This window comes from Phoxinus phoxinus, assembly GCF_949152265.1.
Source record: "Phoxinus phoxinus genome assembly, chromosome: 8".
In the NCBI taxonomy this organism is placed as follows: domain Eukaryota; kingdom Metazoa; phylum Chordata; class Actinopteri; order Cypriniformes; family Leuciscidae; genus Phoxinus; species Phoxinus phoxinus.
The window spans coordinates 2,758,117-2,830,205 of NC_136883.1; the positions used below are offsets into that span (position 1 = coordinate 2,758,117).

The 72,089-nt window shown below is 39.8% G+C and overlaps 4 protein-coding genes across 5 annotated transcripts in view; 1 reads left to right on the plus strand and 3 right to left on the minus strand.

Annotated features, from left to right (window-relative positions):
• The window catches only part of esrrd (estrogen-related receptor delta), a 13,719-nt gene extending 11,442 nt beyond the window's left edge, over positions 1–2,277 (plus strand). The window contains exon 7 of the mRNA XM_079620297.1: positions 416–2,277. Within this exon, the coding sequence (XP_079476423.1) occupies positions 416–660 (245 nt within the window). The 3' untranslated portion in view covers positions 661–2,277. The remainder of the gene's footprint in view (positions 1–415) is intronic.
• A 2,785-nt stretch (positions 2,278–5,062) lies between these two features.
• Positions 5,063–22,974, minus strand: shkbp1 (SH3KBP1 binding protein 1). The gene is made up of 18 exons (XM_079620296.1): positions 22,762–22,974; positions 22,433–22,486; positions 20,832–20,877; positions 20,663–20,736; positions 20,503–20,561; positions 20,320–20,400; positions 20,065–20,232; positions 19,031–19,121; positions 18,752–18,942; positions 17,381–17,496; positions 17,159–17,246; positions 16,196–16,312; positions 15,334–15,504; positions 13,821–13,976; positions 12,278–12,374; positions 11,942–12,126; positions 8,549–8,675; positions 5,063–7,207 (listed from the first exon to the last, which is right to left on the minus strand). The coding sequence occupies exons 1-18, from the start codon at positions 22,812–22,814 to the stop codon at positions 6,577–6,579; spliced, it is 2,505 nt and encodes an 834-aa protein (XP_079476422.1). The 5' UTR covers positions 22,815–22,974; the 3' UTR covers positions 5,063–6,576.
• A 1,821-nt stretch (positions 22,975–24,795) lies between these two features.
• Positions 24,796–29,709, minus strand: LOC307003106 (proton-coupled zinc antiporter SLC30A1). The gene is made up of 4 exons (XM_079621219.1): positions 29,156–29,709; positions 26,981–27,215; positions 26,867–26,892; positions 24,796–25,533 (listed from the first exon to the last, which is right to left on the minus strand). The coding sequence occupies exons 1-4, from the start codon at positions 29,577–29,579 to the stop codon at positions 24,848–24,850; spliced, it is 1,371 nt and encodes a 456-aa protein (XP_079477345.1). The 5' UTR covers positions 29,580–29,709; the 3' UTR covers positions 24,796–24,847.
• A 21,006-nt stretch (positions 29,710–50,715) lies between these two features.
• Positions 50,716–72,089, minus strand: part of ppp1r37 (protein phosphatase 1, regulatory subunit 37) — a 63,801-nt gene continuing 42,427 nt past the window's right edge. For both annotated transcript variants that reach the window (XM_079619950.1, XM_079619951.1), the window contains 9 exons: positions 72,085–72,089; positions 69,589–69,739; positions 65,807–65,962; positions 64,845–64,957; positions 62,343–62,484; positions 61,109–61,275; positions 57,953–59,228; positions 52,532–52,633; positions 50,716–52,428 (listed from right to left, as the gene is read on the minus strand). The exon at positions 72,085–72,089 is cut by the window's right edge and continues 115 nt beyond it. In XM_079619950.1, the coding sequence (XP_079476076.1) occupies positions 52,545–52,633; positions 57,953–59,228; positions 61,109–61,275; positions 62,343–62,484; positions 64,845–64,957; positions 65,807–65,962; positions 69,589–69,739; positions 72,085–72,089 (2,099 nt within the window). In that variant the 3' untranslated portion in view covers positions 50,716–52,428; positions 52,532–52,544. The remainder of the gene's footprint in view (positions 52,429–52,531; positions 52,634–57,952; positions 59,229–61,108; positions 61,276–62,342; positions 62,485–64,844; positions 64,958–65,806; positions 65,963–69,588; positions 69,740–72,084) is intronic.

Consider the following 72,089-nt stretch of genomic DNA (forward strand, 5'->3'; position numbering starts at 1 on the left):
AAAGGGCATTACACCACCTTTTTTTATAACAAAAATGAACCATCACTGAGCTTACTTCAGCTGGACTGTGAAACTATTTTCTTCTAGAAACAAACTTTGTTGCATTATTTTCCTGTTATCTCTGTAAAGCTGCTTTAAAACACTCGGTATTGTAAGAAGCGCTATATAAATAAAGGTGACTTAACTTGAACACTCAATCGGATGTTGTACATGACCTTGTCGATGGTTTGCCAATTAGATGTGACTGGGAAACTGTAGTCTTTGCTCTCGACACAGAAAGCGCGTGAGCAGAGAGATGTGTTCTGCTGGTCCATTAAGCGTCAACAATGGGAGCCGCCGCAGTGTTAAGCAAACACAACAGAGTTTAACACTCAATCGGATGTGGTGTATGACCTTGCCGATGGTTTTCTTCCAGACGCAGAGAACGTGGAGTGCGCAGACGCTGTGCAGTGTTTCCAGGACGGGCTCCACGAGGCGCTTCAGGAGTACGAGAGCGCTCAGAGACCGGCCGAACCGCACCGGGCCGGGAGACTCCTCATGACGCTCCCGCTGCTCCGCCAGACGGCACACCGGGCCGCTCGCTGCTTCAGCCGGATACACGCGCAGGGACGCGTGCCCATGCACAAACTCTTCCTGGAGATGCTGGACGCCAACATCTAGACTTGCACACTGTGGACTGAGCCAGGGGCGCCGATAGAGAGTTTGGGCCCTATGAAAGAATACGAGGACGGGCCCGTAATACACCCGTTCCCTTAATAAAGCCGCGTTTCCACCGAAATCACCCGAACAATTTATCCCAGAAACTTTTTTTCCCCCAGACCTGTTGCTGTCTGCGTACTAAAGTACCGCGAAGATTAGGCAAATTAGTCCGGTGACGTAGGACTGCGCACGACTTTACAGTTCCCGCTGGATTTAAAGGGGCTGTATGTAACTTTTTCACTCTACTAAAGCATAAAAATATTTGCATATATTGAGGAAACATGCTAAGTTCACATACTCGTTTCTCTGAAAAACACTTCTACAGTAGGCTTGCTACGATAGTTGGTGTTACCGGTGTTACACGGTGTTCAGTCACAACACCGGTTTCATCACTTGCACACCGCGGCACCGCAAAAAAAAAAAAAAAAGTTTAAAGCGTTAAAAAATATTTCACGCAATTGACTAGCGTTGTATGATCACGCTCTTATTAATGTATTTTAAACCGCTCAAGCGCGACAGGACTAAAGAGACCGCGCTGTAAGTCCTGCCTATTACACACACACACACACACACACACGACCCACAGAAAAGACGCGCGTCAGTAGCCTATCAAGTTCTCTTTCGGGCTTGAACAAACCATAACACACACAAATTATGCCAAAATGTCAGTTATTTTACTTTGAAATGTGCGTTTCCGGACTGGAATGTTTTTGTTTTGGTCTGTGTGATCCTGCACTGCCAATTTTCATTGTCAATCGCGCTCGTTCCTGTTGCGTGAGCTCAAACTGGCGACCCGTGTGAGCGCCGTCGAGTCCGAGGACCAGGTGGAGGGAGAAACAACGATCTCCGATATTTTGAATTCGGACTGCAGTAACTATTTCGACCACTAGTTGTTATTCTTACAGACTGCACCTTTAAGCTTAATAAAGCCTGAACCTCGTCATCGGTCGTATTTTTTTAACTCCATTGTTGATTCGAATAGCAAACAACTCTTACTGATGGTGGTTCTCAGACGGATTTCCACCGCATGAACTTTCCCTAGGGACTCAGTGTGTTTCCACCGCAGGAATCAGGGTTTAAATGAAGGTCCGGGTAAATATTTCCCCCTCAGAAAGTCCCTGTTCGCTGGGTAGTACTTTTTCAAAGTTCAGGAACTTTCAGGGGTGGGACTTGTGCGCTGAACATGCTGATTGGTCGAGTTCATGGCCGCATTTTGATTGGTTGACTCCACCAGCATTTTATTTCAACCATCATCTGTTGTTGCGGTGCGTGTTTGCTATTCGAATCAACAATAGAGTTTCCGGTTTCGCGTATCTACCCCGAAGTGATCCAAAATGTTTAAGGCCAGACAAGTAGTTTGTTAAGGCTTGGTTTGGCGGGAATTACAAACCTGCGCACATATTCAAACGCGCATAACTATATAATTAATTCTTGATGCGCACGTGAGCGTCATCAGCGTTTCTCACAGGTCCGCGTTTAAAGTCTGTAGAGAGAACGGTGTCGTCTTAGCGGTCTCTAATTTAATAACTAATGATCGTTGCGATGGAAGTGAATCAATATAAACTAACTTTAGCTGGAAAATATCTTAACTCAAGAACCGCTATAAAGACAAAACAATGTTACCTTAACTATAGTTTATTACTGTAAAGCAGCTTTGAAACAATCTACATTGTTAAAAGCGCTATATAAATGAAGATGACTTGAGAATTTAAAAAATACGACCTACGACGAGGTTCAGGCTTTATTAAAGTTAAATTCAGAGGATGAAATCCAGCGGGAACTGTAAAGTGGCACCAGACTAACATAGGACTAATAATCTTCACGGCAACAGGTCTGGGGGGGGAAAGGTTCCTGGGACAAATTGTTCAGGGTAATTTCGGCTGAAATGTGTGGCTCTTAGAACAATCCTAACTTTCTTAGCGGCGCCCCTGAGACGGGTCTGGGTGCTGTTATAAAGCGAAGGTCAGAGGTCACGTTTAACACAATAAAGCGGCTCTTCGGAGTCTGGCAGCTAAACTGCACTTGAAGACGAGAGGTTAATATCTCTCTCCGTCTCGCTGAAGCACAATCTGTTACTGTTTGATATGAAATACATGGAGATTATTGTTTTATAAGGTGTTGGCGATAGTTTAGATGACGCAATTTCTTATTTTTTAGCATTTTACATGATATATCAATATTTTTCCGTTTTTTTTTTATATAATTCTGTAGTTTTTTCCAGTCTAGATTTGGGAATTTGGTTAATATCGAAGACGCTATATTTCTGCAGTTCCAGCATCATAACTCTCACTGTAACACGAATATAGTCGGCATGTACATCGTCAAGCTATGGAGCCTTTCTATTTATTGTCTAATTTATTACAAGCACCATCTGCTGTTATTTATATGAAAATAAATTATTTTTTGGGAACTTTCAAGAGTGCTATTTTCCTGATATTGATAACTGAACGAATGATTTTACATACAATAACTTAAAAAGAGTTTTATTCAGTGTTCTAGGAGGAATACAGTAAAAAAAAACTTATCAAATGGTTCATGATCAACACAACAAGATACATCGCCCGAGTGTCCTTACAATCATCACCATTCAGTTTACATTTAGGGATGACAACTATAACAGAATTATATCTGGTATAAATACCACATTTTCAAGCATTATCATAAATGGGGTAAAATACTATGAGGTTTTTAACAAAAACAATCTGATAATATGAACACTGGACTGCAGCTTTCTGCATGTTTGGGGATCATATAGCCTGAATATATATATATATATATATATATATATATATATATATATATATATATATATATATATATATATATATATATGAATAAAGAGTGTGTTGTGTGTAACAGAGCTGCTCACTCCAAGCATTAGTTACACGATTACTGTCCTCGATAACTCACATCTACTTACAAATGGTTTTGTTAGTTATTGACATGTCTTTTTTTTAACACTTTACAATAAGGTTTAATTTGTTCAAATTAAAATGTAAATGAATTAAGAATGAACAATACAGCATTTATTAATAAAAATTAATGTTAATTTCAACATTTACTGATACATTATTGAAATCAAAAGTTGTATTTGTTAACATTAGTCAATGCACTGCGAACTAACATGAACAATGAACATCTGAATTTTATTCAAAAAGATTAATAAATACTCTACAAATGTTTTGTTCATTGTTTGTTTGTTATTTAACTAATAAAACCTTATTGTAACGTGTTACCATTGTTTTTACATATTCAAATAAATATGTATATATACATATATATATATTTTTTTTCAGAAGAACTGCTTATTCCAGACATAAACAAATTGTTTGATATTTTATGATTATCGTCATTAGACAATATAGTGTCTGTTCCAAAATTTGACCAGTGGGACTTTTTTGTTTACAGATACTTTAAGTGAATTTTGAGTAAGTATTACATAAAATAAGTATTCATTTAAATTCATCTATGTTTTGTACATCATTTGCTACCATATTTGCCCACCCTGCTCTATAGATATCAGTATTAGCATTGAATATTAAAAACAAAATTAGCAGTCGAGCACAATTGCATAACCCTGTTAATCTGAACAATGTTCACACATATTAGCATTCTGAAAGCTCATGCAGAAATATTAACCAGTGCTCAACTAACCAGCATGACGTGCTAAACACCAACAAAGCCTTAAGAAGCTAAAGTGTGTAACGTCTGCATCACCAGATGCAATTGATAAAGTAATCAATAATTCAGAGGCTGAAGACACACCCCTAATCTGCCATTGGTCGGCTAAACACACAGTCCCGCCCCCAAACTCACTCGATTGGCTGAGCCAGTGTTGCTGATGCTCAGAAACGGGCCAATGTCTCGAGAGCTCCAGAGTCTCAGTGTTCCTACGTTTCAGTGATTTTCAGTTGTCTTCACATATTACGCTTGGGAAGTTTATATTCACGCAAAAAAAAAAAAAAAACAGCTTTAAAGCTAGTCCATTTCTGTATGACATGATTAAACAATCCCTGTCTTCACATTACAGTTTTTTTCGATTGCTAAACGACAGTGAGCACAACTGGAGCTACATGTGCAAAACTCTAACTACAGTCTGCACAGCAGCAGTTCATGTGGACCAAACTCTAGTTCGTTTTTCATTGCTTAAACACAGTTTTCAAAACTCTACACACTTATCCCATGACTTTAACCACAACCTGCACAACACTGTGGATTTACAGCACTTTGTTCAAATGCTAACACACTGCTGTCAAAACTGTGAACCACACATTCAAAACAGAAGACATTTCAGCCTTGTGTCTTTCAAACACTGCTGATGGCAACTTCAGCTGAAACAGGAGAGAGTTACATCCTTACAGTAAATGAGAACATTACAGGAATTTATTTTGTATTGCAATTATAGAATATTTACACAGATATATATTACAGTAAGTTTGACTGTAAAATATATTTTTATTATATACGTAATATACAACAGGACCCAAAGGCTGGCCCCAACAGGAGGAAGAGGAAAAATATTTTCAGATGCGCAGGAAAATGCTATTGTTGACATGGTTGCTGTCAACAATGCAATAAAACTGCGGGAGATTCAAGATAGAGTGCTGGCTGATAATGATATATGTGAAAATGTTAATTCTGTCAGCACAACAACTATTGCTCGAGTCCTACAGAAACACCAAGTTACAATGTAACAGTTATACACTGTACCGTTCGAGAGAAACAGTAAACGGGTAAAAGAGCAAAGATACCTATATGTCCAGGTAAGACGTCTGAGGTTACATACACAGCAGAACAGGGGAAGCCAGTAAGAAACCCCCAAGTTTTTGTCATAGTTTGCGATAAAGCTGCTTTTCACCGCTCTGCAGCTGTCACAGACTGGTTTGCAGCACATCGCAGATTGATGGTTTTGTACCTGCCTGCATATTCACCCTTCCTCAACCCAATAGAGGAGTTGTTCTCTGCCTAGAGGTGGAAAGTGTTTGGTCACCACCCACATGACCAAATGTCTCTTTTGGAAGCCATGCGTGCCGGATGTGAGGACACGAGTCCAGAGGACAGGGATGGATAAGGCACTCCAGAAGGTTCTCCAGGTGCATGGCAAGAGAGAACATTAGATGTGATGTTGGTGAACACCTGTGGCCTGATGCTAGAGAGACGCAGGATTAGCCCCTCAATTATTTGTTCGAATTACAGTATGTACTTTTAGTTTCTACCTTTTTTTTCTCATTACTGTAATTCCGTAAATTACTACAGACTATTGAAGCAAACTGCTCATTTTCATTTACCTTAAAGAATTGTTATGTTCTAAAAATGTAAATAAATCATGTGAAAGAATGTCACTCTTTTCTTTGAAGAAAATATTACTTTGTATGAAGTCACTGAAATTGTTCAAACTGTAAAGATGAAAAGTTTGTATTTTCTGTATTGGTGTTTGATGCTAGTGTTCTTACTCTCAGTGTGTTCTCAGTGACAGTGTGTGTTATCTCAGTGAGGGTTGTGCATAGTGTTTGGCTGCACTGAGCCTGTTTTGAGCCATGTGTTAAGAGTTGTGTTGCTTGGAGTGAGTTTTGCAGGTGATGTGAACTGTTTAGCTCAGGTGACTGTTGGTAGTGCAGACTGTAGTTAGAGTTTTGCACATGTAGCTCCAGTTGTGCTCACTGTCGTTTAGCAATCGAAAAAAACTGTAACATGACCAAACAGTGTCAGGAGTAAATGTAGATCACTTCCATGTTTTTCTGTTCAAAAGAGAAAGTTCTGGAATGTGAATATTTACATGCGATACATAATCTCATAACTCCACATTCAAAATATTATAAGGCACCCCGTGATACTGATATTTTGTCAAATATAATACATTTCTTGCTGAAGTCCCTCTCAGAAGCTGGTTTCATTCATATGAGGTTTCGGGCTGGTGGAAGGAGGAGAGGCGGGGCTTTCCGGCCCAGGTGCGTTCTCATTGGACGGGCTCTCGCTGGTCGGAGAGGTCAGAGGTCGCCTGGGAGACGTGGGTGTTTGTGATCGAACTGGACTGAGGGGTGAAGGAGCGTTTGGTGCCGCAGGAGCTGGTCTCCTCATGGATGGTGCTGATGTTGTAGATGATGAAGATGAAGATGAGGATGGTGGTGTTGATAAACATGGCGCTGGCAGGGCTGAGAACGACGATGGTATTCTGAGTCCGAGTCGAGCCTCGAGCTCGCTACACACCGCTAAGCTCCGCCTCCCCGGGTCCAGGCCGCCCGTGTCCGAGCACTTGGCTCGTTCCTGGCAGCGCTCCACGAAGCTGCCTCTGCGGATGGCCCCGAGGCCGTCGCGGTCCCGGCCCGGGTGAGGGCTGTTGCTGGCGCTGCTGGCCAGAGAGGACTGGCTGAGGCCGAGGTGGGCCGGCAGCTCGCGGGGTTTACTGAAGGGAACCAGAGGGACCTGACGAGGAAGACTGCCAGAAAGAGGGATCGGGCCCCGGAAACCAGCGCCGGCGCGAGCGCTTTCACTCAACTGAGACTGGAGACTGTGGAGAAACACGAGAGAGACCATCAGAGACTACACAAATCAGCAGATAGTGCCACGTACTTAGGTATGTTATTGATCTGCCTGCATTGACACCATTATATGTGAGATATGCCACTTGTGTTACTGCGCGCCTTCGCGTACTTTAAGGGTAACTCGCGCCAAAATGCAACCTAGTCAGTGTTAATTTCATGTTTTCACAGACGGACGAAAACGAGACGATAACTAAATAAAAACCTGTTTTAAATGACGACCACTATGACGAAAATGTACTTTATGAATAAAAATTAGATCTAGATGGAAATGTTAGGGAGGGACGATTGGGGAAGAGATCCAGAACTGATTTGCGCTTGTGGAAGATGCGCACATTTGAACTGTAACGTGCCGATCTACCGGCGGCACACGAGTTGGCACGCGCTTGATGCATATCTCAAATCGTTAAAAAATGTACACGTCTGGGAGAAAGAGAAGAGCAGACATGGATTGATCTGAATAAAAGTGACGACGCGAAAGAGAGCTTTATTCGGTATGTTTTTCTGTGCGAACACACACACACACACACACGACCAGAAGCGTGCAGCCCTGCACATAGACAGCTATACAGCGTGCAAGGACTGAATTGAGCTCTTTCGCGTCTGAATGGACAAATACACACAACATTATGTCTAAATGTCAGTTTTGGAGAGTATTCACGTAAACACAGTCGGTTATGTCTTTACAGAACGTACAGTGCATCAGTGCAATTTGATCCACACACTCGGTCTTAAAGTGACAGTGCGTAATAAACCTAATGCCTTCTGTACACTTAATATTGATCAAACAACAAAATAAAAAGAGAAAATTCACTGCTCTTTAATATCTTTAATAAGGATTAATTATATTTAAGTATGTAAAAAAACTATAAATAAAACGTTTAGGTTAGTTCCCCTAACTCTACAAAAATCCTTTAAATTAAAAAGAATAAGAATGAAAAATGTATAAATTAAATGGTTAGCTCACTTAAAAATTAAAATTCTGTCATAATTTTCTCACCCTCAATTTGTTTCAAACCTGTATGCATTTCTTTCTTCTGCTGATATTTTGAAGAATGTCGGTAACCAAACGGTTGAGGAAAAAAATACTATGGAAGTAAATGGGGTCCATCAACTGTTTGGTTACCGACATTCTTCAAAATATCAGCAGAAGATTCATACAGGTTTGAAACAACTTAATTTTTAAGTGAGTAAGTAAGTGTGTTGTTTGAGGGTGTAGGACCAGACGCAGAATAAAGGAAGGTGTGTGTGTGTGTGTGTGTGTGTGTGTGTGTGTGTGTGTGTGTGTGTGTGTGTGTGTGTGTGTGTACCTGCACATAGAGTTGCGAGAGGAGTGTGTGAGAGAGGCCGCAGGACTCATGTCAGGTGTTCGGGTCAGAGCCAGATCACACTGGTCCAGAAGCTCCAGAAGCTCCTCTTCAGTGGGACCGCCCAGAGCTTGAACACACACAAACACAAACATGATTACAGCACATATACAGCATGTCACATTCATTATTACACGGCTCTGTGGAATACTTGATTCTGATTGGTCAATCGCGCCACCCAGCGGTATGCTATTCAGATAACCGCTGAGAACAGAAACACAGGCTCCTCCGGGTCACTGAAGTCAGCAGAGATATACGCTTGCTTGCTAGGAAAGGGTTTTCTTTTATAGGGTTATTAGGTTTTTTAGGGTTTTCTCTTATTATAATTATGCTATCCAGTATCGTGGACTCGCTCTCTCGTTTCATACAAACGCAGCGGCGGCCATTTTGTGAGTATTGTTTTGTACACTGTTGGATTATAAGATACAAACAGGAGCGATCGGAAATCAATATCTCTTATCTCCATAATTATTTTATGTGGTGAAATACTGTGTAATAAGTGTTATGACTGTATACCGTATCTCTTAAATGTTCGTCGAGTTTGATCTCGCCGCTGAAGCTTTGCGTTTAAACATCTAATAAAATATTCCAACTCAGATCAATATTTTGTGTCTAATTATTTACTTACGTGGCAAGTAGCCGTGTAATAAGCGAGATAATGTACATCCAGCCGGTTGTTATCTCAGAATAAACCCCTTCAGGTGTGTGTGTGTGTGTGTTATGTCAGAATAAACCCCTTCAGGTGTGTGTGTGTGTTATGTCAGAATAAACCCCTTCAGGTGTGTGTGTGTGTTATGTCAGAATAAACCCCTTCAGGTGTGTGTGTGTGTTATGTCAGAATAAACCCCTTCAGGTGTGTGTGTGTGTTATCAGAATAAACCCCTTCAGGTGTGTGTGTGTGTTATGTCAGAATAAACCCCTTCAGGTGTGTGTGTGTTATCTCAGAATAAACCCCTTCAGGTGTGTGTGTGTGTTATCTCAGAATAAACCCCTTCAGGTGTGTGTGTGTGTTATCTCAGAATAAACCCCTTCAGGTGTGTGTGTGTGTTATCTCAGAATAAACCCCTTCAGGTGTGTGTGTGTGTTATGTCAGAATAAACCCCTTCAGGTGTGTGTGTGTGTGTGTTATGTCAGAATAAACCCCTTCAGGTGTGTGTGTGTGTGTGTGTGTGTGTGTTCTCAGAATAAACCCTTTCAGGTGTGTGTGTGTGTGTGTGTGTGTGTGATCTCAGAATAAACCCCTTCAGGCGTGTGTGTGTGTGTGTGTGTTCCCAGAATAAACCCCTTCAGGTGTGTGTGTGTGTGTGTGTGTGTGTTCTCAGAATAAACCCCTTAAAGGACAAGTTCGGTATTTTACACTTAAAGCCCTGTTTACAGATCGTATCTGATGAAATAGAACGGTTAAGATTAAACTTTGGACAGATGCTGCTGTCGCGAGAATTTTAGGTTTATATCGCTTTCCCCCCTCACCCCCACAATGGTTGTCTATGGCCACTGGAAGATTCCTTCCTAAAACACATTAAACTTTCGTTTACAAAGACGTGAAACTCACCGAGTGGTCAGGGGTGTTCACTGATACGGTCCCCAAAAAAATCGCTGAAAAAGATGCATTCCAACAGGTTTTATCGTAGTTTTTGTCCAACTCCATGACTTGTATTGAATGTGCTGTGTGAGGTGCGGTATTACTCCGCCGCTGGAGTGTCTATTATTCAAGCTCTCAACGGAAGAATCACGGGTGTGACACGTTTGGCAAAATAGGTCCTAAATAAACCTAAAATTCTCGCGACAGGAGCATGTGTCCAAATTTTAATCTTAACCGTTCTATTTCATCAGATACGATCTGTAAACAGGGCTTTAACCCTTTAGGCGCCAGAGGTTTTTTCCTAAAACTTTTGATTTTGACATCTTAATTTCAAAAGGCTATATCTTAAAAGTGATAAAAGATAGAGACTTTCTGTAAATTAGAGAAATATTAAGGATGACCCAAAGTTTATTTAGGGATTACATTTTCCCATCTAATTTGCATATTATGACGTCATATGGTGGTGGCCATCGTGGATTATAGAATTTTCATGAAATGTCACAAGTTTAAATAATAAAATGCAGCACTTCTTTCCCCCCATACCTTCTGTATGCTATATTGCACAATATTGAATGCTCAGGTAAATAGTAAGTAGTAAACAAACTGTGTAAATCATTACTAATAAATGGTAGGAACAAACCGAATGCATGTAGTGGTTGGCCTTTTGCTGTAGAGATTTTCCATTTACTACATAGAGTAGGCACTCTGATTTTATATATTACATATATATATATTATTCATATGACACAGAAACACAAGTAGACAAGACCTGTTTAGTTGCTCCGTGTCACACCGCCTCTGCTCCTGCTACGAGCAGCGCGGGCGCGGCCAGATCTGCCTCGCGCGCGCGCCGAGTGCGCATAGCTCGGACTACTGTCATTGTCATTGCGACTCCCCACCCTGCCTCCACGTTGCCCCATAACTGTCCTATGAATACTTTGACCTCGTCTAACATACCCAGTAGCTTTAGACAAAGTCTTCACCACAATAATGTCGCCGCGATTGCGGAGAGGCACACGGTCAGAAGACAAACTACATGACTAGCGCGGTAAAAAAAAATCTCCCGCCTCGTTCCCCACAACAATAACACACCTGCTAACTTCGCGATGAACACTCCGACCCCGGGAAACATTGTTCCCACCACTGACATTGGGCAAAGGACCATCTACATTGGGCAAAGGATTCACCGTTTGTGCTTGGTGTAACGTACGGGCTATACTTTCACTTTCAATCACCGTCAACTTCTGAAGGCAGATATTTCCCTTCAGAACCAGGGTCGGCGAATAGAAGACCCAACACTTCATTGTGGGTAAGCTTTATTGATGCAATTAGATAATAATAATAATAATAATCTAATGCAAAAACTCGCTGACGTTGACAATATTGCTCTGATAAAATGGCTCACTCGCACACTAGCTCCGCTTTTGTTCGCGCTGATTCAATGCGCTCTAGCTCGAAGATTTTGTATAAAAGCATGACGTTTTTTTGAGTCTGGGATGAAGTATAACATGTCTGCCAACTAGTGGATGGGAGGTCGAAGGAAATTTGACACCCTATTTGACAAAATCGGCCGTTTTATTCAGTGCCGCATCTTGTCGAGTAAACTCGACCGTGGCGCCTAGAGGGTTAAGTGTAAAATACCGAACTTGTCCTTTAAGGCTAATGCAAGACCCGTGAATCACCCTGTCGGGGTTTATTCTGAGATAACAACGGCTGGATGTACATTATTCCTGACCTAATGCTCCCATCCTCACCTTTGATGTCCACTTTCCCTGCGATCTCCATTGCCGTCGTGAGGTCCCACATCTGGATGCTGCCGTTGCTGTGTCCGCTGAAGAGATACCGGCGCGGCCTGGAGCCGATGCGACTCGACCCCTCACACTCGTGAACCACAAACGCTGTGATGGACGTCCCGTCAACTGAGCGCACCTCACACACCCTTCAAAGAGAGAGCACGTTTAGCACAAGTGCTGCTCAATATGCAGTCCGTGGATGTTTTCTAACCAGTTCGTTTAGGCAGTCAGAAGCTTTACTGTTGGAAATGTAGTTTGTGTAGTATGCAGACAACATGGCGGTTATATTACACTGACCTCTTCCCATTGGAGGAGAGCCTCACGTAGAGTTTATCAGTGTCAGGAACCACACGCTGGATAAACACCTGCTGCTCGTCACGCTCCCCGTACGGACCTGCAGAAACAAGCGGCGTGACACATCAGACACATGGACCAGGACAAAACAGAAATAAATATACAGGTCAAACTGGAAAAATGAGAATATGGTGCAAAAGTTCATTTATTTCAGTAATGCAACTTAAAAGGTGAAATTAATATATTATATAGACTCATTACATGCAAAGTGAGATATTTCAAGCCTTTGTTATGATATTGATGATTATGGCTCACAGCTTATTAAAACCTTTTCACAATATTCTAATTTTGAATTTGGGGTTTTCATAAGCTGTACGCTATAATCATCAATATTATAACAAATAAAGGCTTGAAATATCTCACATTGCATGTAATGAGTCTATATATAATATATTAGTTTCACCTTTTAAGTTGAATTACTGAAATAAATGAACTTTTGCACCATATTCAAATTTTTCGAGTTTCACCTGTACACTACCGCTCAAAATGTTGGAATAATACGTCATTGAAAGTGTCTTCTGCTCACCGGGACTGCATTTATTTGATCAAAAATAGAGTCAAGTCACCTTCATTTATACAGCGCTTTTAACAATATATAGATTGTTTCAAAGCAGCTTTACAGTGATAATGGGAAATGAAAGTAACGGAGATTGTTTTGGCTTTACAGCAGCTCTAGAATAAAGTTATTGTCCAGCTAAAGTTAGTTTTGATTGAAATCAGTAATAGTGGGAATTTGTTTTATATTATTCATTTTAAAATATTGTCAAATTTAATTTATTCCTGTGATCAAAGCTGAAATTTCAGCATCATTACTCCAGTCTTCAGTGTCACATGATCCTTCAGAAATCATGATTGCTTATCCAAGAAACATTCCTGATTATTATCAATGTTGAAAACAGTTGCTGCTTCATGTTTGTATAAACTGTGATGCACTATACAATTTAAAAGTTTGATATAAGATTTTTTTGTATATGAAATTAACACTTTTATTCAGCAGGGACACATTAAATAGATAAAAAGTGACAGAATTTGTTTTATTATTTTAATTTGTGTTATTAAATAAATGCCGTTCATGCAACTTTCTATTCTATATATAAAAAAAAAAAATGCAGTTTCCACAAAAATATTAAGCAGCAAAAATGGTTTCCAAAATTGATAATAAAAATAAGAACCACTATTAATAATTGAGTACTGATCATAATTGATAACTGAGCAGCAAATCATCACATTATAATGATTTCTGAAGGATCATGTGACACTGAAGACTGGAGCAATGAAGCTGAAAATTCAGCTTTGATCACTATGATTACTATATATCACAATATAAAACAGTTGTTCTAAATTATAAAAATAATAAAATGAATCCAGCCTTGGTGAGCTCAAGAGACTTCTACTGAAAGATCTGAATTATTCCACACTTCTGGTCCTAAAGGAATGAGGCTGTTTGCTTCATATGGTCATTATTGAGAATGATCGTTCATCTTACCGATTTCAGTGCCAGCCGCACAGCCTCCATGGCCGTCGATATCGTCCAATGAGAGGACCTTAAAGGAGGTGAGAGGAGTGGAGCCAGGCTGGGTGGAGATCATGCCGCGGAAACGCGTCACCGTCCAGGTACGGACGTGATTGTTGTCTGCACACACTGCACAGAGGAAGATAAATTTCTACTTATGATTTTACACCCACTGTATTCTGCCTGTGTGACCCTGGACCACAAAACCAGTCCTACGGGTCAATTATTTGAAATTGAGATGTATACGTCATCTGAAAGCTGAATAAATAACCTTTTCATTGATGTATGGTTTGTTAGGATAGGACAATATTTGGTCGAGACACAACTATTGAAAATCTGGAATCTAAGGGTGTAAAGAAAATCAAAACATTGAAAAAATCTCCTTTAAAGTTGTGCATTTATGTTCACGATTGTGCTGCATTCACTCACAGAAATACATGTTTTATATATTTACGGTAGGAAATTAAATTAATAGTAAACATGATCTTTACTTAAATGATAACTCGTCAATTTTAACATTGAGCTCAATTTTTTGTAAATTTGGAGTGCTGTCAATACAGAGAACAACGACAAAAATCGGTGTTGCCTACACCGTGTTATCCTCTTTTTAAAATGTGCACCCTGTTGACTTCAATGGGGCACGTTATAAACCTGCTTTTATCCTCTTAACATCCTTGATGTGTCATTACAAGTGTCCAGCCATGTTGAGTGATTCCTTCAGAGTGAACACGGTGAATCTGACTCCATTAGATGTGAAAGATATTAATAAAAATGATGTTAATTCAACAAGCGCACAGACCTGTATTTACTTCCTGTTTTCGGTCGAAGTCCACAGTAGTCGACTGTCGAGTTCACGCGCGTGATCATAGGTAACTAAGCAACAGTGGAGACTCAGACTGTCAGCTGAAGACGAGAATATCAGCTCTGATGGATATTTGTAAAAAAAAAAAAATCATCTTAGTTACCTATGATCACGCGCGTGAACTCGACAGTCGACTACTGTGGACTTCGACCGAAAACAGGAAGTAAATACAGGTCTGTGCGCTGGCTGATATAACATAATTTTTATTAATATCTTTCACATCTACTGCAGTCAGAGTCACTCGTGTTCACTCTGAAGGAATCACTCAACATGGCTGGGCACTTGTAATGACACATCAAGGATGATAAGAGAAATAAAAGCAGGTTTATAACGTGCCCCATTGAAGTCAATAGGGTGCACATTTTAAAAAGAGGATAACGGTGTAGGCAACACAGATTTTTGTCGTTGTTCTCTGTATTGACAGCACTCCAAATTTACAAAAAATTGAGCTCAATGTTAAAATTAACCGGAGTTATCCTTTAATATCCTAATGATTTTTGGCATAAAAGAAAAATGGATTATTTTGACCCACACAATGTATAGTTGCTATTGCCCCAGATATACCCGTGCGACTGTGACTGGGTTTGTGGTCCAGGGTCACTCATACGCGAGACATGGCCTCACCAGAGATGAGATGTTTCTCAGACAGCATGATCTTGGTAACAGGACTGCGGTGAACCGAGAAGGTCTGGAAGAGTTGAGGACCGGATCCCACCGTCTCTGGATGCTGAACTATGACACGCACTGAGCCTGAACTGGTGCCATACGCGATCTCGATCCAGTTCCCACTGTCACCTGAGCAAACACAAGACAGCAAACATTCACACACACACGAAGCAGCCCGGAGGAAAGACGTGTGCTTATTTGTACTGGACAACACCCTAGAAAGAATGGTGTGGTGTGTGAGAGCATATCTGAGGCTGGTGGATGTGTGTGTGTGTGTGTGTGAGGATATCTGAGGCTGGTGTGTGTGTGTATGTGTGTGTGTGTGTGTGTGTGAGGATATCTGAGGCTGGTGTGTGTGTGTGTATGTGTGTGTGTGTGTGTGTGTGTGTGTATATCTGAGGCTGGTGTGTGTGAGGATATCCGAGGCTGGTGTGTGTGTGTGTGTGTGTGTGTGTGAATATCTGAGGCTGGTGTGTGAGGATATCTGAGGCTGGTGTGTGTGTGTGTGTGTGTGTGTGTGTGTGTGTGTGTGTGTGTGTGTGTGTGTGTGAATATCTGAGGCTGGTGTGTGAGGATATCTGAGGCTGGTGTGTATGAGGATATCCAAGGCTGTGTGTGTGTGTGTGGTGTGTGTGTGTGTGTGTGTGCGTGCGTGTGTGTGTGTGTCTGGATATCTGAGGCTGGTGTGTGTGTGTGTGTGTGTGTGTGTGTGTGTGTGTGTGTGTGTGTGTGTGTGTGTGTGTGTGTGTGAGGATACCCGAGGCTGGTGTGTGTGTGTGCGTAAGGATATCTGAGGCTGGTGTGTGTGTGTGTGTGTTACTTGTTTTGGGCGTCAGGTAGACACTCAGAGCAGTTATAGCATCTTCAGTGGGATCTCGATAGAGCTCAGTCACCAACAAATCATTATCCTTCATCCGCAACGGAAACTTCTGGACATCTGAAAGATGAGAGATGATGATGTCAGAGATCACAGATGGACATCTGAGCATCATGAACACACAGTAGAGGTGGACGGTATTCTTTACTGCAGCTTAAATCAAGCTATCGGCACACAGTATATCACAATATTACTGTTTTAGCTTGCAATTCAACAATCAATTGTTTATATTTGTATATTCTATAACCCTGTAGAAATGCCTTTATTAATGATTACATGTGAACAAAAGCCTAAATTAAATATGTTAATCATCATATAAAGCGATTGTGTTTCTTCAGAAGGCTTGAATTAAACCGTCATAATTCATATGGATTTATTTAACAATTTCTTTATGATTGTTTTGAAGCATCAGAGTTGTGGGAGAATAGATGGACTGTCAATGGAGGGACAGAAACCTCTCAGATTTCATTTAACACATAAGTGTTAGATGCTAATCAGGCTATGGTGTTGATTTATATTGTTTTGTTTTATATTGTTTATTGTATTATTTGTGTTGTTCTTGTCTTTTACTCTGTTAGCGCTTTGCGTGTGAGAAAAGCGCATTATAAATCAAATGTATTATTATTATCTTCATTTGTGTTTTGAAGAGGAACGAAAGTCTTACGGGTTTGGAATGACATTATGGTGAGTAATTAATGACAATTTATTCATTATTATCTATAATTATTAATTATTCACATTAATTATTCAAATAATGAATAATTATTTTATCAATAATTAATGAATTAATTTTTTTAGGTGAACTAACCCTTTAAATAGTTTTTGATTATTTGATTTGATTATGCATCAAAACATACATAAACAAACATAAAACAATAGATTATTCCGGTTTGATCGTCACTTTACCTATATAGTAAATAGATCCATTATTACATCCCAAAATGAGGAAAGATCCGGCTGTGTCACAACTGTTGATGGGAACAACATCCTGGTTCTGCACAGAGAGGTGAACACATCAGGGGGTGAGTATTTCCCTCAGTTTAAATGCATCCGTTTCATTTCAAATGTAATGTGAACAAATGCAGAACACATCAAATTAATCCCGAACCGTCCTGGAGCTCGACGTACCTGCCAGTGTTTGGTGACGGCGTTCCAAACTCCCACTTTACCCGTGTGACTGGTGGCAATGAGCTGATTCCCCACGAAGAACAACGCCTCAACCGGCACATTCAAACTGAACACACCTGTGGACCAGAACAAACACACAGATCAGGAACTTTGCTTTCTACAGAAAACTATCCGCGCAATCACGAGAAACGAACCGCGCGCAACCGCGAGAAAATAACCGCGCGCTCACGAGAAAATAACCGCGCGCTCACGAGAAACTAACCGCGCGATCACGAGAAAATAACCGCGCGCTCACGAGAAACTATCCGCGCGCTCACGAGAAAATCACCGCGCGATCACGAGAAACTAACCGCGCGCTCACGAGAAACTAACCGCGCGATCACGAGAAAATAACCGCGCGCTCACGAGAAACTAACCGCGCGCTCACGAGAAAATAACCGCGCGCTCACGAGAAAATCACCGCGCGATCACGAGAAAATCACCGCGCGATCACGAGAAACTAACCGCGCGATCACGAGAAAATAACCGCGCGCTCACGAGAAACTATCCGCGCGCTCACGAGAAACTAACCGCGCGCTCACGAGAAACTATCCGCGCGCTCACGAGAAACTAACCGCGCGCTCACGAGAAACTAACCGCGCGCTCACGAGAAACTATCCGCGCGCTCACGAGAAACTAACCGCGCGCTCACGAGAAACTATCCGCGCTCACGAGAAACTAACCGCGCTCACGAGAAACTATCCGCGCTCACGAGAAACTAACCGCGCGCTCACGAGAAACTAACCGCGCGCTCACGAGAAACTATCCGCGCGCTCACGAGAAACTATCCGCGCTCACGAGAAACTATCCGCGCGCTCACGAGAAACTAACCGCGCGCTCACGAGAAACTATCCGCGCGCTCACGAGAAACTAACCGCGCTCACGAGAAACTAACCGCGCGCTCACGAGAAACTAACCGCGCGCTCACGAGAAACTAACCGCGCGCTCACGAGAAACTAACCGCGCGATCACGAGAAACTAACCGCGCGCTCACGAGAAACTAACCGCGCTCACGAGAAACTATCCGCGCTCACGAGAAACTAACCGCGCGCTCACGAGAAACTAACCGCGCGCTCACGAGAAACTATCCACGCGCTCACGAGAAACTAACCGCGCGCTCACGAGAAACTATCCGCGCGATCACGAGAAACTAACCGCGCGCTCACGAGAAACTAACCGCGCGATCACGAGAAACTAACCGCGCGCTCAAGAGAAACTAACCGCGCTCACGAGAAACTATTATTTTTGCAAAGGTGTCTTTAGGGGCTCTGTAGTTTTCCAAACATTTGCACACACACACAAAAAAAAGCATTTTATGAAATAAGATCTTACCGATTTCATTGCCATTGCCATCAGGGCAGATCGCCCACAGTATGATTTCAGTGCCCGATGCCACAGCGACCATCTTATCATTGTCTCCCAGTGACCCGCCCATGACCTTGGCATTCAGAGCCACCCTGTCAATCACCCAGTCGAGTCGAGGGCTGGTGAACACCTGCTGCCATCCAGTGGACTCTTTAACCCTGACATGAGTGATGCGTATTTAAAGCGGCCCATATGTGCATCCAAATCATTTCTATTGGTGACGTGTCGTTCACATAGAAACCCTACCTGTAGCAGACCACAAACTGGGCATAGCCCACAGCAATCCAGTTATGATGACCACATATGATTCTGACCATGCCTGGATCCGAGACCGGACCTAAACAAGAGCACATGAGGAGAGAAATTATTAGAAATAAGCATTTTAAACTGATATGATACACCTTCAATGAGTAAATGAGTCAAATATAATGGATTAAACCACAGAAAAACAGACTGCACCAAATCAGAGTACAAATGAGTAGAGTAAAGTAGGGTAAAATTATTAGAGTAAAAGAGAATAGAATAAACCAGAGCTGAGTCGATAAGAATGACTAATTGAGTAGAAATGAGTAACACAAAACAGAACTGAATACAATAATAGAGTAGAAATTTGGAGAGTAAAATAGAACTAACCAGTGGAATAAACCAGATTAAAATAAACCATAGAAGAAATTATAAGAACAGAGTATAATGGAATAGAACTGAGTAAAATATAATAGAATAAACCAGAGATGTAAGACTGAAGAGTAGAAATGTGTAAAGTAAAACAGAAATGAGTAGAATAAAATAGAATAAAGCTAATTAGAGTAGAAATTAGGAGAATGGAACAGAATAGAATAGAATAAAATAGTAATTAAAATAAACCTGCGTAAAAATTAGAAGAACTGAGTATACTGTTACAAAACTGATCAGAGTAGAACAAAATCAAATAGAATAGAGCAAATCAGAGAACAATTGAGGAGAGAAAAACAGACTAAAAAAAGAATAGAAATGAGTAGGATATAATGAAAGTGAGTAGAGTTAACCTGAGTAATAGAATAAATCAGAATTGAACAAAGTGAAATATAATAGAATAAACCACAGAATAGAGTAAAGTAGGAAAATAACAAAATAGAGCTGAGTAGACCAAAGTTAATCAGTAGAATAGAAAATAGAATAGCTAAAAGTAAATAAATTAGAACAGAACAGAACATAAAGTATGTCAGAGTAGAATGGAATATAACATTATGTGGAACAGAATTGAATAGAGAAGTGGAGAAAATGAAAGTAGAGTAGAACACCTGGCACTCGCTCCTCAATGACCGCTTTGCCCAGTATGCCAGCGTTGCCCAGGTTGGGTGGCATTGTGTTACTCCTCCTCACAGGGGCTCTCTCCACGGGCCCCGAACGGCCACCCATGAACTGGGGTCCTGCCACGCTGTGCCTGTTCCTGCGCTTCACTGGGTACACTGTGACACACACACACACACACACACGTCTTCATGACTGAAAGATGCTGTCCTGCTACACGCTGTCAGAGTTGGTGTTTTCTGTACCTGGAGGCGGCAGGTATCCGTTAAACAACACGTTCCCACAGGAGGAGCGATCCAACTCATCACACAACTGCAGCTTTCTCACTGAGGAGGAAAACACACATTTTCTTTAATAAACATATATATATATATATTATATATGTTGAATAAAACCATGAGAATAACGGCAGCGCAGCCTGATCTTACCCAGCGGCGTGATCCCATAGAACTCCGCCTCGTGCATTAATAAGTGAACTTCTATGGACCTGCCATAAACACAGTTCCTATAATAAGATACTTCAATAATCCATATCACAGTTAACAGACTATCTGACACATTTATACACAATGCAGACGATATGTTTACCTGGGGTGAAGCTCTTTAGTGCGCAGGAAGTTGAGAATGGGCGCAAACAGAGATGGATCTCGGTCTATGAAAATCTGAAAAGACAAATATTATGGCTATAAGAGTAGAATCTTTGTAAAGACAGACTGATCTGCAACATGTGTTATTATTATTATTAAGTAAACCTTACCGCTCCAGTCTCATCTTTAAGTGTTGATATCCGCCCACTTAATAAACTAGACAGAAAATAACAATACTTATTTATTATGTACGCAGCTATTGAAAAAAGCTGTCATATTATCAATTTTTAATTGTCCTAATAAAACCTATGACAAAAGATAGATAGATAGATACTGTATATATATATATATATACTGTAGATATATATATATAGACAAATAGATAGATACTGTATATATATACTGTAGATAGATAGATAGATAGATAGATAGATAGATAGATACTGTATATATATATATATACGTTAGATAGATAGATAGATAGATATACTGTAGATAGATAGATAATATATATACTGTAGATAGATAGATAATATATATACTGTAGATAGATAGATAATATATATACTGTAGATAGATAGATATATACTGTAGATAGATAGATAATATATATACTGTAGATAGATAGATAGATAGATAGATAGATAGATAGATAGATAGATAGATAGATAGATAGATACTGTATATATACTGTAGATAGATAGATAGATAGATAGATAGATACTGTATATATACTGTAGATAGATAGATAGATAGATAGATAGATAGATAGATAATATATATACTGTAGATAGATAGATAATATATATACTGTAGATAGATAGATAATATATATACTGTAGATAGATAGATATATACTGTAGATAGATAGATAATATATATACTGTAGATAGATAGATAGATAGATAGATAGATAGATAGATAGATAGATAGATAGATACTGTATATATACTGTAGATAGATAGATAGATAGATAGATAGATAGATAGATAGATAGATAGATAGATACTGTATATATACTGTAGATAGATAGATAGATAGATAGATAGATAGATAGATAGATAGATAGATAGATACTGTATATATACTGTAGATAGATAGATAATATATATACTGTAGATAGATAGATAGATAGATAGATAGATAGATAGATACTGTATATATACTGTAGATAGATAGATAGATAGATAGATAGATAGATAGATAGATAGATAGATAGATAGATAGATAGATAGATAGATAGATAGATAGATACTGTATATATACTGTAGATAGATAGATAGATAGATATATACTGTATATATACTGTAGATAGATAGATAGATAGATAGATAGATAGATAGATAGATAGATAGATAGATAGATAGATACTGTTTATATACTGTAGATAGATAGATAGATAGATAGATAGATAGATAGATAGATAGATAGATAGATAGATAGATACTGTTTATATACTGTAGATAGATAGATAGATAGATAGATAGATAGATAGATAGATAGATAGATAGATAGATAGATACTGAATATATACTGTAGATAGATAGATAGATAGATAGATAGATAGATAGATAGATACTGTATATACTGTAGATAGATAGATAGATAGATAGATAGATAGATAGATAGATAGATAGATAGATAGATAGATAGATAGATAGATCAGTTGTTATTAATACAAAACATAATTTACGTTATAAAAGAACCTTAACCTTACATGATCAACATACATAGAAGGGTTTGCTGTACTTTAGCTTGATCTGACACAAACCTTGAGAAGAAGGAGTCCGGGACCCACGTCAGAGTCTGTCTGGAGGTGCTGAACCTGCGTGTATATATCCCGACAGAAAAGAAAACTCGTGTGAGTCTAAAGCGGTTTCAGGGGTTCAGATCAGGCCTTTCTGCTGCTTCTATAGGCATGCAGATGTTCATTACTGTCCCAGCAAGTCGGATCAATGAAAAACAATACTGCAGACCAGTTGTTATGAATACTACACACTGAAGTACAAACATTAGAACCTGTAGAGTCAGTTATTGAGTTTGTTAATAAAGTGTGTGGCTTGTTTCGAGCAGGATATACAGTTGTTTTAATACACAAACCTTTTGCCCCCGACGTTAAGATGGATAATTTCTCCAATCCTCGCCATGTTCATCGTTTTCAAGGCAAAACATTCATAGTGTAAAGGATAATTAAATAGGTATTTATAATTTCTTCATGATAAAAGCTATTTAATTGTACTAGCCGTGGTAAGGAAACAGCGAAAGAGCGGATGTTACAAATTACTTGCGGAAGTGGAAAGGCGCTGTATGCATTTCAAAATAAAAGTCATTGACTATAATATAAAAACTTCATAAATGTCTTCAAAGAGTTTTTGTAAAGAAACTGATCTGCGACATTTATTATTATTATTATTATTATTAGCATATAAACAGAATAGACAAAAGGTACGTACAACAAAATGTAAGTAAATATAATTATATGATCAACTAACAAAGAAAGAAAGAATTAACCGTAACCATATATAATATTACATCGCATGTAATTCAGCTGGAGTCTCAACAAGGGCCCTCGCTGTCTATGGTGGCTTTTGCAAACTTGTAGCATCAGTAAAAGGCTATGTTATGTCTGCTTTCCTTTAAAGAATTCTATTTTTGCCCCTAAAAATATTTGCATGACTTCCGAGGGGCAATAATCTTCATCCGCGTGGTCTAAAAGTAGCCTACTCTTGTGTGTTATGAATTGCTCACAGATCACATTTTTCATGCATAACATGTGTGTGTGTGTGTGTGTGTTTGTGTGTGTGTGTGTGTGTGTGTGTGTGTGTGTGTGTGTGTGTGTGTGTGTGTGTGTGTGTGTGTGTGTGTGTGTGTGTGTGTGTGTGTGTGTGCGTGTGTGTGTGTGTGTGTGTTCAAAGGAATTCGTGAAGAAATTAGTGTGTGTGTGTGTGTGTGTGTGTGTGTGTGTGTGTGTGTGTGTGTGTGTGTGTGTGTGTGTGTGTGTGTGTGTTCGTTCAAAGGAATTCGTGAAGAAATGAATGCATCCAGGTGTATTAAAATGCAATTTATTAGTATCAGAAGATGATGCATGGAATATATTACATTTACTTTGCTTAGTGTTTCAAACTCCACAAGAGTGTAACTGGTGCAAAAGTCAAGAAACTGAGAGGGAGAGAATTGTAGGCCTACTTTTTATTTTCAATACTTGCCTAATTTCAAGGGGCAATCCATTTATGCAAAATACAAACCTACTAAACTTGATAAAATGCAATATATTGAAACATTTTTGTCCATAAATTTTAACTCTGTAAAGCCTGACATTTGAAATAATAGTCTCTCTCTCTCACACACACACACACACACGCACACACACACGCACGCACACACACACACACACACACACACACATGCGCACACACACACACACACACACAAAAATATATTACTTTTTTTATTTTTTGAGTAATATATATATCAATATATATCAGTTGTCACTCTATATCTCTCAATACTTGTCTTAGTAAGATGATATTTAAATGATTAGTAAAAAATATATATATATATATATTTTTTTTTAATGATTAGTTTTATGATAAAAGCTCAGTAGTTTTAAAACATATAATGCAATACAATGATTGAGAGATGAAGAAATAAACCTTCCTCAAAAGCCTGATGATCATATTGGTCTTTTATCAGAGATTTTTCAATGTCCCACATTAGAAAGCTGCAGATTGTCTCATAACAAGAGCACTAATATATCTATAATTTCTCTTATGAATGTGTTATAATAAATTTCTCTTTTGATTCGATTAGGACACATTCTTGGGTTTTTAAATGGGTGTGGATTCAATGTTTTGGCTACACAACGCAAATATGGAAGCATATAGCAATATTCAATTTGAAATGTAATATGCAAAATGACAATGCAATAGGCCTATGTAAAACCGAAATGCATTTCTGTGTTTAAATTTACATTTTACATTACATTTGTGCACCGTTTGGAGCAAAATTAAATGAAAATTTATGTTATAGGCTATGACACAGAAGTCTGAAATGCAAAAAAATGTCCCACATTAGGGCAATTCACCCTATTAGCTATTGTAAAAAGCGCTATAAACAAAGGTGACTTGACTCCATCATGTACAGTACAACGCTGTCAGTTCACAAAAATACCAGCAACCTCGTTAAATCACAGGTAGGTGTTCTCAATAACCACATCTCTGATCATCTCGTCACGAGGCTCTGGAGAGCAGGGTTTCTCCTCCTGGACACACACGGGACTCTCCGCCTCGGGAATGTGGGAATGCTCATGTTGGGAACAGCAGAGCTTGTCCTCACACTGTTTCCCGCAGCGCAGACTGCAGGCCGACCCGCCGGCGGGCCCGGAGAGGAGCTCGGGCTGCACGGTGCAGTGCTCCACGCCAAACACACCCAGCACTTCTCTAATCTTCGCTATGAGATCTTCACACTGCGTTGCGTTCAGTGCGTCGGGACAGTGCACGTGCAGCGACGCGACCAGCAGCGCGTCAGACATTTGCCACACGTGCAGCTCGTGGACCGAGAACACACCGGGAACCGCGCTGACGCACCGGCGCACCTGATCGACGCACACGTGCCGCGGCACCGCCTGGAGGACCAGCAGCCCGTAGCGGTGGAGCTTCGGCAGGGCGGCGGAGAGCAGCACCAGCACCCCGGCCGAGGACAGGCCCGCGTCCAGGTACACCAACAGATGACAGTCCGAGTGAGGCCGGTGACAGTGCGCCGCGGACAGCAGCAGAACCAGCCCGGTGCACAACACCAGCACTGAACACAGGAGATCCTGGATCACACGGATGATGATGCTCCTAAACCTGGAGACTCCAGGAGGACACTGAACTGGCAGGTTAAAAACAAACTAATTATAGTGTGTTATATGGTGATTATATACATGTCAAAAGTTTGCAATAATGCATTTTTAAAAATAAGAATTTTCTGCTCATCAAGGCTGCATGATTACCGTATTTTCTGGACTATAAGTCGCACTTTTTTTTCATAGTTTGGCTGGTCCTGCGACTTATAGTCAGGTGCGACTTATATATCAAAATTAATTCATACTGACTGATGAACCAAGAGAAAACATTACCGTCTACAGCCGCGAGAGGGCGCTCTAGTTAGCGGAGTTGTTCAGAAGCGACACCGAGGAAGAACTCAACGTATTCAGTGTTGAGGAATGAGATCGGGAGCTTGGTGAACTTGCTTACCGGTAACTTGTTGGACTCGCTGGCTAATGTTAGTTCAGCCTATTCAGCCTCCCAGGTATATGTTCTGTGTGCTGTTGTGCAGCTGAATAACTGTTAATATGTTACGCTAACATACCGGACACCTTCAGCTGCTGTCCTGTGTGCTGTTGTGCAGCTGAATAACCTTTCCAGATTAAATGTCTGTTCTTGGTCTTGTATTTTATTAAATAAATTTCAAAATAAATGCGACTTATAGTCCAGTGCGACTTATGCATGTTTTTTCCTCTTCATGACGCATTTTTTGACTGATGCGACTTATACTCCGGAGCGATTTATAGTCCGGAAAATACGGTAAAAATGCTGTAATATTGTGAAATAGCCGTTTAAAAATGCTGTTTTCTATGTGTAGGCTATATAGCCTAAAATTTTATTTAGGCTATTCCTGTGATTAAAGCTGAATTTTGGTCTTCAGTGTCACATGATCCTTCAGAAATCATTCTGATTTGCTGCTCAAGAAACATTTCTGTTATTATCAATGTTGAACATTTTTGATGCATAAAATGATCAATTGGAAACCGTGATACACTAGGCTATCATTTAAAAGTTTGGGGTAAGAAATCAATGCTTTTATTCAGCAAGGACACATTAACTTGATCAAAAGAGACAGTAAAGACATTTTTAAAGTTACAAAATATTTCCATTTCAAATTAAAGCCATTTTCTTTTCATCAAACAACTGACCCTGAAATTTAATGTAACCGTTTTCACAAAAATATAAGTCAGCACTATTTTCAGCATTGATAATAATCATAAACGTTTCTTGAGCATCAGATCATCATATTATACTGATTTCTGAAGGATCATGTGACGTTGAAGACTGGAGTAATGATGCTGAAAATTCAGCTTTGATCACAGGAATAAATAAAATTTTACTATATATTCACATAGAAAACAGTTATTTTAAATTGTAATAATATTTCACAAGATTACAGAGTTTGCTGTTTTTGGTTATGTGGCTAAATGCAGCCTTGGAGAGCAGAAAAGACTTATTTCAAAAACTATTTCAAAAAATACATCTCTTCTTAAACTAACATGACCTAAGACTCAGTTATGTTAAGACTCAGTTGTTCCTCTCTCTCACCGGCGGGTTCGGTGCCGGTCGGGTGCCGAGGCTCTTCTGGAAGTTTCTGAGTGATTTCCTCCGATCTTTCCCCGACACTGGACTCAGGAACTGGGTTAGCGGCGCTGAGGTTTGGAGACTCAGAAGAGCCTCGGTCTGGATCCAGAACACTAGAGGCTTCAGGGTTGCAGAACATCAGTGTGTTATCCTGGAGATGATCTACAACACACACAACCATCATCATCATCATCACTGACATTACAGCCGACCTTTAACCTGACGGACCATAATACAATACAGAGGCACAAAACATCGGCTCACTGGAAGTGGAACTGATCGCATACTCTTTATTACCGGTAAATGAAATTAAATGATCAATATAGACACATATTCTCATCACTGCACAACTGATCTAGTGGTAGAAAACTGACTTTCTACCACTAAAGGTTTGCACATTGAGTCCAAAAAAAATACATATATATTGATTTTTTTGCGTTTTCCACATCCATAGCAAGCATTTTGAGAGATGTTTTGACAATTTAGAGCCACCCAATGACGAATACAAAAAAACGCATATGAAAATGTGTCTCGGTGTGCAAGGACCTTCACTGTTCTGGGTTTCTGTGGTTTAGGGCTTTGGATTTTGAGTGAATTTAGAGCCAACATGAAGACATTTAGCATGAAAATCTTGGCATCTTTCCAACTTTGGTTTTGCAGTGAAGACCTTGATAATATTGTAACTGCATCTTGCTAAAGATGAGTTTCAGCTCTTTAACCTCGTCGGCCATTTTCACTTTTAATCATATGATTAAAAGCATCTTTGTTTAAAGGACAATTCCGGCGAAAAATGAAACTAGTGGTTAATAACACATGGTTACCGAGACGACCGTTCTCTGAGATGTGTTTTCAAGACAATCGAATGTAAAGAGTTTTATCTCTAAAAACTGATTAGCTTATAACGCTAGTATATGGGGCATCGAATATAAGTAAAAGTAAATCGCTAGTTAATACCACTAACACGGCTCAAAATAGCCTCACACTAACATGGCAGCATAATAAGGGTCCCTACATGCAAACCGAAGCATTGAGAACTGTGTAAGTGAACAGACAGTTTAATAAGAAGATACTTTATAAAGACAGTATACGTCGCAAATACAGGCAGCAGCCATCTTGGAAAACAGTCTCGACCAGTCGAACCACGAACGCCGTGCTACGTGAGCTGGTCAATAGGTTTAAGCTTAGGCCTTTATTATGTATATCTATGGGTTTAAGTCACAGTTCAGCTCACGTCGTTCGTGGCTCGACTGTCTGTTCACTTACACAGTTCTCAATGCTTCGGTTAGCATGTAGGGACCCTCATTATGCTGCCGTGTTAGTGTGGGGCTATTTTGAGCCATGTTAGTGGTTTTAACTAGCGATTTACTTTTACTTATATTCAATGCCCCATATACTAGCGTTATAAGCTAATCAGTTTTTAGAGATAAAACTCTTTACATTCGATTGTCTTGAAAACACATCCCAGAGAACGGTCGACTCGGTAACCATGTGTTATTAACCCCTAGTTTCATTTTTCGCCGGAATTGTCCGTTAAGGGACAGCAAACACTGACCGGGATCTAGAGAGAGACATCAGAAATCCCTGTATTAGCTTTCTTCTTGTCTTACGTCCTCAATTTCGGGTCATTAACTCATATGTGACCCTGGACCACAAACCCAGTCACAGTCGCACGGGTGTATCTGTGGCAATAGCCAACTATACATTGTATGGGTCAAAATTATCCATTTTCCTTTTATGCCGAAAATCATGAGGATATTAAGATCATGTTCCATGAAGATATTTAGTAAATTTCGTACCGTTAAAATATAAAACATGTATTTTTGTGAGTGAATGCAGCACAATCGTGAACATAAATGCACAACTTTAAAGGAGATTTTCTCAATGTTTAGATTTTTTTGCACCCTCAGATTTTCAATAGTTGTATCTCGACCAAATATTGTCCCATCCTAACAAACCACACATCAATGGAGAGCTTATTTATTCAGCTTTCAGATGATGTATACATCTCAATTAAAAATGTGACTGGTTTTGTGGTCCAGGGTCACAAATATGTCATCAAAAACACGTTTTCTTTCTGATGTGAGGGTCGTTTCGCATCCGACCTTTACTGGTCCCGTCATGAGCTCCATCCATCCCTCTCCAGGCCAGTACGAGTGTGTTTAATATCAGACTGGCTGCTCCGACCACAATAGACAGCAGTGGGTGTTGGATGGCTTCTGGCTGCACGAGGTGTGTGAGGATCTCCAGACTGATGGACACACACTGAGACGCCATCAGAAGAGCTGAGAACAGGACGCCGAAGGGCTCGAGACGCTTCCTTCTGTAGAGATGCTCATCGCACGGAAGAGCCGGAGAGCTGGGATGATGCTTTAATGCCGACAGACACAGATGTAAGAAGACGTAGAGTGTGTGAAAGCTGTCCACCGCGATCAGGAGAGATCTGCAGATTCGGCCGACCACGATCTCACACACCAGGAAGACCGAGGTCACGACCAGCACACACACTTCAGTGGAGATCCTCGCCATGGACCTGCACAGCACATATACACCAATAACTAATGAAGTGTGAACCAAGTACACATTAGCATACGTTAAAGATGAGATATTATGGAAATACACTTTTTAAAATGCCTGGTGAAAGAAGTGGTAGACAGCAGAAGAGGGGATTGGGATGATTTTTAATGAAACTTGGGAGGCGGATGGCCGTTACTCGTTCACGTATCTTTACATGTTGTGTATGCATGTGTATGTGTGTGTGCCTGGACACGTGTGTGTGTGTGCGTGTATAAAAAAAAGTGTCCTAAATGAAAACTGTGCAACCCAATGTCACAAAAAAAGACTTGTATAGATGTATTATACTTCATTTTTCAACTTTAAACTTCATTTCTGTCATTCGGGATTTTTCTGTGTGGTTTTTTTCTAAATAAAAATCTGAAAATGTATTCTCGGTTTTTTTTTTTTTGTCTATTTAAATTCTATTTACAAACTCACCACACACAATAATGGTCAATAACTGTAATTTGTTGAAAGTTAATCTTTTTTTCTGAAAAAGATGACACCTTGCACATGAAGATAAGGGTTAAGTGCAAACTGGATGTAATGTTTTAGACACTTGAATGTTAATTATATGCAAATAAATGAAAATGTGGTATAGTTTAAATTTGCCATTTGTTAAACTTAAAAATGCTGGTTTTACATGACGCAGAAGCTGTGATATTGCTTCTCAAACAAGAACACATGTGGGCTGGGCTTGATTTTATTCATGGGGAACTGATTGGATGGTTGTGGTTTGCTATTGGTGGATCTCATGTGAGTGACAGGTCATCAGAGAAGAGATGTCAACGTTATTCTGATTCAAGATTACCAGGAACATGAATTTAAAACAATAATGATGATGTGCACAGATAAATCATTTATAATAAATACTGCAATATAATACAAAAGAATATTGTTAATTGTGACCAAGTACCTCTTTATATGTAATTTCCTAATTTATTTATTATCTTTGAAATGTGGTTATAATAAAGTATCTCAAATATGTCATAATAAATAAATAAATGAATGTACTGACAAGCATTTGTGGTAAACTAAAATATACTTTAAAGTCATTTCTATTGAAACTTGTATGTCATAATTTTAGAGTTTTACATGACCAAATATCAGTTAAAATTATGATCAAGTTACATGTGCTTATCAACATCAGTATAAGTATATTTATTTAAAGCACGACAAAAGATTATTAAAAGAATTATGTAAAATGTAAATTGAATTTGACATTATTGCAAAGTGCACTTTTTTTAAGTGTATGAAAGTGAAAGTGTATCTCTTTAAGTGCACTTAAGTGGCCTTTTATGTCATTAATATTAGATGTAAGAGCAAATGCACAAAATAACTAGTAATTGTGAGATGTTTAATGGTGTGATGTTTAATGGTGTGATGTTTAATGGTGTGATGTTTAATGGTATGATGTTTAATGGTGTGAAGTGTAGAGGAGTTTGTTGTAAACACCAGATTGGACTTGAATACTAAGGGCCCTATTTTAACGATCTGAAACGCAAGTGTCAAAGTGCAAAGCGCAAGTAACTTTGTGGGCGGATCCCGGCGCTGTTGCTATTTTCCCAGCGGGATAAATGACTCTTGCGCCCGACGCAAATGTAAAAGGGGTTGGTCTGAAGTAGCTTCATTATTCATAGGTGTGGTTTGGGCGTAACGTGAAATAAACCAATCAGAGCGCCATCTCACATTCCCTTTAAGAGCAGGCGCGCTTGTTCCATGGCGGATTGCTATTATAACGGCGGATTTGCCGGCGCACGACAGGAGCAGTTCACAGCCGAGGAAACCGACGTTCTCGTCAGGGCCGTAAAACACAGAGAAGTGACATTGGGGATGATGGGAGAAACCCACCCAAATTAGGTTAGGTTAAACAGGCGTATAATTTGGGTAAATGTGTAGCCTAATCTAGATTTTTTTTTTTTTTTATCTAGATAGATATTTTTCACATCTTCACGGACACAACAATGATTTCCCTCGTGTGTTAATATTTTTCCTTGTAATAATGTATGATTTGCAAAAATGAAAACTGCTGCATCTGTTTATATTAGAGAATCAAAGTGGATGCGCGTTAACATTATGGCCAAGCACGCGCCCTTAAAATACCATATCACTAACGCGCAACGCGCCACTGTCTTTAGACTGTTTTTTTCCTGATCAATGGCGCAATTGCTTTCTAAAACTGGAAAATAGCACCATGGAAGTTTTGCGCCGGAACACGCCTTCTCTTTGCGCTGAACCTCCCCCGCGAGCGCAAGTTCATTCCCTAATTTACCGACGTGCGTCTGTGGAGGGAAAAGTCCGCTGTGCGCGGGTGCAAAATAGGAATGATACATGCGTCAGTGTTCAAAGTCAATTGCGCTGGGTGCAAGATAGGGCCCTAAGTCTCCCAGATGCGTCTCCGTTGCCATGACCTCTATCAGGACTTCAGTGTGTAAAAATCACTGGCCTGCGCTTTCTGGACACACTCCAAACTGAACTCCAGCTTGACGATAGTAAAGCACACGGGAGATCCAGCAGAAAGCAGCCGATGCCACCGTGATCTCGATGTGCTTACAGCGCAGACGCAGAGACAGTAATGCCGTTACGCCGGCTTAAACACGTCTGGGTATTAACACTTAACTTCCACTAATAAGCCCTGCGGTTTATACACTGCTTAACAGATCAGGAGTTCAGTGTGTGTGTGTGTGTGTGTGTGTGTGTGTGTGTGTGTGTGTGTGTGTGTGTGTGTGTGTGTGTGTGTGTGTGTGTGTGTGAGTGAGTGAGTGTGTGTGTGTGTGTGTGAGTTTGATTGACATGAAGATAATTAACACACTGTTGTGACTGTATTATGGTTTATCTGTGTTCTGCAAGCAATGTTGGGTATTTTCATAATGATAATGTATATTTATAATGCAATGCCAATCGACAGCCTTTATTACTATATATACTATAAAATAATCTAAAACATTTTTACTATTTGACTGTTACAGTATCATTTAAATCTATCAATTGCAACATTCATTAGGCTTTGAATAATACAACAACTTTAAATTTAAGTGAACTTTAAACAATCTTCACATAAACCCATTGTAATAATTGTCACATTAACCCTTTAATATATCTCAATTGTTTATTTGCCCAGTTCAGTGTTACTTTCCGTCGAAACGCACAACGTTCTTGTTTTTGTCGCATGTAACCTTGTAAACAGTGCTTTAAGATTGTCAGGAATGCCCAACAGGATATATACAGTCATGGTCAGAATTAATGGTAAATATGATCAAAACTGGCTGTAAAAAATAAATCTGCATTGTTTATCCTTTTGATCTTTCATTTAAAAAATTGCCAAAATTCTAACCTTTTATTGAAGTAAAATAATTGAAAGAAATCACATTATGAAATAAATGTTTTTCTCCAAAACACGTTGGCCACAATTATTGGCACCCCTATACTTTTTTTACGAGTAAAATATATCCCTATTAATATTGACCTTTTTTAGCACACCAGGGTGACTAGGAACATGAAATTGTCCAGCCATGACTTCTTGTTTCACAGGAGTTTAAATATGTGGAAACACAAAGGCCAAATTCCCTTAATCTTCCATCACAATGAGTAAAACCAAAGAATATAGTTCTGATGTGCGGCAAAAAATTGTTGAGCTTCACAAAATAGAAAGTGGCTGTAAGAAAATAGCTAAATAATTAAAAATCCTCCATCAGGGCAATAATTAAGAAGTTCCAATCAACTGAAGATGTTACGAATCTGCCAGGAAGAGGACGTGTGTCTATATTGCCTAAATGCACGGTGAGGAGGACGGTTTGAGTGGCCAAAGACTCTTCAAGGATCACAGATGGAGAATTGCAGAGATTAGATTATTGGGGTCAGAATCTAAATCAAACACACCCTACATCACCACATGTTGTTTGGGACGGTTTCAAGAAAATTCCTCCTCACTCGTCCAAAAACAAACTCCAGCAAACTCAGTTGTCAGACACGACTGGACCTTCACACGGCACAGGGTTCTGTGGTCAGATCAAACTAAAAAAATTGCTTTTTGGCAGCAAACACGCTAGATGGGTTTGGTGCACAAGGATAAAAAGTACCCCATGTACCGTTGGATCTTTAAAGGAACCGTATGTAAGAAATGTATTCCAATTAATCATAAAATGGCCCTGATATGTCAGTAGACATTAAGAAATCATGTTCATTTCAAATACTTATATCACTGACAACAGTAGTCCGGCCAGGATATTGTCATTTAAAAGTGAAGTTGCAGCCCTCAACTGCAACGGAGGAATGAAGGATCTGGAGAGATTCTGTGTGGAGGAATGAAGGATCTGGAGGGATTCTGTGTGGAGGAATGAAGGATCTGGAGAGATTCTGTGTGGAGGAATGAAGGATCTGGAGAGGTTCTGTGTGGAGGAATGAAGGATCTGGAGAGGTTCTGTGTTGAGGAATGAAGGATCTGGAGAGATTCTGTGTGGAGGAATGAAGGATCTGGAGAGATTCTGTATGGAGGAATGAAGGATCTGGAGAGGTTCTGTGTGGAGGAATGAAGGATCTGGAGAGATTCTGTGTGGAGGAATGAAGGATCTGGAGAGATTCTGTGTGGAGGAATGAAGGATCTGGAGAGGTTCTGTGTGGAGGAATGAATGATCTGGAGAGATTCTGTGTGGAGGAATGAAGGATCTGGAGAGGTTCTGTGTGGAGGAATGAATGATCTGGAGAGGTTCTGTGTGGAGGAATGAAGGATCTGGAGAGGTTCTGTGTGGAGGAATGAAGGATCTGGAGAGGTTCTGTGTTGAGGAATGAAGGATCTGGAGAGATTCTGTGTGGAGGAATGAAGGATCTGGAGAGATTCTGTATGGAGGAATGAAGGATCTGGAGAGGTTCTGTGTGGAGGAATGAAGGATCTGGAGAGATTCTGTGTGGAGGAATGAAGGATCTGGAGAGATTCTGTGTGGAGGAATGAAGGATCTGGAGAGGTTCTGTGTGGAGGAATGAAGGATCTGGAGAGGTTCTGTGTGGAGGAATGAAGGATCTGGAGAGATTCTGTGTGGAGGAATGAAGGATCTGGAGAGATTCTGTGTGGAGGAATGAAGGATCTGGAGAGGTTCTGTGTGGAGGAATGAAGGATCTGGAGAGGTTCTGTGTTGAGGAATGAAGGATCTGGAGAGATTCTGTGTGGAGGAATGAAGGATCTGGAGAGATTCTGTATGGAGGAATGAAGGATCTGGAGAGATTCTGTGTGGAGGAATGAATGATCTGGAGAGATTCTGTGTGGAGGAATTAAGTATCTGGAGAGATTATGTGTGGAGGAATGAATGATCTGGAGAGATTCTGTGTGGAGGAATGAAGGATCTGGAGAGGTTCTGTGTTGAGGAATGAAGGATCTGGAGAGATTCTGTGTGGAGGAATGAAGGATCTGGAGAGATTCTGTGTGGAGGAATGAAGGATCTGGAGAGATTCTGTGTGGAGGAATGAAGGATCTGGAGAGATTCTGTGTGGAGGAATGAAGGATCTGGAGAGATTCTGTGTGGAGGAATGAAGGATCTGGAGAGATTCTGTGTGGAGGAATGAAGGATCTGGAGAGGTTCTGTGTGGAGGAATGAAGTATCTGGAGAGATTCTGTGTGGAGGAATGAAGGATCTGGAGAGATTCTGTGTGGAGAAATGAAGGATCTGGAGAGATTCTGTGTTGAGGAATGAAGGATCTGGAGAGATTCTGTATGGAGGAATGAAGGATCTGGAGAGATTCTGTGTGGAGGAATAAAGGATCTGGAGAGATTCTGTGTTGAGGAATGAAGGATCTGGAGAGATTCTGTGTGGAGGAACGAAGGATCTGGAGAGGTTCTGTGTGGAGGAATGAAGGATCTGGAGAGGTTCTGTGTGGAGGAATGAAGGATCTGGAGAGATTCTGTGTTGAGGAATGAAGGATCTGGAGAGATTCTGTGTGGAGGAATGAAGGATCTGGAGAGGTTCTGTGTGGAGGAATGAAGGATCTGGAGAGGTTCTGTATGGAGGAATGAAGGATCTGGAGAGATTCTGTGTGGAGGAATGAAGGATCTGGAGAGATTCTGTGTGGAGGAATGAAGGATCTGGAGAGATTCTGTATGGAGGAATGAAGGATCTGGAGAGATTCTGTGTGGAGGAATGAATGATCTGGAGAGATTCTGTGTGGAGGAATGAAGTATCTGGAGAGATTCTGTGTGGAGGAATGAATGATCTGGAGAGATTCTGTGTGGAGGAATGAAGGATCTGGAGAGGTTCTGTGTTGAGGAATGAAGGATCTGGAGAGATTCTGTGTGGAGGAATGAAGGATCTGGAGAGATTCTGTGTGGAGGAATGAAGGATCTGGAGAGATTCTGTGTGGAGGAATGAAGGATCTGGAGAGATTCTGTGTGGAGGAATGAAGGATCTGGAGAGATTCTGTGTGGAGGAATGAAGGATCTGGAGAGATTCTGTGTGGAGGAATGAAGGATCTGGAGAGGTTCTGTGTGGAGGAATGAAGGATCTGGAGAGGTTCTGTGTTGAGGAATGAAGGATCTGGAGAGATTCTGTGTGGAGAAATGAAGGATCTGGAGAGATTCTGTGTTGAGGAATGAAGGATCTGGAGAGATTCTGTATGGAGGAATGAAGGATCTGGAGAGATTCTGTGTGGAGGAATAAAGGATCTGGAGAGATTCTGTGTTGAGGAATGAAGGATCTGGAGAGATTCTGTGTGGAGGAACGAAGGATCTGGAGAGGTTCTGTGTGGAGGAATGAAGGATCTGGAGAGGTTCTGTGTGGAGGAATGAAGGATCTGGAGAGATTCTGTGTTGAGGAATGAAGGATCTGGAGAGATTCTGTGTGGAGGAATGAAGGATCTGGAGAGATTCTGTGTGGAGGAATGAAGGATCTGGAGAGGTTCTGTGTTGAGGAATGAAGGATCTGGAGAGATTCTGTGTGGAGGAATGAAGGATCTGGAGAGATTCTGTGTGGAGGAATGAAGGATCTGGAGAGATTCTGTGTGGAGGAATGAAGGATCTGGAGAGATTCTGTGTGGAGGAATGAAGGATCTGGAGAGATTCTGTGTGGAGGAATGAAGGATCTGGAGAGATTCTGTGTGGAGGAATGAAGGATCTGGAGAGGTTCTGTGTGGAGGAATGAAGGATCTGGAGAGGTTCTGTGTTGAGGAATGAAGGATCTGGAGAGATTCTGTGTGGAGAAATGAAGGATCTGGAGAGATTCTGTGTTGAGGAATGAAGGATCTGGAGAGATTCTGTATGGAGGAATGAAGGATCTGGAGAGATTCTGTGTGGAGGAATAAAGGATCTGGAGAGATTCTGTGTTGAGGAATGAAGGATCTGGAGAGATTCTGTGTGGAGGAACGAAGGATCTGGAGAGGTTCTGTGTGGAGGAATGAAGGATCTGGAGAGGTTCTGTGTGGAGGAATGAAGGATCTGGAGAGATTCTGTGTTGAGGAATGAAGGATCTGGAGAGATTCTGTGTGGAGGAATGAAGGATCTGGAGAGGTTCTGTGTGGAGGAATGAAGGATCTGGAGAGGTTCTGTATGGAGGAATGAAGGATCTGGAGAGATTCTGTGTGGAGGAATGAAGGATCTGGAGAGATTCTGTGTGGAGGAATGAAGGATCTGGAGAGATTCTGTATGGAGGAATGAAGGATCTGGAGAGATTCTGTGTGGAGGAATGAAGGATCTGGAGAGATTCTGTGTGGAGGAATGAAGGATCTGGAGAGGTTCTGTGTGGAGGAATGAAGGATCTGGAGAGATTCTGTGTGGAGGAACGAAGGATCTGGAGAGGTTCTGTGTGGAGGAATGAAGGATCTGGAGAGATTCTGTGTGGAGGAATGAAGGATCTGGAGAGGTTCTGTGTGGAGGAATGAAGGATCTGGAGAGATTCTGTGTTGAGGAATGAAGGATCTGGAGAGATTCTGTGTGGAGGAATGAAGGATCTGGAGAGGTTCTGTGTGGAGGAATGAAGGATCTGGAGAGATTCTGTGTGGAGGAATGAAGGATCTGGAGAGGTTCTGTGTGGAGGAATGAAGGATCTGGAGAGGTTCTGTGTGGAGGAATGAAGGATCTGGAGAGATTCTGTGTGGAGGAATGAAGGATCTGGAGAGGTTCTGTGTGGAGGAATGGAGGATCTGGAGAGATTCTGTGTGGAGGAATGAAGGATCTGGAGAGATTCTGTGTGGAGGAATGAAGGATCTGGAGAGATTCTGTGTGGAGGAATGAAGGATCTGGAGAGATTCTGTGTGGAGGAATGAAGGATCTGGATAGATTCTGTGTGGAGGAATGAAGGATCTGGAGAGATTCTGTGTGGAGGAATGAAGGATCTGGAGGGATTCTGTGTGGAGGAATGAAGGATCTGGAGAGATTCTGTGTGGAGGAATGAAGGATCTGGAGAGGTTCTGTGTGGAGGAATGAAGGATCTGGAGAGGTTCTGTGTTGAGGAATGAAGGATCTGGAGAGATTCTGTGTGGAGGAATGAAGGATCTGGAGAGATTCTGTATGGAGGAATGAAGGATCTGGAGAGGTTCTGTGTTGAGGAATGAAGGATCTGGAGAGATTCTGTGTGGAGGAATGAAGGATCTGGAGAGGTTCTGTGTGGAGGAATGAAGGATCTGGAGAGATTCTGTGTGGAGGAATGAAGGATCTGGAGAGATTCTGTGTGGAGGAATGAAGGATCTGGAGAGGTTCTGTGTGGAGGAATGAATGATCTGGAGAGATTCTGTGTGGAGGAATGAAGGATCTGGAGAGGTTCTGTGTGGAGGAATGAATGATCTGGAGAGGTTCTGTGTGGAGGAATGAAGGATCTGGAGAGGTTCTGTGTGGAGGAATGAAGGATCTGGAGAGGTTCTGTGTTGAGGAATGAAGGATCTGGAGAGATTCTGTGTGGAGGAATGAAGGATCTGGAGAGATTCTGTATGGAGGAATGAAGGATCTGGAGAGGTTCTGTGTGGAGGAATGAAGGATCTGGAGAGATTCTGTGTGGAGGAATGAAGGATCTGGAGAGATTCTGTGTGGAGGAATGAAGGATCTGGAGAGGTTCTGTGTGGAGGAATGAAGGATCTGGAGAGGTTCTGTGTGGAGGAATGAAGGATCTGGAGAGATTCTGTGTGGAGGAATGAAGGATCTGGAGAGATTCTGTGTGGAGGAATGAAGGATCTGGAGAGGTTCTGTGTGGAGGAATGAAGGATCTGGAGAGGTTCTGTGTTGAGGAATGAAGGATCTGGAGAGATTCTGTGTGGAGGAATGAAGGATCTGGAGAGATTCTGTATGGAGGAATGAAGGATCTGGAGAGATTCTGTGTGGAGGAATGAATGATCTGGAGAGATTCTGTGTGGAGGAATTAAGTATCTGGAGAGATTATGTGTGGAGGAATGAATGATCTGGAGAGATTCTGTGTGGAGGAATGAAGGATCTGGAGAGGTTCTGTGTTGAGGAATGAAGGATCTGGAGAGATTCTGTGTGGAGGAATGAAGGATCTGGAGAGATTCTGTGTGGAGGAATGAAGGATCTGGAGAGATTCTGTGTGGAGGAATGAAGGATCTGGAGAGATTCTGTGTGGAGGAATGAAGGATCTGGAGAGATTCTGTGTGGAGGAATGAAGGATCTGGAGAGATTCTGTGTGGAGGAATGAAGGATCTGGAGAGGTTCTGTGTGGAGGAATGAAGTATCTGGAGAGATTCTGTGTGGAGGAATGAAGGATCTGGAGAGATTCTGTGTGGAGAAATGAAGGATCTGGAGAGATTCTGTGTTGAGGAATGAAGGATCTGGAGAGATTCTGTATGGAGGAATGAAGGATCTGGAGAGATTCTGTGTGGAGGAATAAAGGATCTGGAGAGATTCTGTGTTGAGGAATGAAGGATCTGGAGAGATTCTGTGTGGAGGAACGAAGGATCTGGAGAGGTTCTGTGTGGAGGAATGAAGGATCTGGAGAGGTTCTGTGTGGAGGAATGAAGGATCTGGAGAGATTCTGTGTTGAGGAATGAAGGATCTGGAGAGATTCTGTGTGGAGGAATGAAGGATCTGGAGAGGTTCTGTGTGGAGGAATGAAGGATCTGGAGAGGTTCTGTATGGAGGAATGAAGGATCTGGAGAGATTCTGTGTGGAGGAATGAAGGATCTGGAGAGATTCTGTGTGGAGGAATGAAGGATCTGGAGAGATTCTGTATGGAGGAATGAAGGATCTGGAGAGATTCTGTGTGGAGGAATGAATGATCTGGAGAGATTCTGTGTGGAGGAATGAAGTATCTGGAGAGATTCTGTGTGGAGGAATGAATGATCTGGAGAGATTCTGTGTGGAGGAATGAAGGATCTGGAGAGGTTCTGTGTTGAGGAATGAAGGATCTGGAGAGATTCTGTGTGGAGGAATGAAGGATCTGGAGAGATTCTGTGTGGAGGAATGAAGGATCTGGAGAGATTCTGTGTGGAGGAATGAAGGATCTGGAGAGATTCTGTGTGGAGGAATGAAGGATCTGGAGAGATTCTGTGTGGAGGAATGAAGGATCTGGAGAGATTCTGTGTGGAGGAATGAAGGATCTGGAGAGGTTCTGTGTGGAGGAATGAAGGATCTGGAGAGGTTCTGTGTTGAGGAATGAAGGATCTGGAGAGATTCTGTGTGGAGAAATGAAGGATCTGGAGAGATTCTGTGTTGAGGAATGAAGGATCTGGAGAGATTCTGTATGGAGGAATGAAGGATCTGGAGAGATTCTGTGTGGAGGAATAAAGGATCTGGAGAGATTCTGTGTTGAGGAATGAAGGATCTGGAGAGATTCTGTGTGGAGGAACGAAGGATCTGGAGAGGTTCTGTGTGGAGGAATGAAGGATCTGGAGAGGTTCTGTGTGGAGGAATGAAGGATCTGGAGAGATTCTGTGTTGAGGAATGAAGGATCTGGAGAGATTCTGTGTGGAGGAATGAAGGATCTGGAGAGATTCTGTGTGGAGGAATGAAGGATCTGGAGAGGTTCTGTGTTGAGGAATGAAGGATCTGGAGAGATTCTGTGTGGAGGAATGAAGGATCTGGAGAGATTCTGTGTGGAGGAATGAAGGATCTGGAGAGATTCTGTGTGGAGGAATGAAGGATCTGGAGAGATTCTGTGTGGAGGAATGAAGGATCTGGAGAGATTCTGTGTGGAGGAATGAAGGATCTGGAGAGATTCTGTGTGGAGGAATGAAGGATCTGGAGAGGTTCTGTGTGGAGGAATGAAGGATCTGGAGAGGTTCTGTGTTGAGGAATGAAGGATCTGGAGAGATTCTGTGTGGAGAAATGAAGGATCTGGAGAGATTCTGTGTTGAGGAATGAAGGATCTGGAGAGATTCTGTATGGAGGAATGAAGGATCTGGAGAGATTCTGTGTGGAGGAATAAAGGATCTGGAGAGATTCTGTGTTGAGGAATGAAGGATCTGGAGAGATTCTGTGTGGAGGAACGAAGGATCTGGAGAGGTTCTGTGTGGAGGAATGAAGGATCTGGAGAGGTTCTGTGTGGAGGAATGAAGGATCTGGAGAGATTCTGTGTTGAGGAATGAAGGATCTGGAGAGATTCTGTGTGGAGGAATGAAGGATCTGGAGAGGTTCTGTGTGGAGGAATGAAGGATCTGGAGAGGTTCTGTATGGAGGAATGAAGGATCTGGAGAGATTCTGTGTGGAGGAATGAAGGATCTGGAGAGATTCTGTGTGGAGGAATGAAGGATCTGGAGAGATTCTGTATGGAGGAATGAAGGATCTGGAGAGATTCTGTGTGGAGGAATGAAGGATCTGGAGAGATTCTGTGTGGAGGAATGAAGGATCTGGAGAGGTTCTGTGTGGAGGAATGAAGGATCTGGAGAGATTCTGTGTGGAGGAACGAAGGATCTGGAGAGGTTCTGTGTGGAGGAATGAAGGATCTGGAGAGATTCTGTGTGGAGGAATGAAGGATCTGGAGAGGTTCTGTGTGGAGGAATGAAGGATCTGGAGAGATTCTGTGTTGAGGAATGAAGGATCTGGAGAGATTCTGTGTGGAGGAATGAAGGATCTGGAGAGGTTCTGTGTGGAGGAATGAAGGATCTGGAGAGATTCTGTGTGGAGGAATGAAGGATCTGGAGAGGTTCTGTGTGGAGGAATGAAGGATCTGGAGAGGTTCTGTGTGGAGGAATGAAGGATCTGGAGAGATTCTGTGTGGAGGAATGAAGGATCTGGAGAGGTTCTGTGTGGAGGAATGGAGGATCTGGAGAGATTCTGTGTGGAGGAATGAAGGATCTGGAGAGATTCTGTGTGGAGGAATGAAGGATCTGGAGAGATTCTGTGTGGAGGAATGAAGGATCTGGAGAGATTCTGTGTGGAGGAATGAAGGATCTGGAGAGATTCTGTGTGGAGGAATGAAGGATCTGGAGAGATTCTGTGTGGAGGAATGAAGGATCTGGAGAGGTTCTGTGTGGAGGAATGAAGGATCTGGAGAGATTCTGTGTGGAGGAATGAAGGATCTGGAGAGATTCTGTATGGAGGAATGAAGGATCTGGAGAGGTTCTGTGTGGAGGAATGAAGGATCTGGAGAGATTCTGTATGGAGGAATGAAGGATCTGGAGAGATTCTGTGTGGAGGAATGAAGGATCTGGAGAGATTCTGTGTGGAGGAATGAAGGATCTGGAGAGATTCTGTGTGGAGGAATGAAGGATCTGGAGAGATTCTGTATGGAGGAATGAAGGATCTGGAGAGGTTCTGTGTGGAGGAACGAACGATCTGGAGAGGTTCTGTGTGGAGGAACGAAGGATCTGGAGAGGTTCTGTGTGGAGGAATGAAGGAACTGGAGAGATTCTGTGTGGAGGAATGAAGGATCTGGAGAGATTCTGTGTGGAGGAATGAAGGATCTGGAGAGATTCTGTGTGGAGGAATGAAGGATCTGGAGAGATTCTGTGTGGAGGAATGAAGGATCTGGAGAGATTCTGTGTGGAGGAATGAAGGATCTGGAGAGGTTCTGTGTGGAGGAATGAAGGATCTGGAGAGGTTCTGTGTGGAGGAACGAACGATCTGGAGAGGTTCTGTGTGGAGGAACGAAGGATCTGGAGAGGTTCTGTGTGGAGGAATGAAGGAACTGGAGAGATTCTGTGTGGAGGAATGAAGGATCTGGAGAGGTTCTGTGTGGAGGAATGAAGGATCTGGAGAGGTTCTGTATGGAGGAATGAAGGATCTGGAGAGGTTCTGTGTGGAGGAATGAAGGATCTGGAGAGGTTCTGTGTGGAGGAATGAAGGATCTGGAGAGGTTCTGTGTGGAGGAACGAAGGATCTGGAGAGATTCTGTGTGGAGGAATGAAGGATCTGGAGAGATTCTGTGTGGAGGAATGAAGGATCTGGAGAGGTTCTGTGTGGAGGAATGAAGGATCTGGAGAGGTTCTGTATGGAGGAATGAAGGATCTGGAGAGGTTCTGTGTGGAGGAATGAAGGATCTGGAGAGGTTCTGTGTGGAGGAATGAAGGATCTGGAGAGGTTCTGTGTGGAGGAATGAAGGATCTGGAGAGATTCTGTGTGGAGGAATGAAGGATCTGGAGAGGTTCTGTGTGGAGGAATGAAGGATCTGGAGAGGTTCTGTGTGGAGGAATGAAGGATCTGGAGAGGTTCTGTGTGGAGGAATGAAGGATCTGGAGAGGTTCTGTGTGGAGGAATGAAGGATCTGGAGAGGTTCTGTGTGGAGGAACGAAGGATCTGGAGAGGTTCTGTATGGCAGCGAGCTATAATGCACATACGTGTTCTTTTTGTGTTTCTTAGAGGTTGAATTGATTTCAAAATCTGCCAAACTTCCAACACTACTTCTGAATAGGATGTCTACTTCATAAATTGTATGAAAATTGTAAAAATAATGGTTCAGACTCAAACAACATATGGAAATGGAGGCGACCTTATATGGGCAGTAATGTCCACTAGTGGAGAAGTGTGGTACTGCGCCCAAACTAAATCTCACTGAAAGCTTATTTTTGAGATATCAACCTAAAATTTGAAACACAACTTGTTCAGATTTTTTTTTGCATTTTTAGAGTCCACCAGGTTTTGGAAATATATATTTTATATAAAATATGAATAATTAAATGTTTAACATTTTACATTTTCAATAAACTCAAACTTCTATAACTTTTTTTCTGTTTAACTTTCTTAATTTTCCCTTCTACAATAATCTGCCAAATGTCTTCTTTAAAACAAGACCAATCATCTATATTCCAAAGCATTCTTGAATTACAACCATTTAAGTTCGGAATGTGCAATTTCATGTCTATTAAGAAAAAGTTGAATGAACTTTGTTCGTTTTTACAGTGAAGCCTACAGGTATGAAAAATGTAATCAAGATAATTCAAGGTTCAAAACGATTTTTTATTTCATTTATGTAGCTATATTATGCAGTTATAAATGTAGCCTACATTATATAATTAAATAATGCTTTGTTAAAGTTGTGTAAAATGGAAATACAGATTTTATTGCTCATTTATTAACGGAATATTGTCAAAATACAACATTATCACTCAAATGTAATTCTGTATTATCAATATGTAGGCTACTACCTGTTTGAAGGAGTCCCGAGTGCCAAGGAAAGTCTTCACTCCAGCATGGGATGCTGTTCCCAAGTTCCCAGAGAGTTTATCCCGCCGCCGGAGAGAGTGTGTGTGTGCGTGTGTGTGTGACTGTAAGCACTATCATGTGAGGGATCCTCGTCTGTCCGCTTCAGAGCTGATGAACTGGAAGGAAGTGTGCAGGATTTCTCCTCAGTTTCTCACGGCTTGCTTTCAGAGCTTCGCGACTGATACGCGGAGGGGGAAACGTGTACGGAGGGAGTTCACATGGAAAGGCTGTGGATGAAACGGCTGTTTTTAACTCTCTGTGTGCCTGAGGGAATCTCCACAGCTCTGACAGAGAACACTAGGCCAAACACTAACACGTCACATTGAGTTTGACAACCGAGAGGCTCTTTAAAGCACTAAACCAACAGCCGGACTCTGTGAAAACACTGCATGAATGCGGAGGACGAGGCTCGACCTGAGCGGAAAGTTCGGAAACTCTCACACACACACACACACACACACACACACACACACACACACACACACACACACACACACACACACACCAGAGCACGTGCTGTTCCACACACAGATTTAACATTAGCCCGTCAGGTTGATCAGTAAATGACTCTAATACTCTGATCAGATGTAATGACTGACAGGGGGACAATGTACAGTTTCCCATGAACACTTTATTCTTTATTTTTGCCCCTCATGCTCTCTTGATGAAAACTTTATTATTATTATTGATGAAAACATGCCAAATTTTAATGTTTAATGTTTGACTTGGCTTGAAATGGCTAATTCTAGAAATAATTACGGCAAGTAGCCTAACATTGAATTAATTTGGGAATAATCCAATTGTTCAAAAAGACTATTTATGGTGTACATCTGTCCATCCTTCCATCTATCTATCCATCCATACTCATCCATCCATCCATCTAGGCCTATATTCATCCATCCATCCATATCCATCCATCCATCCATATCCATCCATCCATCCATCCATCCATATATATTCATCCATCCATCCATCCATCCATATATATTCATCCATCCATCCATCCATATATATTCATCCATCCATCCATCCATATATATTCATCCATCCATCCATCCATATATATTTATCCATCCATATATATTCATCCATCCATCCATATTCATCCATCCATATATATTCATCCATCCATCCATCCATCCATATATATTCATCCATCCATCTATATTCATCCATCCATCTATATTCATCCATCCATATTCATCCATCCATCTATATTCATCCATCCATCCATCTATATTCATCCATCCATCTATATTCATCCATCCATATATATTCATCCATACATCCATCTATATTCATCCATCCATCCATATTCATCCATCCATTCATATATATTCATCCATCCATCCATATTCATCCATCCATTCATATATATTCATCCATATTCATCCACCCATCCATCTATATTCATCCATATTCATCCATTCATATATATTCATCCATATTCATTCATCCATCCATTCATATATATTCGTCCATCTATATTCATCCATCCATATATATTCATCCATCCATCTATATTCATCCATCCATATATATTCATCCATATTCATCCATCCATCTATATTCATCCATCCATCCATCTATATTCATCCATCCATCCATCTATATTCATCCATCCATCTATATTCATCCATCCATATATATTCATCCATATTCATCCATCCATCCATCTATATTCATCCATCCATCCATATTCATCCATCCATTCATATATATTCATCCATCCATCCATCCATATTCATCCATCCATTCATATATATTCATCCATATTCATCCACCCATCCATCTATATTCATCTATATTCATCCATCCATCTATATTCATCCATCCATCCATATTCATCCATCCATTCATATATATTCATCCATCCATCCATCCATATTCATCCATCCATTCATATATATTCATCCATATTCATCCACCCATCCATCTATATTCATCCATATTCATCCATTCATATATATTCATCCATATTCATTCATCCATCCATTCATATATATTCGTCCATCTATATTCATCCATCAATCTATATTCATCCATCAATCTATATTCATCCATCCATCTATATTCATCCATCCATCCATATTCATCCATCAATCTATATTCATCCATCAATCTATATTCATCCATCCATCTATATTCATCCATCCATCTATATTCATCCATCAATCTATATTCATCCATCCATCCATATTCATCCATCAATCTATATTCATCCATCAATCTATATTCATCCATCCATCTATATTCATCCATCCATCTATATTCATCCATCAATCTGTTCATCCATCCATCCATCCATCTATATTCATCCATTTATATATTCATCCATCAATCTATATTCATCCATCCATCTATATTCATCCATCCATCTATATTCATCCATCCATTTATATTCATCCATCAATCTATATTCATCCATCAATCTATATTCATCAATCAATCTATATTCATCCATCCATCTATATTCATCCATCAATCTATATTCATCCATCCATCCATATTCATCCATCAATCTATATTCATCCATCAATCTATATTCATCCATCCATCTATATTCATCCATCAATCTGTTCATCCATCCATCCATCAATCTATATTCATCCATCCATCTATATTCATCCATCAATCTGTTCATCCATCCATCCATCCATCTATCCCTCCATCTTCATCCATTTATATATTTATCCATCAATCTATATTCATCCATCCATCTATATTCATCCATCAATCTATATTCATCCATCAATCTATATTCATCCATCAATCTATATTCATCCATCCATCTATATTCATCCATCAATCTATATTCATCCATCAATCTATATTCATCCATCCATCCATCTATATTCATCCATCAATCTATATTCATCCATCAATCTATATTCATCCATCAATCTATATTTATCCATCAATCTATATTCATCCATCCATCTATATTCATCCATCAATCTATATTCATCCATCAATCTATATTCATCCATCAATCTATATTCATCCATCCATCTATATTCATCCATCAATCTGTTCATCCATCCATCCATCAATCTATATTCATCCATCAATCTATATTCATCCATCCATCTATATTCATCCATCAATCTGTTCATCCATCCATCCATCTATCCCTCCATCTTCATCCATCCATCTATATTCATCCATCTGCACACATTCTACTTTAAACTTGGCCATTAGTTCTCCAGGCCTCTGGGGTCTCCCTGTGCTTATGTAAGAATCACGGAGGATTACATGGAAATTCCTTCCAAGCAGATTTATAACAATAGACCCCGAGAGTCAAATACCTTAAAAAATCCCTCCTATACGCACAGCACATCCCACAGTACAGCGGCCCAGCGACTTCTGGACGACGAGGAACAACGGTCTCAGAATCTCAATGTAATTCTAACACTTCTGAGGATTGTGTTATCGGTGCTTTCCCATCTCTCTCAACCGTGTGTTTTCTGCTCGCCTCGTCGTCCCTGTGCTCGGGGTTTAGCAGAAGCTTGATAATCTCAAACATATTGCTCTCCTGCGGCCGGCTGTTTGATAGTGTTTGTACATCTCAGGGTGTGTGTGACATACCAGACCACCCGACGGCACGCTTGCTTTCATGGACGCCAGGGGGTTCAACCTGTGCAAACCAACACCAGACGCTGCACTCCTCCTCAACACTTCAGGACAACTTTCTTTAACATTAAGAAGACTATATTAAACCATTCTTAACTAAATTCAAACGTTAGAAATGTCATTTTCACATTCTCTTCACAGACTTGGCAGCAGAGAATCCCCAAAATAACAAATTCACTTCCTTCCCAAAATAATATAAAGTTAATATATGTACTGCATCGTCTTATTTTAGTCATATTCACATTTCTGCATTTTATACACCTATATAACTGCTTTTGAGACTAAAACAATAATTGAAGCCTTCAGATGTCAAAAGCCTCGAAGTGCCATCTGAAAATTTCTTCTAAAATTAGCATTTTAATCAAGCTTGTATATTTTGTGACAATTAAAAGGTAATATTCATGGCCATTAAAGTGAAATAATTGAACATAAACATAGAAGCTTGATAAAAATTATCATAGAAGAAAATTTCAGATTAAACAGAGACTTTTGCATCTTTTTTTGTCTTCGATTAAGATGTAAATTTTAGACGCAAGACAACCATTAATTAGACCTTATACATTACATCGCGGATTTTTTTATTAATTTTCAATCCACTGCTGCTTCAATATATCTAATGAGTGATTATAATCAAGGTATTAAGCAATATTTTTCCTATAAAATTAGTTGGATGACTTCTCTAAGCGAATGAGATTTGACTAAATTATAGAAGTTACCAGTGTGATTATTGAAAATGTACTTTCATCTATTCTTTAAACGTCTGTATTTTAAATCTGAGGGTCTGGCCCAATGCCTGTCACAGTGCTTGCTCATTTAGCCCGGGTTACAGAAATTAATTCTGGACTTGTTTAAACATGCGTTAATACATGCATCTGCTTTTCTAGGGTACCGGCCTGACGACTAGGCCACAGGGGTCATTGAAATCTGCAGCTTGAGTGACCATTTCTTAGTTAAAGTCTTTACTTCATTGTTAGATTTACATCACAAGATGTAAAATAAGTCTCTGATGTCCCCAGTGTGTGTGTGTGAAGTTTTAGCTCAAAATACCCCACAGATATGTTTATATAGCATGTTGAAATTGTCACTTTTTGAGGGTGAGCAAAAACACACCGTTTTGTGTCTGTCCCTTTAAATGCAAATGAGCTGCTGCTCCCGGCACAGGGGGCGGAGCTTCAAGAGCTCGTGTCCTTTTACCACACACACACACACATTCACTGAACATTTCAAAAACTTTTAGACTTTTATGTTCAAACCAGAGTCAGAAAGATGGAGAGACTCAAGAAGAAGTGACAACATGTAGAAGCAACAGGACATTTCTGAACGGTTAGTTGATGAATTTATGAAGCTTATGTGTAGTTATCTTCTAGTCATTGATTATTATATTCTGTCATGATAATCTATAAATCGTGTTCTGGGGGCGGGGTTTATGCAAATTTTAGGGTTGGTGATGTCACTAACACAGGAGGAATGTCTTGTAGTTCCTACAGCCGTTTGTTGTAGTTCTTAAAAGGCAATTTCTTTAAAAAGCAAATAACTTTGAGCGTTGTAACTTTGCAGATGTTGTTTATGATGAAATAGCAACATTACACACTAACTACAGTTAGAAAAGTGAAATCATAATCACCCACCGATTTAAGTGTCCTCTCCTTGAGAGAAAGAACATTTATCTTGATGTTTTGGGAAGAGTCTCGTTTATCATTAGAACCCGACCAAATCCAACCCTGAAGAAGCTGTGTGTGTGTGTGTGTCTCTGTCTTCTTGGTTACAGGTTAAGGAACCGCTGGCATTATTGGAGATTGAATGACTTGTTTTCTTCGACATGTTGGCGACAAGAAGCCTAACTTCAGGGTCCGAGTGTCAAACGCATAATCGAGGGAGATATGCTTCAGTCTATCTGTGATAAATGTACTGTGTGTATCTATTTCTTGGCCAATCAGAATCATTCATCCTGAAGGGATGGCTTAGACCTTGGTGAAGGTATAACTGCTGCCTGATGAAACTGCACACCATCTTCAGTACAATTTCTTAAATTTATTACCATTCTGACTCATGTCTTAAATTGGCTGCAGTTCTAACTTTAATAAATCATATCTGGTCATTGGGTCTTTAGAGGGGTCATCGGATGTATGATTCTTTGGGGTCTTCGTGTAAAGTTTGTAACACACTTTGGTTAAAATTCTGTAAAACAACACTTTCTTACCTCCTCAAAAACAGCTCTGTTCACAGCGACCCGTTTCGGTGCATGTCTCTTTAAATGATAATGAGCAACTACTCACCCCCCCTCTCTCTCTTCCAGTGTGTTGACACAAGACATGCAAAGTGATGCCATGGCAACCTGGGCAGCCAAAGTATGCAAATGAATGAGGGGGAAATATGCTAATGCGGGACAGTCCGTCAGCAGTCGTGGGCGGGGCATGAGCAATATGACATATGACTTGATTCAATATGACAACGGCTTGATTATTGAGTGTTTAGGCTTTTTGAGGATTAAAAAAAATGGATGAATGGATTTTTTTTTCATTGTATGGTGGTTGTGTCCACACACTGCTATATATATATATATATATGCAAACACCATAAAGTGAATTTTGCAACCGATGACCCCATTAACAAAAGGTCGCTAGGTAAATAACAAGTGCAGTAAAACTCCTTCCACTACAAACCAGTGTTTATGATTATAATAAAATAATATGATAAACCAATTAGCAATATCAACATTTTCTACAGCTAAAATAACAAGAATCAGATGATACCGGAATTCTTGCACATTCATGATTCAACCAATTTAAAATAAAATAAAAATAATAATTTCACTTTTAAAACAATTTACCCCCAAAAGCCAATGTCAAGTATAACTAAAAAATGCAATTAGTAAAGTTATTTTGTGAAAACATTCGCCACACATGCTACTTTTGTCATTACATGCATTTATTTGAGAGGGAAAAGCCATACACATCTCTTTGTGTTTACCAGTACAGTTTGATTAATTTAACAGGTAATTTTAAAAATTACTAAAAATAAAGCATTACAAACATCGGGTTGGGGGCACAGAAGTGTAGACTTCAAGGTCAAAGACAATCTGGATGTAGAGGCGAAAGCTTCTCTGAAGCCTGGCAGATCGAGCTCTGCTTTCCCGACATCAACCAGACGATGGAGAGAGAGAGAGAGAGAGAGAGACCGAGACGCAGCCGCCACAGAGCCACAGAGCCTGGAATGGTGGCAAGTACTACATTAATCGGGTCAAGCCTCGTTCGATGCCACGAGCTCCTCCTTTGTCCTCCGCTGGTGACATCTTCTGAGGTAAAGTTTAGTCTCTAGTGTCTCCAGCGGCAGTAGCTTCACACAAGTTTAGTGTTTTCTTCATGAAGTCTTGTGGTCCGGCACTCCTACTGCCTCTTTGTAAATGGCGGCTTTCATACCCAAACACACTCTTGATTTACATAATATACTCTCGCAGAGCTCCACCCCCATTTATATAAATCAACAGAGCCCCGCCCCCTTTCCCAAACCCCAACCAATCAAAATAGGAAAAACTTTAAACTTAATATTTGCTCTTTATAGAATCTGAAAATATACACCAAAAGGGGGGAAATCCCACAATAACAGGAAAAAAAGAAGAACAAAGATGGGGAACAGGGAGGAAGAAGAAAAGAGAGAAAAAAAAAAAAAAAAAAAATCACACAACAGACTCGGGTTGTTTAAAATAAATACAAACTGATTGAGCCAAGCAGCCAGAATAAAGAGCTGAAAAAAGGTTCAAAGGCAAGTCCTGTCTTCGAATGAGTACGAACGGTGACACACGGGGTTACCACCAATGGAAGACAGAATGAGTTTATGTGTGTGTGTGTGTGTGAGAAAGAGAGAGAGAGAGTGAACAATTCATTCGCCTGTTTTTTCCGAATCTTCTGGATCACTCGGATGATCCGCTGAACATCAACAGTTCTCCGGCGAGGCAGAAGCCGATCGTTCCACATGTTCACGCGGCTTCAGAAGTGCTGGCTGATGGCGAGATCAGAAGTGGACGCTGTGACCGGTTCCTGAGCAGAAGCAGGAACAAACGGAGAGCGGATGTGTGTGTCGCTTTGGTACGAGTCTTTTTTTGTGTGTGTGTTAAGGAGACAATAATAATGACGAACGCACACATACACTCGAGCGCATCGAAGCACTCGCTAAACAACCTCCACCAGCCGGACAAGATCTGAAAGCCAAAACCAATGAAATGTCTTTGCTCAAAGTGTTCAGCTGGTCAGTCTTTCTAACGCATTACAACCTCCAGTCCACCAGGGGGCGACGGTGAGCAGTGACGCGCCGCGATCAACAGCATGAAGTGGTTGAACAGAAGAAGACCGCCGGTTTCTCTGCATGTGTGTCTTTGGTAACTGAACACCATCGCTGGACGAACATACTTCACGGCAACTCACCAATCACAGATGAGCTTTTCGTAATTTGAATATAATGCCAATTTTCACGAAAGGTCGGTCATTTGAGGGAAGGCGAGTTCCCTGTGTTGTTTTGAAAGTTTATGGAAAAGACACGAGAAAGACGGAAAGAGTCCAGAGGAATATGAGCAAATGCCATGTGGCAAGAACAAACCGCCTCTTCTGATTCTCACTACACGTGTGGACCCTGAGAAGAGACAAACACGGGTTAACTCAAACACTCTTAACGCACATTCATAAGTTATTATTCCAGGAATTCCTTCATAAACATGGAAATTTCCTTGCGTTACCTAGGTTACAGCATTATGGTGCATCTCTGCTGGTGTCCAGACTGGCATCAAGGAGAAGCTCCTCTAAATCCTGCCCGCAGCTCAGCTCTGCAGTCACGCTCACTGACACACACACACACACACACACACACACACACACACACACACACACACACACACACACACACACACACACACACAATAAAACAGTTAGTTCCAGTCCTTGATTCGGATTGATAATGAATAACGGTTCACCCAACGGTTGATCACTACACAACACCCCTAGCAACCGCTCTTAGCAACGTAAACATGTTTGATCTCATTGGTATTGTTCACTGAAGCTATAGTAGAGTATTGTGAGAGATCGAGTAAGTGAGTGTTATTAGACACAGCATTTTCCTTCAGGTCAGTCCTATATTCGTAATAAACAAATCCATTTGAATGTCCGCAGGGATATCTTGTCCCTTTAACAGTGTCCGTGTCCTGACACGTTTCAGTGCTTTCAATGTAAAAGTCTTCTCTACTGACTCACTCATAAAAACTTCTGATGCCGTTTACGGTCAGGGACTATTTTATCTAGCGGGAGGAAGGCTTAGGCCGTGTGTCCACCAAAGCGTTTTCTCACACGGCCTTTTGTATTTTTTCAATTGTTTTCAATGGGAGCGCCGCCTTTTTAAAACGCCAGGAGCGTAACGAGGCGCTCAGCGGTTTTGACAGGTCGCCGAGAGTTGAAGAATGTTCAAACGCAGCGCTCATCACTGTCACCTTTTACCCAACCGACCAATCACAGTGGAGGAGGGGCGGGACTAATACCACACCGGCCAACCGGCACATTCTGCTTGTACAACGTCAACAGACAACAACAACAAGCATAATAAGGGAACAAAATAATTTAAAACAAAAGGCAAATTTTTTTTTACATTGTATCGACATTTTTATGTAGAATCAACACAGAAACAAAATGTGTGTGAAATGAGATACTAGTAACATTTTGGCGCATATTCCGCACATTTTTATTTTTCAGTTGAGAAGTTTCGTTGCTATGATACAGAATATCTGTTGGTCAGTGTGGTATTAGTCCCGCCCCTCCTCCACTATGATTGGACGGTTGGGTAAAAAGTGACAGTGATTGAGTTTGAACATTCTTCAACTCTCGGCGACCTGTAAAAAAAAAAAGGCGAATGCTCAGCGCCTCGTTACGCTCATGGCGCTCCCATTGAAAACAATTGAAAAAACACACCAGCCGTGTGAAAAAAACACTTCGATGGACACACGGCCTTATAGTGATTTTACTTCATGAATATTGCATTGATAAATATTTTTCGGCTACATATATCATTGTGTGGTAACCATTTAATAAAAGCAGTAAGGTACTGGAGGCTAGTGCTGTGTCGTGAATAAGTCGCGGCTGAAGGGGTTTCTCCGCTTCGCGTCGTGTCTAACAACACCCTTCAGCCGCGACTTCTTCACGACACAGCACTAGCCTCGAATACCTTACTGCTTACATATCATTCCCGGCATGTTCGAAATCACTATCGAGAGGATATATCGTCTTTGTGCTCATGTTAAGTCCTGTTCACTTCACAGCTCAGTCCAATATGACTAAATGGTGTAAAACTATCAATATTTCCCCACAGTTGTGAGCTTGAGCACGAGTTGTATGCAAAAAGATGAGAAAGAAATATGGCAAAGGACACCCCGGTAACCCCGTATACAGAGAAGCTGCGCTACTTCCTGTTTCTGAACACTCAGATTTTTTAATTAAAAAATACTCAATGGGCTATTTATTTTCGCATCTGTTTATGCTTTAAAACGGTTTTAAGAACTAAAACACGCACTAGATATTGACTGAAAATATTTGTGATTTGAAATTTGTGTGTATCGTTTTATGGATTTTATTGAGTTTGTTAATAGAACAAAACGTTAAAGTTGGAGAAGAACATTTATGTTTTGTAACTTAATTGTCGTGATTTGAACATTTGATACGTACGTCACATGCCTAATTTAAACCAATGCGTACAAATTGTAAGATGATGACAAGTTTATTTATATAGCACCATTAAAACCAGTGGGCTTAAAACAGGAGGTGCTTAAAGGACCACAGAAACACAGTGAGATTGGGAGACGTCTCCGTAAAAACCAACAGGCCTGAACCGGCGCATTAACAGGAGGTTATTCAAATCCATTTGTTTATAATTTGCACAATACAGTCGCCTTGGTCTGAATAGGCCTTAATAGCTAGAAAACATTGTGCATTTTGCAACAGATTTTCTTTAATATATAATAAAATAAATAAATAAAAGAGAAGGTATGTATAAAAAAAGTCATGTTTTTCGGGCATATAATTGTCTGGCCATTTTTTATAATGGGGTGAGAATCACCAGAGGCCCCTCGCTATGATATTATTGTGATTTTAAACATTTAAGTCATAATTATAATAAGTCATAATCTGGCAGGGAGTAAATAATAATAAACATTTAAAAAAATATTATATTGGGTTTAATCAGACTGAAATTGGACAATCCAAGTCTCCATTGACTGCAAGCTGCCTCCTTTGTCATTTCTGACTTATAACAAAAAACAAAACAATGTCTAAAAGCTGCTGTGTGACAAAGTGTACAGCAAACATACACAGAAATAGGTTTTTATAAGATGTTGACCCCCAAAAATGAGCGTTTAAGGAAACAAAAGGAACGAATGGGTAAATTGTGGGATCCTGAGACTTAGTATGCACTAAAAATACACTATATGTGCAGTAAACAATGTGTGACTGGTAAGTAAAATATCCAAATGTCAGTGTAATACATTACATTTCTGTAAGCTAAGCTATCCGGCTGCTGCGTTCCCCTCCTCCAGTGGGCGCAAGTTAGGTCGACAGCTTATAATAACTTCTTTTTTTTTTTATAGCTTGTTTGCTGTACACCTTGTCACATAGCAGCTTTTATACATTGTTTTGTTTTTTGTTATAAGTCAGAAATGACATTGCTTCTCACAATGCAAAGTCAATGGAGACGGTTGGATTCAGCATCAGAGCGAGTGTTTAGCACTGCGGGTAACAGTTACTCCTGTCAGATCGTCACTAAAACCAAGTAAAGTGAACATGTTTGTGTTCCTGTCACGGAGCTTGGAAGTCGAAAAAGATTAGGAATTTAAAATGTCATTTGTTTCCTGTATTTAGTTAGTTTAATTAAGTTATTATTACAACAGTCGTTGTTCGAACTTTTTTCTTTGATAAAGGTATGTAGATTTTATCATTTGTAATTTAGGCCTACTCATTCATTTTTACGCAGCTCTTATAGAATTTAAGTAGCCTACTTTTTTTTTAAATGATTTGTTTACTGTGTGTGATTTATTTAAAACAAAGCACGTTCATTGCAACGTTTTTTTGTTTGGTAAGGTTTTGTTTACTGTGTGCGATTTATTTAAATGGAAAGCACATTCACTTCTAGTTGTCTTGCTGTTCATTTTAAATAAACGTAGAGCAAGTAGCTAATCTGTGTCTGCTCGTTTATTCAAACCAGGCCTCTGAACCGGTTCAAGCAACGAAAACCGGAAACGAACAAAAAATTTTAACAGGAACAAAAACTAAATCAATTTTAATGGTTCTGAACAGAAACGTTCATTTAAAATTACTATTAACCGGTTAATAATGTTATTTTATCGTTCTCTTTAATATTTTAATTTGCCATTGACCAATCATGAATTTAGTAGCTCAGCATGTGATGTTGACGCTGACGCATTAAGCGTGGGTGAAATGCCCAGTCATCGGCAGACTCGACACGGTAAGATTTGTCACCCACAGTAGGCTACCCCATCCAATGTTCAGAGGTATGTTAAAGTTAAAACATGCTTAGAAACGTAAAGATAGAGATACAAAGTAATGCTAACTATTTTTTGTTGTAGTTTTACAATGTTATTGCATGAAATGATCGAGCTTTATTAGCAGACTGAAATTGGTTATGTGATGCAAGGACGTGTTGCTTTGAAATTAGCAGTTGACGGTGCATTAAAAGAGCAATGATTGTCCAGTTTATATCATTTTTATTCATGTAATTTCTAAAACAATTCGTGTTGCAAAAAAAACATATGTACAAATAATTGTATCACTCTTTTGAAAAGAATTGGGCATAAGAGGGCCAATCTCGATTGTCTACCGGTCCAGTAAAATGGTCAATATTATGTAATTCAGGTATTTCTGTTGTGGTTTTAACAATGTTATGAAATAAATGTTCAAGTTTAATTATCATGTGTCATCTTATTTTTGAGTGAAAATTAGTCTTATTTATACATATTTGTTTAAAGTATAGGCTAAATTAAAATAATGTTATTAACCGGTATTTTTTCTAATCAAAACGTTTTCGGAACGGTAATGTTTAACGAGGAACGCAAAAACGGAAACGTTAAAATATCGATTATTCTCGGAGTGAACCGATTTTTTTTTCTTCTGTTTTTAAGCCCTGATTCAAACTAAGTTGTCCTATAACAGACAACGCCCCGCCCTCGTCACATTTACGAACCGTCACATTTGACTCGCGTCATAACCGTCATCACCAATTCTGAAACCGGCACCCCAACGTGTCGCTCGGTCTCTATAGATGACGTGGAATATGAGGTAAGCCCAGAGGTGGGTAGGGCATCCAAAAACTGTACTCAAGTAGAAGTACAAGTACTTATAGAAATATTTACTCAAAGTAAAAATTAATGTCATACTTTGAATGTCACTACAAACCGGGTAATGTCATACTTTTGAAGTAGTGCTATCGTGGCGTAATAATCTGTTTGGTTGTAAAATGTAGGCTATTACCTGAATGAAATTAAATCGAATATCGTCCTGTGGAAGCATTCATTCACAGACAGCTTACGAAGATGTTCAACTAATAAAGATCTTCATTGCTGGCAAAAATATGATGCATTTGCAGATTTGCTTTCACTTGACTGTACTGTAGGTCCACGGCCAGGTCATCGAACGCTCTTGATGTTCTTAAATCTTCCTGTTACGAGTCCGAGTCGAGTGTGAATTGAAAGCGCTTCAGACGATTCAGTGCGTGCAGGAAACTGAACAGATCATAGAAACTGATTCGCGAACCGATTTAGACAGATCTGCCCACTTGTTTGATGAAGTCTTTGAACAGAATCGACTCAAAAGAGTGATTCACTTGTGAATTGAGCATCGCTCATGCCCCAGAAAAAAAAGACACTACTGGAATAAACTACGCATTTAACAACACGGCTATTGCATTAAAATAAAGTAACGAGAGGAACGTCGCTCAACGTAACGAAGTAAAAGTAACGTTTTTTTCATTAGAAATGTACTCGAGTTAAAGTAAAAGTACCCACATTTAAATCTAAGTAAAAAACATTTCAAAAAAATACTCAAGTAAATGTAACGAAGTAATTGTACTTCGACACTACCCACCTCTGGGTAAGCCAGTGGTTACTCACCATGCTCCATAATGCAGCTGGCTGGTTTGAGTCCCTCTGTTTCCAGCAGGTGAAAGGCAAACTCTGGCTTCAGCCCATTGGGCAGCACTATTCCCGTGCTCATAACCGGACAACCTTCTTCTTCTTCTTCATCAGGAGATCCCTCTTGTGCGCTAGAGACCTCCGTTTCGAGGAGTTCATGACCTCCCGTGACCTCCAGCTCTCGCTGCTCACTGCACTGCAGTTCTGGCGTCCCGTCTCGAGGCGGTCCTGACACTGATGGCTCTCTTTGGCTGGGACTTGATTCCTGCATCTGTTCAGTGTGAGAGGAGAACATCTGGTCCTCCTCACTGGTATCTTGTGATGTTTTTGTCTTTGCATTTACAGGTAACTCCTGCTCTAAGCGAGTCTGATCGAGTCTAGCTTGGCTTTCAAGTTCCTGTGAAGCTGGCTGAACTTCATCAGACTGAGTTGCGTTCTCTTGCTCATCTGCAAGTGAAGACGGTGACGTGTTTAGTACTTCGGCGGGCGCTGGTGTTGTTTCTGCATGTGATGTTAACGCACTGAGCTCAGACTCTGCTAGTTGTGTTGAGCTTTGCTCAGGCGCTTGTGAAGGTGCATCTAAAGGTGCTTTTATATGGATTTGTGTGGGAGTTTCAGATGTTTGGCTCTCTACCGCCCTCTCGAGGACACATTTTGGCAATGCAGGCGCTTGTTGCTGCTCAGGAGGGCTTTCAACACGCGTCACCATAAAGATTTTGTGTCCTCTGCCGGGACTAGACACAGAGAAAAGGCGGCCAGGAGATGATGGGGCTCCGGAGGAAACATTGGCTTCGGTCACTTTAATTCCCGAAATGAGGGCTGGAGATCCTGGTAGAGGCGGCGCCAAGGGCACAACCTTACAGGGGTTTATTGCAGGAATGGGTATTGGAGATGTGCTCTGTGCAGAAGCATTCGCCGCCTCTACGATCTCCTCCTCATCCTCAGTGTCTGAGTCCGAGTCGTCTTGCACTGTCGTTTCTTGATCTTTGACTTCTTGGTTCTCAGGTACGTCCTCTTCATTGCCCTCCTCGGTCGAGTCTCTCTGAACAGGAGCATTTTCTTCCTCGCCTTTCTCAGCCGACGCATCTTCCTCATCCTCCGGAGCTTGTTCCTCTGTGGCGATTTCTGGCATTGAAGCGGACTGTCTCATTTTCTGTTCTGTTTCTTCCTTCTCTTTGGCCAAGATGAAGTTCCTCTTGCAGCCGTTCTGAATGTCTGCCAGCAGGGCGCGCTGTGTCTCAATGAAACTCTTCACCTGTACGAACAGAGAGAGAGAAAGCTGTAGTGCAGTTATGCAATAAAAAGAGATCAATGTCATAGTTGCATCTGATGAACACTGTGGTAAATAATTAACTAGTTTGTGGAAAAATAAAATAAGTGGCTCCAATATAACATTACATTGTAATAAACAGCAATATTTAAAAACAAATCCCACATGAAGATTTTCATTTAGAGTTTTAAATCAGTCTTAACTCATGGAAATGAATAAAACTTACCATATCTAATGTTGTATCTGTCTTAACGCTCTCATGCACATTGCATGTAGTGAGATAAAGAAGGATCATGAAACTAGTCTAATTAAACTGGAAACTTAATGCCCGAAAAAAAATAAACACATTGAAACTACTGTTGCGACATATTAGCATAAACTATTGACATGATATCTGATATGCGTACCTTTGTAATTATGCATGTACAGGTGAATCTCGATAAATTAGAAAAAATTATTATGAAAACCCCAAATTCAGATTCAATTATTTTATTTAATGCCATGACAGCATTCAAAGCTATTTTCATGACAAAAATGTAATTACAAAAATACAAATATCATATAAATACAATAAAAACAAAACAAACAAAAACAGCAAGTCATATTATACAAGATTTTTTAAAATGAACATGATAAAACATCCAAAACCTTTTCAGGCATAATCTTATTAAAAATGTCCTTAAGTGAAGTACCCCAAATTCAAAATTAGATTATTGTGAAAAGGTTTTCATAAGCTGTACCCCATAATCATCAAAATTATAACAAATAAAGGCTTGAAATATCTCACTTTGCATGTAATGAGTCTATATAATATATTAGTTTCACCTTTTAAGTTGAATTACTGAAATAAATGAACTTTAGCACCATATTTCACCTGTACATCTGGGAAATATGTAACTGTTTGTTTATTTTTAATGGATCAAATCCAGAGAGGAAAGTGATGCTCATCATTAAATAATTATGTATAAAGGCTAGGCATAAGAAGCATAGGCTACACCTTTTTCGGGAATTATGTATATATTTATTTTGGTTACACTTTATTTTAAGGTGTCATTGTTACAGTGTAATTATATATTTAAAGGTATAGCGAAGGATCTTTCCTAATTTTGGAAAAGACCCGCCCTATCTCATTTTTTTTAAATGCACATGCGCACCAGTATTTGCTCCTGAGAGGGAACGCTTACATTAACTTTTACTAGCAGTGATTTTAAATGGATTTCTCCAAATAGCATGACAAACTTTACCTGTCGAGTAGAATCGACTGCGGCATCAGTGGGAAGCCCAACCTGTGCTTTTAGCGCACGCCAGCGCGTGAAATATTGACCCAAAATCACTCTGGTCTTGTTTCTATATTCTGCGGCCTTTCTCTTCTTATCATACACTTCGTATACATTTTTTCTCTTTCGACCCTCAGCCATTTTCAAAGGAATGGCTGAAACCGTAACTCATCACACATAATACACCAGAAAGCGAAAACTACATGGGGACGAGCACGTACGACGGCCTTACGTAAACATATCACCAGAATGATTGACACTTAGGTGGACCAATAGTATAGGCTACCCACCCGGAAAAAGAAAATCCTCCGGTATACCTTTAAGTACTGAGTAATATTAAGCAACTACATGTACTTATTAGGATTAGGGTTTGGTTAAGGGGTTCCTTGCATGTAATTATGCATAATTTACTGTTATTACTATGGTAAGTACATGTAACATGTACAAGGACACTGTAAAATAAAGCGTTACCTATTTGTTTCTTTGGAAAATTATGTGTGAGGACCGAAATAATGTTGAAGCAGCAAAATCATATTCTCAGTCCTACTTTATATCAAGCCTAATCTTTTCCCCTTCTCAAGCACTCACCGTCTCTTTCTTGGGCTCTCGGTCCAGGTCGAGTCGGAGCAGAGATGAGTTGACTTTAAAGGCGAGGGAGAGCGCCATGAGGCCGCCGGTCTTGATTTCGTTCTCCCGCATGTCTAACCGGAGGATCCTCGGACTCTCCGCGATGAACTCCGCTATAGCGACGGCTCCTATCACATGAACACGCGGTCATCTCCGCCCTCACACATAACTAACACAAGCTGGACTCTAGAATAGGGCTGCACGATATTGGACAAAACGTACATTGCGATATTTTGTTTTTCTGCAATATACAGCTCTGGAAAAACATAAGAGACCACTGCAAAATGATCAGTTTCTATCTATTTATAGATATGTGTTTGGGTAAAATTATCATTTAAGTTTTATTCTATAAACTACAGACAACATTTCTCCCAAATTAAAATGTTGTCATTTAGACGAGCATTTATTTGCAGAAAACGACAACTGGTCAAAACAAGAAACAAGATGCAGTGTTGTCAGACCTCATTTAAATGACAATATTTGTATTTGGAATTTGGGAGAAATGTTGTCAGTAGTTTATAGAATAAAACTAAAATGTTAATTTTCCCCAAACACATATCTATAAATAGATAGAAACTGATAATTTTGCAGTGCTCTCTTATGTTTTTCCAGAGCTGTATATTGCGATACAAAAACAATTTCACCAGATGATTTGATTAGCTCTGTTTGAAAATAATTAATCATTCTAGAATAATTGGGGTGATTTTAGGAGGATTGAATCTGCGTAGAAAATTATTAAAAAAAAAAAATTACACGCATAGATAAATACAAGAGAAGAAAGATACAATTGAAATTGATGTTTTTCAGGTAAATCTAACAGTATTCAGGTACAAAAATTGAATAATGAATAATCCGTTTAAGCTCATAAGAAAGAGAAAAAACTGAATTCTGCGTTCACGTGCCGTGCGCTCGGCTTCGAGTGCGCTTGATGCCTGACTCGACTTAAATACACATGCAAATGATTAACTTTCACTCTAAGATGGTTAAACTTTCCAAATAATCCGCGAAACGCATGCATTCTGAACCGGGGAGCATCTAGCGCATATGGATCAACTACGATCCCTATACTTGTGACTATTACGGATGGTGCACATCGCGATATCGATGCTAGAACGATATATCGTGCAGCCCTACTCCAAAGTCATCCATCTCAGATGAAGCAAATTCATTGTGGTCTTATGTAACTTGACCTTACCTTCACAGGAGAGTTTGGTGGAGGCCAGACCCAGCCTGAGGATGGACCGGTTTGCTACGAGTCCGTCTTTCAGTTTGTGCACTCCTTCGTTCCCTACTGCGTTATGGCCCAGGTTCAGTGTTTCCAAGCTTTGAGTGTACGGCTACAGCAGCAGAGAGCCAGAGAGATGGATCAGTAAAAGCAAAACAGTGGAAAAAGAAAAACAATTGAAGGAACTAAAAGTGGTATTATTAAATATTCAGTGTGAACTCGGTATGTACCGGTGAGGACACTTTCCCACTGATAAATAAACTTACGATAACACTGGGGTGGGGGAGGGATATTGTATATCATTTGCGAGAATCAGGAAGCTGCAATCAAAATGTTGGCTATTGAAATCAATTTTAAATGCACACTCGCTTTTTACATTCGCTTTCGAATTCGCAGTCATGCATATTCTGCGTATAGGGAGCGCCGGTCTGACAGCACATTTGACAAGATAATACATGTCAATAACGCTTAGGATCTGTTGTGCTCCAAATCCTCCACCATCGTCTTTTCAGTCATCTCTCCTTACTCTTGTCATGTGATAAGTGAAATCTGACCCCAGTTGCTCATGCTGTTTGGAGCAGAGCAGACGCTTTCAGTTCATAATTGAAGTGTCCGTTGTTCAACTGAACCAATGGTTATGTGGTGGATATAAACTCAGAATTCAGAGGAAAAGTTCTAAATTGCAAGATGTAAACTGATAATTTTGAGAAAAAAGTTAAAATCATGAGATTTAAACTCAGAATTCATAGAAAAAGTTCAAAATTATGAGATATAAACTCAGAATTCCGAGAAAAGGTTCAGAATTCAGAGAAAATTTTAAAAATTGTTGAGATGTAAACTTAAAATTGCAAGATATGAACTTGCATTGCTATAAAAAATTCTGAATTGTGAGAAAAAGTTGCAATTACTTTTTTTATTCCATGGCAGAAACAAGCTTCCATAGGAATCTAACAGGAAATACTGTATTCTTGCAGTAAAGTGTGTGGATGCACGCTCAGACACTGTTTATAAACCACACAGCCTGTTCAGAAGGCATGCACATGCTGCAGTGCATTACACACAAGGCTGTGAGAATGTGTGTGTCTTTGGTCCTTAATTAACACACGAGCGCTGCACGGTCAGCAGCTGCCAAACAGACACCGCATCCTCTCAATCTCCATAATGACCATCTGACTGGATGAGGACAACCCTCATCTCACGGTCATGTTCGCGGTGGAGTCAGTCATCTCATAAGAAGGCGTAAGGGGCTATTGTCATGTCGTATATATGCAATACCGGTCAAAAGTTTTATTTTTTTATGTTTTAGAAAGGGGTTATATGCTCACCAAGGTTGAATTTATTTGATCTTAAGAGTAAAAACAGTAATATTTAAAAATACTGTTTTCTATTTGATTATATTTTAAAACGTATAAGTAATAGTCTTTTTTAAAAATAAATTAATACTTTACATATTAAATGGATCAAATATGACAGACTTTTTATAATGTTATAAAAGATTACAATTATTATATCAAACAATTCCTCTTCTTTTAACTTTCTCAAATAATCCTGAAAAAAAAAAAAATCTAAGTACCGGTACATATTCGACAGTTTAAAGTGACGCATTTTCACAGTGAAAAGATTTCAAAGAATGTAAGTCGTCAAAATTATGTTTAATAAGGAGCAAAAGAAAACTGAGAACGGTCCAGTTGGTTGATTTGTGTAGTTTGTTCACCCAAGACATTTGTGATTACATTGTAAGTATATCTAGCTAGTAAAACATTTTTTACAAGCGCAAAAATACTACTATTACTAACTAGACCTGAAACCATTAGTGGATATTATCATAAAAAATGGTCAGGGTTTTTGTTGTCGCATAGTCAGTAAAATACAAACAAACAAAAAAACACCATGATTAATCTAATAACAGTTAAATTAGTTGATTATTAAAAATAACCATTAGATGCAGCACTATTACTAACTAGAGATTTTCATAGTCAATTAAAAATAAACAATTTATTGATTAATCGTACCAAATAATCAGCTTTTTTCCAAGCACTTATATTTAGTAGTAGTATTATTATATGTAGTACAAAATTATATTTCGGTAATACTTGTAAGTGTAATACTTGTAACGATAATAATGTAAGTGTCTTTGTTACATGCACTTACTTTAGTAAAAATTATAAATCATGCATAATTACAAATAACTAACCCTAAACCAAACCCTATAGTAAGTATATGTTGTTAACTAAGATTACTCGGTAGTTCATTGTATAATTACACTAAAAAAAGTGTAACTTCTATTTCTTTCATGTTTACAAAGTTTTCTCAGAAGACGACGGAAATCTGCGTTGAGCTTGGAGAGAATTCTGGGACAAAATCCGCTTTGCTTTGTTGTGTTGCTCTTGGTGTAAATAAGCCCTGAAGATGTAGAAGTCTGAGAAATTGTTCATGGAAATTTTTTAAATACATAATAGTGTGGATGTTTACCAAAGCGGCGGTCAGGTAACCCATGCCATTGTGTGTGAGCTGGTTGTTCCAGAGCACCAGCGTGACCAAACCCTTCCTCTGCTCCTTGAGACCCTCACATATATACGCCAGCCCTGAGGAAACAAGGAACAGCAGATGTACAGAGAGAACACAAAGAGCTGTAAACCAGAATACGTTGGAAAAACTCAACAAATTTAAGGCAATCATAAGTTAAGATGCCTCAAATTTTTTAAATTAAGAAATTCAAAGTTTAATAAGTAAGCAGAACCGGCAGATTTTTATTTTGTACTTATACATTTACACTAATTCATACATTTAACTTTCATGTAATCTCAATGTGAACACTTTTAATAGTATAAACTTAGCTAGCTTTAACAAGCTAGTTTGCTAACAAACTAATTTGCTAACATGTTAACAATAGTATGTTGTACAGAAGCACTTGCTGTATGAGATCAACAATATAAAGGTTTTATTTGCTCTGAGATCAAGCTCATGCTCCACTCGTCACCATGAGGGTAACTATCCTAAAACCAACATTAACAGAAATTCTTCTAAATTAGCATAACAAAACATTAATCACTACGAAATCTCCCACTTTACATTAATATTCCACACCAAAAAATTACATTACACTTAATTTTAGCATTTACTCTCCCTTTCAAGTGTCATCGGCAAAGCATGCTGGGAAATAGACATCCCAGCCGTTTCAGTGAAACTTAAGTTCGTCTAAATTAAAATAAATAATTTCATAAAACTCAAAACAATGAAACTAGTTCAGTTTACTTAAAATATATCAGTTCTGTGACCATGAAAGAAAAAGAAAGTGCTAAATGCTAATAAAAGTTAATTTGACTGAATGAATTAGCTTAATTTAAGTTTGTCCTACTCAACCCAATTCATTATTTTGAGCGTTAGGGTTTACAGTGATGACAGATTCTGAAGGAGGAGATGTGAGGTCAGACCTGAGTCTAGTATGTGATTGTTTCTCAGGTCCAGAATCTGGATGTTGTAGTTGAACTTCAGCAGGTTCCCCAACTGAGCCGAATCCTGCAGACCGTTCAACTTATTGTCAGCCAAATACAGCTCTCTGAGGTTCATGTTCATCTTCAGTGCCGTGGCTGCACACACATATGAAACAAGTTGCCTTTTAGTTGCTTCATTCATTTGTGGAAAATGGCTAACCCTATAAATTAGAATCAGAAAGAGCTTTATTGCCAAGTGTGCTTGCAATACACACACTAGGAATGTTTCTCGCTCCAAATACAACAACACACATACCGTATTTTCCGGACTATAAGTCGCACTTTTTTTCATAGTTTGGCTGGTCCTGCGACTTATAGTCAGGTGCGACCCCCCAAAGGCAAAGCTGTTTGAGTTTTGCAGTAAACTATGCTTGATCATTTTTATCATTATGTTAAGTAAGTTCTGGTAGGAACGCACATGTTCTCACATAAACTGATGTAGTGAGTTAATCAGTTCAGTCGAAACAGGTTTGTACAGATATACAGGTCAAACTCGAAAAATTTGAATATGGTGCAAAAGTTAATGTATTCAGTAATTCAACTTAAAAGGTGAAACTAATATATTATATAGACTCAATACATGCAAAGTGAGATATTTCAAGCCTTTATTTGTTATAATTTGGATTATGGCTTACAGCTTATGAAAACCTTTTCACAATATTCTAATTTCGAATTTGGGGTTTTCATAAAGTGTAATCCATAATCATCAAAATTATAGCAAACAAGGGCTTGACATATCTCACTTTGCATGTAATGGGTCTCATTCATGAAACACGAGCAGAACGAATTCTTGTGTAAATCGTGTGTAAAGTGGTTCTGGCGTAAATTTTCGGATTCATTAAAATGTTCGTATTTTCCAAATGTTAGTTGGTACGAAAGAAATCTGCACCTGCTCCCAGCCACGCGTAAATATGCGTTTAACATCCGAACGTTTTGCTCATTAATAAGGCTGCATTTTAATTCACCTTAATCGGGTACATATTTACACAGCATTTTGAAAAAATATTATATATATACACTAGTAATTACATACGGTTTTTCTTTTTACTTTTATTATGAGAGCCAGTGATAGCATCTGCAAACGGTACACTTTAATCAAATAATTAATTGCTTTCAATAAGGCTGGGCTTTATTTTTTTGAAGTGAACTAATTAGTTTTTTGCAGTCGAGCTTCATGTCGAACCATTTTCTTTTCACTTCTGGGACTGTTTAGGACCTGATACGCCACTATGTACGCTTGAAAATAAAATGTGGTGTTTTGAATGAACTTCTGATAATAAAATATTATCTGATAATGAGAAATTTTTCTTTTTCAATCGCTTTTGAGAAGACATGTTGAAATCCTTCGTTTGGTGTCATAATGTGATGCCCATATATGGTTGTCAGTCGGATTTAATGGGCGGGATTTATGGTAATTGAGAATGAGCGTGCACGCGCGTCCCATTTACGACAGATTGGAATTCATTAACACACACACACACACACACACACACACACACACACACACACACACACACACACACACACACACACATTTCACTATCACATCTGACGTTTCCGAAATATTTGTGAATCAGGAGAAGAGTTTTCGGGAAGGTCTCTTTACGCGCAGATCACTCACATATTTACGAATGTTTCATGAATGAGACCCAATGAGTCTATATAATATATTAGTTTCACCTTTTAAGTTGAATTACTGAAATAAATGAACTTATGCACAATATTCTGATTTTTCGTGTTTCTCCTGTTGATCACGCTCTGCTTCGCTGGTCCATCTCTTTACAGTTACTGTCGGGAGACGATGGACCAAACAATAGTCAGAGATTCCCGAAACTGCTCTGGGAACAGTGATAAGTGTCCTTTATTGTGGAGTAGCAGTGGTCCAGTGTGATTCTGTCTCTGGTTGGGCATGCACTGGGCTGCCTGTATTTTGGGCAGTTCACGAGGTTTGCTCGAGAATAATAACAACAGAGTCCGGGTGATTTTGCTACACGTCTGTAATGTGATCCGCCAGTGTTTGCAGCGCTGTGCTCACGCAGGCTTGAGGAGGGATGTAAACATTAAAACAAACAAGAAAAACACATGCGGAAAATAAAAAGGCATTCTACGGCCTCTAAATTATCAATGGCCAAAACTTGTACACAATCTACTACATGCCTTCTGTCATCTGATAGTTCACTCTTTTGGAAAGTCATATATCATTATTAATATTTCAAGATGAAAATTTACTCGACTAAAACAACAGGTTTACTTGATTATCCTTACTTAATTTACAAATAAAATAAAAATCATGATAAAATGTGAGTATCAAATAAGATACATCAGGCTTTTTCAACAATCATTTTTATTTAGAGGAACAAACTGAGCAAAAACATGCAATTTGGTGCACATGCTGATATGTATATGGCCAAAAAGGAAGATGAAATTCTGATTTACTGCTTCTAATGCAAACCAATGAGACCTTTATAACAGCATAGCAAACTACTTACAAAAATTGCATATCGTCACTCAATCTGCCAATAATGTCTTAGTAAGCTGATATTTAAATGCTTAGTTTTATGATCAAAGCAATTAATGCAATGCAATACAATTATGGTTGAGAAATGAACACAAATAAACCTTCCTCAAAAGCCTGATGATCATATTTGATACTCACATTTTAACAAACAATATGGATACAGGGTTCCCACAACGTGGGTACCTTCAAATTCAAGGACCTTTCAAGGACTTTCCAGGTCCAATAGCCTCAAATTCAAGGACTTCATGTGGGGACACATTTCAAGTGAGAGCAAGGTTACATCGTGTTACCCTGTAAGATACACTGTTACAGTTTTCATGTGTCAAACACAACTACCGTACTTTCCGGACTATACGTCGCACTTTTTTTCAGTTTTGCTGGTCCTGCGACTTATACTCAGGTGCGACTTATATATAAAAAAAATAATTCATACTGACTGATGAACCAATAGAAAACATTACCGTCTACAGTGATGTGGAATGAGATCGGGAACTTGGTGAACTTGCTTACCGGTAACTTGTTTATTGGACTCGCTGGCTAATGTTAGTTTAGCCTATTCAGCCTCCCAGGTATATGTTCTGTGTGCTATTGTGCAGCTGAATAACTGTTAATGTGTTACGCTAACACACCGGACACCTATTCAGCTGTTGTTCTGTGTGCTGTTGTGGAGCTGAATAACTTGTCTTTCCAGATTAAATGTCTGTTCTTGGTCTTGGATTTTGTGAAATAAATGTATAAATAAATGCGACTTATAGTCCAGTGCGACTTATGTATGTTTTTTTTCCTCTTCTTGACGCATTTTTTGACTGATGCGACTTATACTCCGGAGTGACTTATAGTCCGGAAAATACGTTATGCAAAAAAGCTTTTTTTACCGTTCGCCATGGTAACGTACAACACAAAGTGCCTCACGCGGGAAACACTTAACGTAACGCATAAATGCGCGTAACTAAAGATAATCAAGCAAGCTAGTGTGCATAGGCCACGAAGTGTTGGCGAAATAACACATTAACGGACCGGAGGGAATAATATGGAATATTTTCACTTGCACTTTCAAGTGTTTATTTTCAAAAGCTTTCCAGTGCCTTGCTTTTTTTTTTTCAGAATCACAAACTTTCAAGGATTTCAAGGACCCGTGGGAACCCTGTGGATAATCATATAAACCGAACTGTGTTCCCGATCATTGTTTTTTTGCATGCATTACCCAGCAGCATTAGCGGTCGTCCTGAGATGCCGGCGTTCTCCAGGTGCAGGACCGCCAGGCTGCCGCTGATCCGCAGCGCTCGGGCCACGAACGGGGCCGAATGGTCCAGCAGAGGAGTGTTACGGGCGTCCAGGTACTGCAGAGAGCTCGTCTGGAGACACACAGATGATGAAGATTAGCACATCTTTGAGATGAGCACACCGGCCGGAGCGGTTAACCCCTTAAGCGACACCCCCTATTTTTTAATGGACATAAAAATACACATTCTGAACTGAACATTCTGAAAGTGGTTGTAATTCAAGAATGCTTAAGATTGGTCTTGTTTTAAAGAAGACATTTGGCAGATTTTTGTAGACGTGAAATAAATTAAGGAAGTTAAACAGAAATTTTATTATTCATATTTTATATAAAATATATGTTTTCAAAATCTGGTGGACTCTAAAAATGCAAAAAACAGTTGTGTTTAAAGTTTAAGGTTGATATCTCAAAAAATAATCTTTCATTGAGATTTAGTTTGGGCGCAGAACCACACTTCTCCACTAGTTGACATTACTGCTCAAATAAGGGCGCCTCCATTTCCATTAGGGCTGGGCAATATGGAGCAAAAAATATATCTCGATATCTTTACAGGAAAAATAACCCCCCAAAAACTACTGCAAAAACAAATATGCCAAATAAAAGCCTTTTTTTATTGAAGTGCAAAGAGGTAGGCAGTTCATGTAGGAACAATGTGCTTCTGTGACATTTAAAAAAAAAAAAAAATCCCTGTATACAAAAATAATAATTTAACTGTAAAATAAAGGAAAAATTATACATATTGCCTTTTCATTCAAAAATAAAACTCAAGGTAGGCAGTGTAGGGTTTCCCGCAGTAAATGTGTTAGTACCTTCAAGTTAGCCTACGTGTTGCCACCATACACATCAGCATAAATGCTCCTGATACAATTAACAATTTTTTTAATAAACAAAATAATACATTTGTTATTAAAGCATTAACATTCACAAACCACTGGTAATTTAACATAAAAGCAAGCAGGCTGCGTGCATGGTTTGCCATGACTGAATGTGAGCAAAGTGTAATAATTCCTAAAAAGCTGACATCGCGATCTCATACATCATTATTATCATTGATGACTGCACAATGAATCTTTCATAATGTCTACACTTTGTTTGTTATAATCAGAGGATTTGCCAGCATGCAGAATTCAGCACTGAACAAAAAGTCAGTTTTGAGCGGTGAGGAGTTACCAAACAGTAGTCTGTACCCATTGACTTCCATAGTAGGAAAAAAAAATACTATGGAAGTCAATGGGTACAGACTACTGTTTGGTTACTGACATTCTTCAAAATATCTTTCTTTGTGTTCAGCAGAAGAAATAAATTAATACAGGTTTGAAACAACTTGAGGGTGAGTAAATGATGACAGAATTTTAATTTTAAAGTGAACTATCCCTTTAAATGCTTCTGATTGGCCATTGCGTTCCAGAAATCAACACATATGTCTGTGATTGGCTACATCGCTCAACGCTGCAAACATGTTACAAATAGAAACTCTGGCCTGTAAATCGTGTCTATTTTGTTTTAGTTGTTCTTGTTGCTTTTCTGCAACAGATGAATAACAATTGATTAGTTTTTATGTTTTATTCATAGATATTTCTATTTAATCGTTTTATTCTCCCACAGCCCGCACACACCGCCCGCCATCAAATCTAGTCCCGCGCCGCAGGTCTCTAGATCGAGAGCCCGGCCCGAGTATAGCGGCGGGAAATATCGGACTCGGGCAGAGAATCTAAGCTCTAAACAGGACAGAGTCCTGTTGCTCATATACATTGTTTTGACGATGTAGTTAGGGGGCAGGCGTGTGTTGCTTAGGCGGCCGCCTTTAGCACAGCACAGAGAAGGCAAAGTGGCAAAATCAGAATTAAATATAAACAATATATCGATATATACGATATGTCAAAATCCATATCGTGTTTATAAAATACCTTATCGCCCACCCCTAATTTCCATATGTTGTTTGAGTCTGAACCATTATTTTTACAATTTTCATACAATTTATGAAGTAGACATCCTGTTCAGAAGTAGTGTTGGAAGTTTGGCAGATTTTGAAATGAATTCAACCTCTAAGAAACACAAAGATCACGTATGTGCATTATAGCTCGCCGCCACATCACTAATGCTGAATCTATTATTGTTTTCTTTATATTCAAAAAATGTTTTATATTCAAGACCTTTTTTTCGAAAATAATTGAACGGATGCTATCTTTTGAACTCTTGGCATGAAAACAAACTGAGGTTTCTACCATTATTTCATGTTCATCACTATTTCAAAATAAAGCTCTGAACACGCCTTAGGAGTATGACAATATTCTTGTTGCAAATTTATAAATTACGGCTCCTCTGTAATTTATTTTTAAAATCAGTCACCAAATATGTAAACTAGAGATTGTAAGCTTTCAAATGATATATAGTTTGTCAAGATTAGTTTAGGCTCACCTTCC

Coding starts and splice junctions, on each gene's coding strand:
- shkbp1 (XM_079620296.1), bottom strand. CDS start 22,814: ATGAACATGGCGAGGATTGGAGAAATTATCCATCTTAACGTCGGGGGC. Junction 15,505..16,195: donor CTACCTGACGCCCAAAACAA/GTAACACACACA, acceptor GTGTTTGCTCAG/GTGACAGTGGGAACTGGATC. Junction 12,127..12,277: donor CTCTCCTCCAATGGGAAGAG/GTCAGTGTAATA, acceptor CTCTCTTTGAAG/GGTGTGTGAGGTGCGCTCAG.
- LOC307003106 (XM_079621219.1), bottom strand. CDS start 29,579: ATGGCGAGGATCTCCACTGAAGTGTGTGTGCTGGTCGTGACCTCGGTC. Junction 27,216..29,155: donor TCATGACGGGACCAGTAAAG/GTCGGATGCGAA, acceptor TGTGTGTTGTAG/ATCATCTCCAGGATAACACA. Junction 25,534..26,866: donor AACCAAAAACAGCAAACTCT/GTAATCTTGTGA, acceptor TTAACCTGCCAG/TTCAGTGTCCTCCTGGAGTC.